General features: G+C 38.6%; 4 protein-coding genes and 1 pseudogene across 7 annotated transcripts; 2 read left to right on the forward strand and 3 right to left on the reverse strand.

The window, feature by feature from the left end:
• Positions 1-3,174: 3,174 nt before the first annotated feature.
• LOC143848923 (alkane hydroxylase MAH1-like) lies at positions 3,175-3,951 on the reverse strand. Its single transcript, XM_077357970.1, has one exon. It carries the CDS (start codon positions 3,949-3,951, stop codon positions 3,175-3,177), a length of 777 nt encoding a protein of 258 aa, XP_077214085.1.
• Positions 3,952-16,357: 12,406 nt separating this feature from the next.
• Positions 16,358-18,193, forward strand: LOC143848656 (noroxomaritidine synthase 2 pseudogene; annotated as a pseudogene).
• A 9,734-nt stretch (positions 18,194-27,927) lies between these two features.
• On the forward strand, positions 27,928-28,704 carry LOC143847812 (auxin-responsive protein SAUR76-like). The gene has a single exon (XM_077356585.1). It carries the CDS (start codon positions 28,235-28,237, stop codon positions 28,574-28,576), a length of 342 nt encoding a protein of 113 aa, XP_077212700.1. The 5' UTR covers positions 27,928-28,234; the 3' UTR covers positions 28,577-28,704.
• Positions 28,705-33,006: 4,302 nt separating this feature from the next.
• LOC143848743 (very-long-chain aldehyde decarbonylase GL1-9-like) lies at positions 33,007-43,740 on the reverse strand. The gene is made up of 2 exons (XM_077357768.1): positions 42,849-43,740; positions 33,007-34,005 (listed from the first exon to the last, which is right to left on the reverse strand). The coding sequence occupies exons 1-2, from the start codon at positions 43,077-43,079 to the stop codon at positions 33,463-33,465; spliced, it is 774 nt and encodes a 257-aa protein (XP_077213883.1). The 5' UTR covers positions 43,080-43,740; the 3' UTR covers positions 33,007-33,462.
• A 1,377-nt stretch (positions 43,741-45,117) lies between these two features.
• Positions 45,118-53,642, reverse strand: LOC143848142 (uncharacterized). Of its 4 annotated transcripts, none has more exons than XM_077356985.1 (3): positions 53,491-53,547; positions 48,267-48,364; positions 45,118-47,806 (listed from the first exon to the last, which is right to left on the reverse strand). In XM_077356985.1, exon 3 carries the CDS (start codon positions 47,365-47,367, stop codon positions 45,472-45,474), a length of 1,896 nt encoding a protein of 631 aa, XP_077213100.1. In that variant the 5' UTR covers positions 47,368-47,806; positions 48,267-48,364; positions 53,491-53,547; the 3' UTR covers positions 45,118-45,471. The 4 variants fall into 4 exon arrangements, with proteins under 4 accessions (XP_077213100.1, XP_077213099.1, XP_077213098.1 ...); XM_077356984.1 differs by having other exon boundaries at positions 45,118-47,837; positions 53,491-53,545; XM_077356983.1 differs by lacking the exon at positions 48,267-48,364 and having other exon boundaries at positions 53,491-53,642.
• Positions 53,643-67,648: the final 14,006 nt, after the last annotated feature.

The following is a 67,648-nucleotide window of genomic DNA, read 5'->3' on the forward strand; positions in this document are numbered from 1 at the left end:
TCAGAGACTTTCTCATACTCTAAAAAGGGGGACAAATAAGACATAACATGTCTTTTAGCTCAAAAGAGAGACAAACCATGGATGCTCCCTAAATGAGGCATTATATGCCTCCAATGGGAAAAGGCGGGCTCTAAGCAACGAGGCTTGCTCCTCGATGGGAGCTGCCTAACGAGACGAAGCGCGTCTCCTTATGAAGGACCTTACTAATGAGACCACAATGGTCCTCTAAACGAAGGAAATGATCTATCTAAAGGTGTCTAAAAGACTTGGAAAGTCCACTAAGAGAGCAGAAAAGAGCTACTAGACAATCTCAAATTTCCATTCAATTCTTATATAAACAAATCAAGTACTAAGCAAAGAAAGACTTACAACTAAAGAGTACACAACCTGTAATAATAGCAATCATAGCATGTAGCCTAGTGAAGTAAAAACAATATCAAACACTCAAACACTTCAAAGCCAACCACAAACCCCAATACGGGGACTCAGCGAAATCAGATGATGCCAAAGTAATCATCTGATTTCAATACACATATAATATTCCTACAAACCGCCTTAAAATCAGACAGTACTCATGTCGATAATATCGAATAGAGTAGTCATCTGATTTCCTCCTTCCTATTAAACAATTTATTTAAAATAAAATTAATTAGCCCAGACCAGCCGCTGGGTAGCCTAAGTAAAATAAGCTTTCGAAATAGTCTCACCTGGACAGTCAATTCATCTTCAGAACCTAACTCAAAGTTTAGTACAAGAGAAGAATATTAAAAAATTTAATAGATTATACAAATGCATGCAATGATATTTCTGATTTTTATAACTTTTGATGCATAACAGGGGGCATATCTGAAAGACTAGGCAGGCTTACTAAACAAAAGAGGGGAACGCTACTTGGATTGAGCGAGTCCCCCTAAAGATGAGCTTGGGCTATCGCCTTCATCGCCCTTTCAATGATACACTCTAATGAACAACAACACGCCCATGATATCAATGACAAGCTATTATTAATAATAGAAAGACAATCTAATGAGATAACACTTAGCCAATGATTAAAGCATCCAAGAAAATATAGACAGGCTCAAATCATTAGTAAAAATACATATCAAAGAGGTGATACAATGCCATACATGCAAAACCCTATACACCATTTCTATCACACAACTAGGTTCTGCTAACCACACCAAATCAGTTTGCCTTTAAATGTTCAAACGGCTGATAACAGATTCAAACAGTTATTTTGAAAGGGACAATCCTCATGAAGAAGAAAATACAAAATATCATAATGCCTTCAACAAAACATAGGTGTACTACTACTGTCATAACCCCATTATTGTACAACAAAATCATCAACAAAACAGAGTAAAGCAAACTTACACTTGTAAATTTCATTATCTAGCAATTAACATCTAAATCCTCCTTATTTTAACAGAGCAGCACAATGACTCTAAACAAAAGGTCATCACATATTCATGCATATAAAAGAAAATAAAACAACACGACATATTCCCAGTACAAACTACTCCATTACTGCAGTTTTATTTTTTTATTTTTTTTATTTTTAAAAGAAATTAAAATTAAAATGAATTGCCATACCTGAAAATTTCGATTTGAATTTTTCAACAAATGGTGATTCGACGAACAGATCCAATCAACAAAGGCTCGAATCTCAAATCTCTTCAACAAAGTATGAAATGAATCACCTGAAAATCGCTGGAGCTTGACTGGGAAAAATGGAGTCGATGCTGGGCCGGATCTCCGGTAGGATTGCCACCGGAGGAACCACCGGAGAGGATGAAAGAGACAAGATCCAGATCCTCCTCTCTCTCTCTCTTTCTCTCTTAGTCTCCTTTCTCTCTTTTTGCAATCTCAGATCTGAGATTTCAGATCTCAGATCTGAGAATCTAACAACGAATGGCCGGCTTGTGGAGGTGGATCGGAGAAGCTTGGTCGGAGGAGGAGGTGCTGCCGGCCGGAGACAATCGGACGGAGGAGGATCGTAGATCCGGTCGGATTTGCAGAGAAAAGGTTGGAGGAGAAGGAGGTTGCTAGAGGAGGAGATTGATCGGGGAGGAGGAAGATCGGAGAAAATGGAGTTGCCGGAGGAGGAAGTGGATCGGAGAGGAGGGAGACTACCTGAGGTGGAAGAAGGCCGGAGAAGAATCGGAGATCCGATCGGAAAACCAAATTTCCCTTTTTCCCTTTTCTCTACTCTCTCAGATCTTGCTTAAAGCCTCTCTGCAAATCTCCTTTCTCTCCTTACTTCTCAGATCTCAGATCTGAGATTTCTTCTTTACGAACTAATTTGAAAGAGGGAAATCAGATCTAAGGTGCGATGATCGGCCGGAGCCCGGAGGTAGAAGAGATGGTGGTGGAGGTGGTAGATCTGCGGAGGAGGATCGGTGGATCTGCAGAGGAGGAGGATCGGTGGAAGAAGGAGATGGACGGAGCGATGGTGGAGGAGGTGGAGGATACAGCTGCCGGAGAAGATGGAGGAGGAGGAGGATGTAGCTGTCGGAGAAGGATCGGATCCGATCGGAAAATCCGATCGGAGAAGATGAAGGCGAAGGAAGAAACCCAATTCCCTCTCTCTTTCTCTCAGATTTCTGCGAAAATCTCTCTCTCGTTTTCGACGAGAATGAACAGTGACCTCGAATTTTTGGTTTTTTTGAATATATATAAAAAAAAAATTTTGATATCGGCACTCCACTTTTGGATAAGGCGCGCGAACTACTAGTTGCACTCTTCCCGCTTTGTCTTATTAGACAAAAGGCAAAACCTCGGCTATTTTACAAAAGGACACCCCCCTGTGCGGATAATTTGCCCCCCTTCTGCATTTATACTACGACACTGACTCGGTCTGTTCGCAGGGCAAACCAACTCGGATTTCGACGAAATTTTACAGGGACCTATGGGGGACCCTAACCTAGCTTAGGGTGCAATTTGAGGCCCTAACTCACTGGTTTGGCGAGGTTTCGCACCAGCGACACGAACTTGGGTCCGGTCAAAATGGGGTGTCTACAATACACTATTTTGGTAATGATTTGAACCTTATCGCCGCTAGGAAGAATGCTCGGCCTTGCAACGCCTTTGATTGCTAGAGCGGCAGGCGGAAAGAGCCGTAGAGCTTCGCACAAGGCCGCGTGCAAATAAACCAACCCACTAAGATCCTCTGAATCAAACACCATTGGCTTCTTCTTCTCTAGGGCACCCTTCATTTTGGGGAAAAATTGTCTTGAGTTCCTCTATTATCTTGGTTTTCACATTTGGGTTTTTGGCAACTATCCAAAAAACCCAAGTGAGAGCTGCACTGGTGGTGTCCCTCCCTGCAAACAAGTAAGCCAGCATTGTGTCTCTAAGAAACTCATCTGATATTGGAAAACTCATTTCATCTTGCACTTCCTTATCTATGTAAGATGTTAATAAATCAACATCTTTCTCTTCTTCATCCTCTCCTTTCTTACTTATTGAATTGCTCAATTCTTCTCTTCTTATTGCAATGCATTGGGCTACAAAGTTATCCATTGTTTCCCAAGCTTCAGCATATTCCTTTTCTCTTCCAATCCTCATCCATCTTTGCAATTTCCACCAGCTCGCCGGACAATAACCCGGTGGAATATCACCTCCTCCGCTTTGTCTATGGCATTTGCGAAGGGAACATCTGGAAAGCTCGGTGAAACGCAGAGAGGATTCGATGCCAAAAACCAAAATGGATGTGCTATCGAACAACAATCTCTGCATCAAGTCTTGCAAATCGAAAGCTTTGTCTTGTTGGGCCATGCTTTCTATCAGAGGAATTAGTCCATTCTCCACCTTTTCATAATCCGCACTGAAGACGGAATCCCCAAAAATATAAAAAATGTCTAGAAAATCAGGTCCCTTGGGGAAATTTGACACATTGGTGCATAAGATGTGGTTGATGTTAACTGGGTCACAAGTGACTAAGATCTCCATGCGACTGAACCACGGGCCCTTGATCACAAATGTTCCCCCTCCCTCTCTAAGAACCGCGGCCCCCAATCAAATATGCGATCTAGATTAAGAAAAATGGTGGGGAACCCTCCGACGATTGGCCAATTCACTCGGGTCATGGCTTTTCGATCCAAACTTCGGATGAAGAGGAAACATGCAATGGCTAACAAGATTTCAGGGAAGTTTACTAAGAAGCTTGAGAAACCCATGAACCATGGCCAAGCCATTGTTTTTCTCTACTTGAATTTGCAAGTCTGAGAGGACTGAAGATCGATCATAGTTGGCTTAGAACAGTCCTATTAATGGAAAAAGTTGATACGTTGCTACATGCAGTTGCAATGTTAGGCCTATCGAAGTGGTCCCTATGGGGAACCCTCCGACGATTGGCCAATTCACTCGGGTCATGGCTTTTCGATCCAAACTTCGGATGAAGAGGAAACATGCAATGGCTAACAAGATTTCAGGGAAGTTTACTAAGAAGCTTGAGAAACCCATGAACCATGGCCAAGCCATTGTTTTTCTCTACTTGAATTTGCAAGTCTGAGAGGATTGAAGGTCGATCATAGTTGGCTTAGAACAGTCCTATTAATGGAAAAAGTTGATACGTTGCTACATGCAGTTGCAATGTTAGGCCTATCGAAGTGGTCCCTGTGGGGCTGATTTGGTATCCTTCCATGCAGTTATATTTAATGTTCTGTAGCAAAGATGAACACAGACAGATTGACATTAAAGTAGGGAAATGAAATATTAGCCCCCTTTTGTTCCCAAGGCCAGCCTTTTGTAGTATAAAAAGTTCAGCCATAAAGATACTAGAGGAGGGTTAGCGGAGGAAGAAATGGGGGCGGGTATATCATTTCCCTTAATCTATTACTACAAAGGCGACCTCTGACTGATCTCGACCTTTCGTATGGTTACTTCCCTTCAATATCGGATCAAGCGGCGCCATTCTTGGCTTAAACCCACAACCTTCTAGTTGCCACATAAAGGACATAAAGGAACTTTCAATTGAGACATTGAGAACTACATACATCTTCTTATACGTAAAGTGAAGCCAGGGAGCTAATTAATATATAGTTAGTTGGTTTGAACCTAAAACCTGTGCCCCAAAAATCATTTCCATTGTTAGCTGGTTTGAACCTAAAACCTGTGCCTTGAAGATTCCATAATGTGTTGTCCCTCTTGTACTCTATCGATCAGAGGGTTAGGAACTTAGGATCATCCTATGGAAATGATTTTTGGGACACATTCTATTTACTTTGTGGCCCAACAAATGGACGGTTTGGATCATCTTATGGAGTGGGCCGTACCATACTTTTTTGAAAAATTCAGTTTTGTAGGACCACCAATCATACAATCTCTCGGGTTTTCAAAAAGCACCGTGAGGTCCACTTCATCAGAAGATCCAAACCGTTCATTTGTTGGCCCACAACCGAAATAGGATGTACCTTGAAAATCACTTTTATTGGATGATCCTAACCTTTTGATTGGTACAAAGACTGCACATTATAGAAACCTTTATAGAATGGAGGATTCGGATCATCCTATGGTGGTGATTTACAGCATACAGCCTATTTATGTTGTGCCCTAATAAATGAACGGTTTGGATCTTCCTATGAAGTGGCTCCCACTGGACTTATGGCCACACACCATATAAATCTCATATTCCATGAATAAAAAGGCAAAAAAAAAAAAAAAAGGGCCGTCTTGGATTGGTGATTTCTGTGGCAAAATTGCCGCTTGAGCCTAGCATTCCTCTTTGTAAAAAACAAAATGTAATAGAATGCATGTTTGTTTAAAGTTTTGTAATAAACATGAATCAAATTGAAACAAAAAACTTGAATCAAACAAATTAATATTTCAGACAAATAATCAAATTGAATAAATGAATTAATATTACAAACAACTTCAACAAACAAATTAAACAGGAATCAAATTGAAACAGAAACATGAATCACTTCGTATGTAACACAAAAATCACAACAACAAAAAAATCATGAATAAAAAATATTTCAAATAAATTAATATTTCAGACAAAAAATCATGAATCAAATTGAACAATCATAGAAAAATCACATAATATTTCAGATATTTCACACAAAAAACACATAATAAGTAACACAAAAATCAAACAATAAACATTATTTTTCAAACAATAAAAAATTGTCATCTTTTTCTTCGTCTTCTTCTTCTACTACTACTACTTCTTCTTCTTCTTCTGTGGACACCAAGGACCTCGAGAGACCGGTCAGGGAGACCGACGTGGCGAGAGAGATCCAGGAGGGAGGTGAAGGAGGGGAGAGAGACCGACTTGGTTAAGGACTATTCGTCCCAACAAAAATACATTTAGCGACAGTTTAAAATCACTCGTCGCTAATTATGATTCTGTTGCGATGGTATATATTACAGTCGCCATTTTTATGTTTTAGTGACGGATAAATGGCAACGGAAAAAGTACCGTCGCAATAGGCCCCTTTTTTGTAATGTAAGAATTCGAGTATCTGGCAGAACCAGCAGCATATATTCCGGCAGCATATTTTTTTGAATGCCCAAGATCCGTAGGGCCCAAGATACCATGGATCCTCCGGATCCCCGCAAATACTCTCACTCATTGCAAAGATAGAGAGAGGAACCACCCGATCTAGGAAAAATTCCGGCCTTGCAAACCCTTAAAGAAAACGAATCCTCACGGCCGATGCAAAACCAGCTGGAGAAAAGTTCTTTTGATCCTGTGGCTGCCATCCAAGCAATCCCTCGAGAGGTAAAAGACCTCGAAAAAGAGTACCGGTCCTCACACGACATTGTGGAATCTTCTCCCAAAGACCTCTGCTCTGTCGATAATGGAAAATCCATCTCCAAAAACCTTGAGGCATTGAAAGCTGGTTTATTCCTCGATGCTGAAAGCATTGATTTTGATCCCTCAACTCACTTTAAAAAGGGGACTCGACTTCACAAAATCCTTCCTGGTAGATCAGTGTCTCCCCAAAATCAGCCAAACCCAGCCCAGAAATCAGCTCTGGCTCTTAAATCTCCTCCCAATCCCTTCGTAACACCGGATCCTAACCTAGAGATCGCTTTCAGGCCACCAAGAAACCCAACCCTAGATGAATTCATCCAACCCCATCTTCAACCGCCTGAGTTTCACTCACTGAGTCAACTCAGTCCACCAAGCCAATTCGCCCATCCAAACCAAGACTCGCCCTCCTCCTCGGGACCATCAAAATTAGTAAGGGCAGGAAAATTTGAAATCCTTACCGGGTTTGGAATTGGAAGACAAGCGGACCAAAACTCAAATGGGTCTTTCACGAAAATCGAGGTTCCCCGCCCAGAAAATTCAGATTTGCCCGCTCCCCTTAGCCCAAAAAAAACCCCTCTGCATACATCAAAATCTCCCGCCAGAGAACTCAAAGCTCAATCCCTCCCTCTGTCGCCCCTACTCAAGCAAACTCCTGGCCTTCCCTCCCCTCAAATGGGAAATGGGCTGGTCTCTTTGCCTCAAACCCAAAAGATGCTGTTGACACCAAAATCCACTTCTTCTCCCCAATCTCCCCGGAAGAAGGACCTCAGAGAGCTCTGTTTGGAGAAGAAGACTTCGATAAGGCTAAGAATATGTGGGAATATTGCCTTCTAGGTTATTTTCTGGGTCGAAGACCTTATTACCTAGCTCTAAAAACCCATTTATCCAGGAAATGGAATCCTAAGGGAGACTTCCAGCTTGTTGCCCTTCCCAACAGTTTTTTCCTGTTCAAATTTTCTAATGAAGAAGACTGCAGAAAAGTCTTGGAAACCCCTACCACTTATGGAGGCAGAACTCTGATTCTTCAAAAATGGTCTCCGAATTGTGCATTGGAAAAGCTGAAGCTAACCTCCATACCCTTATGGATAAAATTCCCAGCTCTCCATCTAAAATTTTGGACACCAACTGGTCTTGGAAAGTTAGCAAGCCTGGTAGGACAGCCTCTCTACATGGACACTCAAACTGCAGAATGCACAAGACTCACATATGCCCGAGTATGTGTTGAAATCTCTGCAGAGGACTCCCTACCAGACATAATCCACATCCAAACCCCTACTGGCTTAGAGACCCAAGCTGTAGAATATGATTGGAGGCCAAGAGCCTGCCAACATTGCAAAGAATTCAGCCACAATTCAGACATATGTGCCCAAACTGCCCAAAGGCTGATTCCTCAAGGAAAGAAGAAGCGATAATGGATCCCCAAAAAGATTTTGGGAAATCAGGAAGCAGGAAATAGTTCGGTTGCACCTTCCCAAGAAGAAAAGAAACCCCCCCCCCCCCCAGCTATTGATATCCAAATTAATAACCCATTTGACATTTTGGTTTCAATGGAATCCGATGAGAACCCATCCTATTCAGAGAAAGACCCCAGCTCTCAATCCTCAGAGATCCAACCTCCCAAAGAAAACCCCCTCTACTCCAGCCAGGCCCAAGACCCTTCTCTTACTACATCCCCAACCATGGCCCAAACCCCTTCACAAAATTCAAACGGCAGCCCCATTGCCCCCAGTCAAATTAAGCCTTCCTCTTCTGGACGTGGTACCCAACCTCAACCATTTAACCCTCCTCCCAGACCAAACAGCTCCCAACCCCCAACCCCCATCACGGATAATCATGATGTCTCTGGTGGTTTGTTAGTCCCAGCCGATTCGAGGCCTGAGAAGGAACAAAGTGAACCTTGTCATAGTAAGGAGGAGGCAATTAGGCCTGAAACAGAGTACTCCTCCAAAGAAGAGTCGGAAATGGAAGCTGATGAAGAAGAACACCCCTATCTGAATAAAAAAGAAACCCTCCATCAAAGGAAAACTAAATCTTCTAAGGTTCAGAAGCTGAGAAAGAGCCAGAGACCAAGGTATTTTAGCCAGAAGATGAAAGACGCCTTGGATCATTAGTGCCTTAATCATGAGGACCAGCTCTAGATTTCACATGATTTCACATGTTTTCTCTATTCCCTTTCTTGTTTTGTTATCAAGGGTATTATTATCTTTGTTGTTTCCTTCTCCCTTAGTCATTGTTCTCAGGATTAGGGAGTGGTCTTGTTTCTTTCATTGTAATATCTTTCTTTAATTAATATACTGGTAGGGGTCCGCCTAACCCCAGCTTACCGATCCAAAAAAAAAAAAAGAATTCGAGTATCTCTAGAGATAAGCGCTCCACTCCAATTCTAGCTAGCAAGATTGTCCGTCTCTCGGTTAGCCAACTTCCAAACATAATGGAACCAAACCAGCTCGGGTTTCGAGGATCTACTTTATTATTTTATTTTATTTTCCATTTTTTTACTATGGCAACAAACACATAATCCTCATGTTCTTTACTATGTCCGGATGAATCATTGATTAGACTTCAATCTATATTAGGGGTGGACATGGTTCCGGTTCGAACCGAGGAACCGAACCGAACCGGCACATATGGTTTGGTTCGGTTCAGTTCCATATTTATATGGTTCGGTTCCGGTTCTGATATCCTGGAACCGATGGAAATTCGGTTTGGTTCTGGGTTTGAGATCTCGGAACCGAAAACCGAACCGAGAACCGACCCTCACCTTAAAACCCAATGCCTCATCGCTTGATAAAATCACCCCACCCCCTTTTAATTCACCCCTCTTTAACGTGTTGCTTTGCCTTTAAAATTTTAATTCACCCCCCAAATTTGTGCTTGATTATTCCAAATTTGTGCATGTTTGTAGGTTATATATAATTTTTGCATTGTGCAAATTTGTGCCTGATTATTTCAAATTCGTGCATGTTAGTCTTTGTAGTTCATATATAAACAGGTCCGAACCGATTATAAATACGATTAGGCAAAATATCTACATTTGGTGAAGGTTGGGTAAACCCAGAACCGAACCGAACCGATTATATATGGTTCTGGTTCGGTTCGGTTCCAAACATTTATGGTTCAGTTCTGGTTCCAATTTCAGGGAACCGATTATATATGGTTCGGTTCTGGGTATACCCCAAAACCGAACCGAACCATGTCCACCCCTAATCTAGATTGAGAAGAGGCGTTGGTTGTAATTTATGGAGAACAACCAACATCACATTAGATTTTTACATTTATTGGATGACACTAGAAACATTCAAACTTAAAATTTATCTTTCTTCTCGACCACGTTTATATTTTATATAGATGATATTAATTTCCACCCCCTTTCCAGCATTTCTACCCTGTTCTGTTTGTCTTTTCCTAAGAATGACTGCATATTTGCCTCTTTTTATTTTTATGTTTCCCTGATCATCAAATCTTCTTTCAGAAATGAGGAAAATTATATGTGGTGGCAATACTGGGAAGGGGAGAGGGGTGAAAATATCAGCAGGGCTTTGTTTCTTTCCACCTAAAATGGGCCTAAAGCAAAAATTTACCTCCTTTTCCACGTAAAATGGGCATAAATTTTGTTTTTCGATGTACCCATTTTATATCAAATTGGACATAAAATTAATTTGTTTTTCGATGTAACCATTCTACATAGGGTCGAAAGAAACAGTAGTTATGATCTGCTTCTTTGGACGTAAAATGAGCATAAAACAAATTTTACCACTGTAAAATTTATTTTACTCCCATTTTACATGGAAAGAAACAGAACCTCCTTTGCCTTGGACCCCAACAACCAAAAATAAAGTAGAGTTGACAGTTAGGATTGACGATAGACAAAGACCTGGTAGTATTGCTAATTAGTTAATGTGTATGTGAAGGAACGTAAGAGAAAAGTTATGTGTGCCAAGATTTCTCAACGCAGCAATAAAGTGTGAAACAGCCAATTAAAGTCATTTGTACTTCAACATAAATGATGTTGAAGGAAGCCTCCAAACTTTATATTCATGGGTTCAAGCTTTCTCTTGAGTTTTAAAGATATATAGTGAAGCCATGTCATCACCAACCCCATCAAAGAGATCCTCTTGATTTGTCTAGGTTTTGCAGATCAACCACTCCTGATTATACTAAGCTTTATAAATTTAAATTTCCCTTCAACTATTCAATATCTCTTTTTTAACTGTATCTATTCAAAATTTTATTAAATATCTTATAAATGTAAATTTCTCTATAGATATGTTGCACGGGCCATGTGGGGGTGTGCTAAAGTTGCTGCCTCTGGTGTTTGATCCAATGGCAGGTTGTTATAAAGTCGGCAGTTGTTGGATCAAATATTAATTAAAGGCGACTACATAATTACATACATGTGCCAAGAGCATGTAAAAACTCACAGGATTTGCTAGTCATTCACAGGATATTTGCTAGCCAAGACCATGAGAGAACCGCGACCTCAGAAGAATTAAATGAATAAGACAATATCTTCTGGAAAGTAAATGAATTAGTCAATGACTCCAAATAAACTAACTAAAATAATTAGGTCTTATTTTATTAGGCCGAGGTTTTGGTGGATCCTATAATCCATATCAGAATTTAGTTAAGAGGGCCCATTTTCTTCAATTCATAAATTAGTCACTAGCCACTATGAATTTAGTACATCTACCTATGTAGATACAATATGTACATACGGCGTGACTCTATGGGATTGATTTATATTTCTGCTGCAGAAAACCATTTCGCAGCTGACTTTTGCACTAGAGAACCGCCACCTCGATGAATTAAACGAATAATACAATCCACGCTGGAAAGTGAGCCTGTGAGGCCGTTCTCTCTTGCAATTGTCTAGCAAATCCCAAAACTCTAGCTATTAGTATTAAAACTTTAAATTATTTATATATAGTGAACGAATAGGCAATTTTGCAGGAATCCGTTTTGTGGCGCCTCTTTTTCATTTTCCAAAGATCATCTCATAGCTGAATTTGTTTTATTCATTTAATTCATGTTATTGTTCATTTAATTATTACTAGGTGGCACTTCTCCCCTGAAAAAAGTGGACTGCAAATTTCTTTTGTAAAATTGCCTTGGACTATGGGATTAGGTAGGGAAGGCATTTCCCCCGCTGATTGTTGCATGACACAACAGCCACAAAGGCTCATTTTAAAACAGATTTTATCTTATTCGGTTTATTCATCTTGTTCTATCATGCAACAGTCAGCCACGAAATGCTTCTCCGTGAAAATCCTTGAAAAAGTTTGAGTCGAGCATTTTGAGTTTTGATATGTAATTGTGGTCAGGGAATTGCTAGCGTCCATCGCAAAAGGCTTTTCGCGGCTGGTCTATCACATCAGACCAGCCACCTCGTGGATGGAGACAAAGGCTTTTCGCGGCTGGTCTATCACATCAGACCAGCCACCTCGTGGATGGAGACAAAAGCTGTTGTCTCTATTCCGAGGCGGCTGGTCCAAAGCATGGTTTAAAATTTTGGTTTCGGTAACCGTTTCGGACCCCACCGAAAACTGAAATTGCGGTCTGAAATTTGGTAATTTGGTTTGAAATTCCGGACCGAAATTTTGTAACACTTTTTTTTAATAAATAATGGCATTTAATCGAAATTTTGGACCGAAATTACTGAAATAACCGAAATTTCGGATTTCGGTCAAAATTTAAAACCATGGTCTGAAGTGCGACAGACCAGCTGCGAAAAGTCTTTTGCGATGGACCTTAGCAAATCCCTGTAAGTTATAGTGGTTTGGGAAAACTACTAAAAATCCTCTGGATCAAAAGATATATACAAGAATCCCCCAAAAAAAAATTTATAATTACCATTATAACTGTTTCCTACCTATAACCATTTTCAGATCGAAGGGTTTTGGAACATCCAGTGGCCCCCATTTTGGGGGCACAACCTATCAAAAAAGGGCCCAAAAATGAAGAGGTTCAATTGTTCAAATGATTTATCTACGCGGGCCCCACTGTCCTTTTTGGGCTAGATATGCTAAATAGATAAGTTTCAATATGGAGCATTTGGGTGCAATATCATTTAAACAAGATCAACGTCTTGATTAATTGCACATACATGTCTTCATGTGGGAACCCAGATTTGTTCATTATCGTTAAATCCAATCTTGAGAGAGAGAGAGAGAGAGAGAGATTTTACCCTTAACATTTTCTTTACTTAATGGTAAATGATCAAGGGTAAAATAGGTAAAGAAAAACGAAAACGGTTCTATTGGTAATTAAAAATATTTGGGGGATTCTTATATATATGTTTTGAACCGGAAGGGTTTTAGTAAAGGGGGTTTAATGGGACAGTTGTGGTGTCCGTATCATTTACGAGACTACTAAGGCTGATGGCATTCAATCCCACAACTGCTTTTGATCACCAGGGATACTCAGCACCAGTGTACATGGCAATCAAACCCACTAGATTCTTCAGACGTCAAGTACATTAAACCCCCTTCAGTCATTGATACACTGGCGTTGGGTGTCCCTCGCGTTCAAAAGGGGTGTAAATATCACTTCCCCTATGGATTTCATTATTAATGGGACAGTTGTGGTGTCCGTATCATCTACGAGCCTTCAATGCATTAAGAAGAGGCCTAGTGGGGGTGTAATTGATTGGGCAAAACCAACATTACCATAGGTTGGTCAAGGTGGATAGCATGCTTTTAAGAATCAGGTTGTACGGGCCAACTGGTAAGGTGTGGAACTGCTAGACCTTTTTGTGTAGGAACCTTTTCACCGGTCGATTTTGATCGGACGGTGATAGGGTATTCTACATGAACTCCACGATAAGATCTCGTTGGACTACTTGCACGTGCATTTAAGTAAATACTTGACCATTTTATGGTTAGTCTATATCTAATCAGACGAGGGAGAATGCTTCTGTAGGGCCTCGCGTATGAGGTGGGCCCACTAAAGCAAGGAGTCTTACCTTTAATTGATAGCCCTTTAGATAGTCTGTCCTGAAAATCACAAGACCAGTTCTCCTAACATGCAATAATGTATATCTTGAATGTCAACATTGAAGGTCGATCGAAAATTTCACATGGGCAACAGTTCACATTCGATGACCAAAAAGTATATCCATGATTCGATGTTAGAATTAGATAATTCGGGAACCTGGTTCGGTGCCATCATGTTTGGAGGTCGGTGCCATTATGTTTGGAGGTCGGCTAACTGAAAGGCGGATCTGTAAACGTGAGTTACAACCGACTCTAAAGAGTCCTTTTTGGTTTTGAATTGTAGCTAGTAGTTATTAGCTTTAGAGTTTTATTTTATCAAAATTAGGCAGTGAAGTTTATCTTTATTATTGTTTAGAAAGAAGAATTTGTGTGAAACTTGGATGTTGTTGCCAAGTCGAATAAGCTATTGATGTATATATAAAGTTTGAACGTAAATAAAGTTAGACGTTTTTTATTTTTTGAGGCTGTTTGCAAAGTTTTATATTTCAAGGCTTATTCATCTCTCTTAATAAAATCCAATAGTGTATTTCTTCTTAGAATACCAAAGAAAGTTCACAGGATCATCTTGCTAGAATCAGAGTGGACCTCCCATCTCTAGCGTTTTTGTATTTTCTATCCTTCTCTAGACCACTTCGGTTTTGTGATCGTTTCTTTCATTTAATAAAATTCCATCATTACAAAAGGTAGATGATTGGGATAATTTTTTGGCCAGCGAAGATCCAAATTTTTTAGGCCATGTTTGGCCACCATGAAAAGATATTCCATGGAAAATTTGTTGGGCCATTTGTGAGAAATTGGTAGGAGGTGGATAGACAGTGAGACGCATGAGAGTGAGAAGAGCATGAAAAGTCTCCTACAAAACAAGAAAATAAAAAAACCAATTCTAAATAGGTATTGCTCTATTCGATTAGCCACACTCACATGGATCTTGAAAACCGATAATTGGTAGATGGGTATGTTTGCAAGCACTACCCTAATTATTGTTATCCTAGCACCCAATGATTTTTTTGAAATGGATCCTAGCACCCAATGATACAAAGTTTTATTTCTATGTGTCCAACCTCTTTTCCACCTGCTCTATGATATGGGCCTAATGACTCTTAGAGGGTTCACCTCCTCCTAGCAGAAGGCCAAGGTATGAAGTAGGGAAGTGATCAACCGAGCATCCCAATAGGCTCGCCAACCCATTTGGAAATATCAATGCTAACGTGTTCGAGGAAAAGGATTTCAAATTTCTAAGATTTAAAAAATATTTTAAAAACTTGAACATGTTATTTCGTTATAATTCAACTTGCAAACTGATATGATGGATATCTCATATTATCTTGAACCATGGCAATTTAAGTGAATGTTATGTAACCATGATTGAATTACTGTTTTGAGTGGATATTCTTTCATATCTCTCGGCTGGCTGAGATTGTATCCCACCGATAGGACAATACGTTGGCATTGTCGACTTGTATTATGTAGGAACAAGTTCCGACACCGATGAGCGCTGGTGACTTGCAACGCCTCATTTAGTGCTTCGGCACTCCTGTTTGGTGCTCCGAGGCTCCAGCTTAGTGCTTTGCCACTCTTGTTTACTGCTTTAGCCCTCCTCACTTGCCATATGGTACCTTTGGTACCCATGGCCCTGATTCCGTGATATGATCTAAGCCTACCTCATGAGATGATTTTAGTTTCATATATGCTATGTGTACCCTTTCTCTCTCCTATCTGTTGGATAAAAGCGAGAATTTCTGAATATATGTTTATGTCCAGCATTTCTCGAATTACCTATTTTAACCTATTTTCAAAGTGAGATGATATCTGCACCAAGTGTTTTGATAAACATGCGCTCCACTTGTTTGTCGTCTAGCATTTAAAGGCTTTTAAGCGAACCGTAATATTCTTTGACATCCCTTTAAATACTACACGACAAACAAGTGGAGCGCATGTTTATTACGGTTCACTTAAAACCCTTTAAATGCTAGATGACAAACAAATGGAGCGCATGTTTATCAAAACACTTGGCGCAGATATCATTTCCCTTTTCAAATCCTAAGACTTGAATTATGCAGGACCCCAGGAGAGCGACCGCGTAGTCAAGCCTGTGGAGGAGTATGTATTAAAAATCCATACGTACGACCAACCCAAAAAAAGAGGGGTCACAACTCACATGTGAGGGGGAGTATTGATGTATAAATGATTAAATAACACCAACTCCAGCTTAAGCTTTTGGAGCAATCGGTTGTTTCACAAGGCTAGAGCGAGCTTAGTATTAATTACCCGCCTTTCTTCACTTTAATAGCATATACGTTGATTTATGTAGTTCTCAATGTCTCAGTTAAAAGTTCCTTTATGTGGCAACTACATGGTTGTGAGTTAAAAGCTTACTACAAGGCGCTGGCCCAGGGAACAAAAGGGGGCGAATATATCATTTTCCTACAGTAATTTCAATCTGCCTGTGAATTTATCTTGCCATAGAACATTAAAGGTAACTAACTACACGGAAGAACGTACACCGGCCAAACCAGCCCCATAGGGACCACCGCAATTTGTCTGATAGGCTTAACACTGCAACTGCATGGGTGCAATGTATCAACTTTTTCCATTAATAAGACTGTTCAAAGCCAACTATAAACGATCTTCAATCCTCTCAGACTTGCAGATTCAACTAGAACAACAATGGCTTGGCCATGGTTCATGGATTTATCAAGCATCTTAGTAAGCATGCCTGAAATCTTGTTAGCCATTGCTTGTTTTTTCTTCATCCGAAGTCTGGATCGAAAACCCGTGACTCGATTAAATTGGCCGATCGTGGGAGCGCTCCCCACCATTTTTCTTAATATCGATCGCTTACTTGATTGGGGCACCGTGGTCCTAAGAGAGCATGGGGGAACATTTTTGCTCAAGGGGCCATGGTTCACTCGCATGGAGTTCCTAGCCACTTGTGACCCAGTTAACATCAACCACATTTTATGCACCAATGTGTCCAATTTCCCCAAGGGCCCTGATTTTCTAGATATTTTTGATATTTTTGGGGATTCGATCTTCAGTGCGGATTACGATCAATGGAAAATTCACAGGAAAATGGCGATTACTCGTCTCTCTCAGCGAAGGTTCCGGCAATTTGTGGTGAAGAAGAGCAAAGAAAAGGTGGAGAATGGCCTAATTCCTTTGATAGAAAGCATGGCCCAAAGAGACAAAGTTTTCGACTTGCAAGACTTGATGCAACGATTCACATTCGATAGTACGTGCATTTTGGTTTTTGGTATCGATCCTGGCTGTGTTTCCCCGAGCTTTCCAGACGTTCCCTTCGCAAACGCCATAGACAAAGCGAAGGAGGCGATATTACACAGGCTTATTTGTCCGGCAAGCTGGTGGAAATTGCAAAGGTGGCTTAGGATTGGAAGAGAAAAGGAATATGCTGAAGCGTGGGAAACAATGGATGACTTTGTAGCCCAATGTATTGCAATAAGAAGAGAAGAATTGAGTAATTCAGTAAGGAATAAAGGGGAGGCTGAAGAAGAGGAATACGTTGATTTATTAACATCTTACATAGATAACAAAGTACGAGATGAAATGAGTGTTCCAATATCAGATAAGTTTCTTAGAGACACAATGCTAGCTTACTTGTTTGCAGGGAGGGACACCACCAGTGCAGCTCTCACTTGGTTTTTTTGGATAGCTTCCAAAAACCCAGATGTCAAAACCAAGATAATAGAGGAACTGATGACAATTTTGCCCGAAAATGATGAAGGGTGCCTAAAGAAGAAGAAGCCAATGGTGTTTGATTCAGAGGATCTTAGTGGGTTGGTTTATTTGCACGCGGCCTTGTGTGAAGCTCTACGGCTCTTTCCGCCGGGTTCTCTTGCAATCAAAGGCGTTGCACGGCCGAGCGTTCTTCCTAGCGGGGATAAGGTTCAAACCATTACCAAGATAGTGTATTCGCCGTATGCTATGGCAAGGATGGAGAGTGTGTGGGGCAAAGATTGCTCAGAATTCAAGCCAGAGAGATGGATTTCCAAAGATGGGAAGTTTAGCTCTGAACCATCTTACAAGTTTTTGGCATTCCATGCAGGGCCAAGGAGTTGTGTGGGTAAGGATGTAGCATTCACTCAAATGAAGACTGTTGCTGCTGCCATGCTCTACAACTTTGATATTCAAGTGGTTGATGGCCACATTGTGTGCCCTAGTGCCTCAGTAGTTCTTCAAATGAAGCATGGATTGGTGGTGAAGGTGAGGCAAAGATGTACTATATAGGGCATGAAGAAGGGTGTTAGGGAAGATAATTCTGGTAACCTAGTTGTGGTGATATTTAAAACCAGTCATAATTAAGGGTGCTTGCTATGTTATGTTACGTAATATATGTATGAATGCTTACCACAACTAGCATTAGTGTATTAATACTTATGTAATCTTAATGGAATGTTTGGTGCTTGGTGCTTTGTATTAATACTTTGTATGTCCTTTTCATTAGTAGATATGGTTTGTAACTCCTTAGTATAGCTCACTGTATATTGCATAACATTTTACTCATAAGTCATAATTACTTGGGGCACATTCAATTCAAATTGCTTGTTCTCAATGCTACTAGTAAAAAAGGAAGGCCGACGACGCCAGCAAGAGAAGAGGAGAGAGAGAGAGAGAGAGAGAGAGAGAGAGAGAGAGAGGCGATTCCACCATTGAGGTAGACTTATCCATGTCGGAAAAGGAATAAAACCACAAAAATTCCTAGATTTTAACTTAAGCCTCCTTTGTTTTGGTATATTATAGTAGATATCGTTGGATTTTGTATCCAAAATTAAGTTTCAGATATTAATAAAAGGGCCGAGGCTTTAAGTTGGCTTTTCATATTCCTTGGTACTCCAAGAGTCATTCACAAAAGACAAAAGAGTTAGCCTTTCTTGGTGACTCTTTGTATTCCCTTAATGGTGGCTCTTTGGTTTTCTCATTTTAGTTGAATGCCTTAAGTGCTCTCATTAAGGGTGATTCCGAAATAATGAAGGGACTCTTGGCGAGCTTCTAAATAAAGAAAAAATGTGCAAATTTTCTAGTGTGAGAAAAGAAAGAAAGGAGAAAGGTTTTCTACCATTGTTGTGGTGTGAGAAAGGAAAAGCCAACCAAGGGTGTGTCCCATATTTTGGTGTGAGATTAAGGTCCACACAAGAAGCTTCAAAGTGCTGTGTAGAGCCCGATTTGCTTAACTAAAGAGACTCGAAGCTTTGCCTTTAAAGTGTTTGGTAGGTGCACACCAACATTTAGTTGTTGTTCCTGGAGACGGTTCGGTCGTTAGATCCTTGCACCGGAATAGGGCCGATTAACGTCTTAAGCGAAGCATTCGAAGACGTACAGCAGCTCTGCATATATTGAGAATCATCTATATTCGGTTTGGTCTTTTCCATCTTTCTTAAAGTTCATATATTTGCAGTTTTCATTTTATATTTTCCCTATTGCACCCACAATATTTTCCCCTATTTGCACCAACAATCTTAAGACGTTATTCGTATAAGATGGATACTGCAAGAGCTATGGGTATTGATGGTCTAAAGTTTGAGAACTTTGACGATTCTTATTTTAACGCTTGGCGTCGAAAAGTGATTTTTAGAATACAACTTCTGAAAATATATTACACTATTCAAGAGGAGAAACCCGATTTTGAAGAGGAGAATACCAAGGAAGAGGCTGATTGGGATAGAAATAATGACTTCTGTAGAAGTTATTTGCTCAACTGTCTGTCGGACCATCTTGCAGATGTTTATGGTCAAAACAAAACAGCTAAGGTAGTTTGAGAAAATCTGGAGCAGCAATACAACGATGAAGAGAATTTGTCAAAGACTCATCTTATCAACAAGTTTCTAGATATGAAATTTGAAAATGGAAAAGAAGGTTTGCCCCAAGTTAAAGAACTTGAAAAATTAGTATTGAAGCTTGAACAGAAAGCGATAAAGCTCAACAATATTTTCATTGCTGGAGCTATTATAAACAAGCTCCCTCCTTCCTGGTTATATTTCTCTACGGAGATGCGTAGAAGAAAGAAACAAGTTTCTCTTGATGATTTGAAGCGGTTCATTCGTATTGAAGATGAAGCCCGAACTCGTTCTCAAATTGAGTTGCTTGAGAAGCAGAAGGCTACTGCCAACATGATAGAAGCAAAGTCAGGAAATAATAAGGGAAGATATGATGTGAAAAAAGAAGAAGTACAATCCCAAGAAGAACCTTAATGTGCAGAAAAAAAGATTTTAAGAAGAAAGGGCAATGTTTCAATTGTGGAAAGTATAACCACTTCGCTAGGGATTGTAGGGCACCACCAAAGGACAAAGAACTGAATGAGTCAGTTAATGTTGTCACTAGAAATGAAGAGATTTTAGATTTTGTGGCAGTAATCTCTCATGTGGAGGGTACTTCAGATTCTATTGATTGGTGGCTAGACACTGGTGCTACTTGTCATGTGTGCACCAACAAGTCACTATTTTCTTCTTATGTGGCTTCAAAGGAGAAAGTGGCTATGACGGATCGTTCTACTACTGATGTGCTCTGGGACTGTTGTGTTGACACTCATGTCTAGGAAGACTCTTACTCTGAAAAATGTTAAGCATCTTCCATCCATAGCTAAGAATTTGGTATCTGGCAGTCTTCTATGTGATGCTGGTATGCGTCTTGATTTTCAAGGTGGTAAGGCTGTTCTTTCTTATAATAATGTGTATTTTGGAAATGCTTACCGCACTGATGCAATGTACAAAATGAGCATTGTATCTTCTGTTGTTAATGACATCACTGGTTCTGATTATTCTTCTGAGTTGTGGCACAATAAACTTGGTCATGTTAACTATAGGAAGTTGCCAGAAATGAAGAGTTTGGGATTATTACCCAAATGTGGGGGTGATAAACCTGGAAAGTGTGAAGTGTGTGCACAAGCCAAAATTATCATAAAGCCATTTTCTAAAGTTACTAGGAGTACAGAGTGTCTTGATTTGATTCACTCTGATACGTGTGATTTCAGAAGCTTCACTACAAGAGGAGGTATGAAGTATTTCATCAACTTCATCGATGATCGCACTCGATTCTATCATGTGTACTTGTTGAAGTCAAAAGATGAAGCTTTTGGAAAGTTTGTGGAATTCCGAGTCAGGGTTGAGAAGCAACAGAGTCGACCTGTAAAGAAGCTCAGAAATGAAAGAGGTGGTGAAACCACTGCCCCTTACTCACCTCAATCAAATGGAATTGCTGAAAGGAAGAATCGCACGCTCACTGAGATGGTGAATTTGATGCTCATCACTGCTGGACTTCCTTCATGTTGTTGAGGAGAAGCTCTCTTGACTGCCAATTTTATCCTGAACAGGGTTCCGTATTCAAAGACAAGATCACGCCACATGAACTTTGGTATGGTTATCCACCTAGTTTGGATATTCTTAAAGTGTGGGGGTGTCTTTCATGTGTTAGAATACCAGATATCAGGAGACCAAGGATTGGACCAAAGGCTAATATGTGCATATTTTTGGGGTTCCCTGAAGACGGTGATGCTCGAAGGTTTCTAGATCTTGGCACTAACTCGATCATTGAGGCGAGAGATGATGAGTTCTTTGAAGACAAGTTCATCAAGGACAAGAATGTTACACTTAGTGATCTGCCGGAAAACTCTCATGCAAGAGAGTCTACTAAACCAGAGAAACTTGTCTCCCTACCAGCTTCTCACGAGGTTATTAATGGAGATTCAACCATGTCTAAGGAAGTTGAAGTGAATGATGATTCCATCATTCCTGAATCTCATGAGCCTCGTTCAAAACATATCAAGAAAGCTGAGTCTTTTGGGGATGAATTTATGACATACAGTGTTGAAGTAGATCCACAAACATTCAAAGAAGCGATGAGTTCTAGAGATGCTCTACTTTGGAAAGAAGATGTTAATGATGAGATGGACTCACTGATCCAAAATAATACTTGGGAGCTAGTAGATCTTCCTGGAGGTGTTTAGCCCATTGGTTGCAAGTGGATCTTCAAGAAGAAGTAGCGTGCAGACGGTTCCATAGAGAAGTATAAAGCCAGATTGTTGGCTAAAGGCTTCACTCAGAAAGAAGTAATAGAATGAATGATCTCGTGCATCAGATGGATGTAAAAACAGCATTCCTAAATGGTGATCTGACTGAGGAACTGTACATGCAACAATCAGAGGGATTCAGTGCTTAAAGTCAACAGAACAAAGTGTGCAGGTTGATTAGATCTCTCTACGGTTTAAAACAAGCTCCAAAGCTATGGCACGAGAAGTTTGACAAAGTCCTCAGGAGTGATGGATTTTGTGTCAGTAACTCTGATAAATGCCTATACAGCAAGGTTGATGGAGATAAGGCAGTAATCATCTGTCTCTATGTAGATGATATGCTGATCATTAGGACAGATATGCAGATTGTTTCTTCTGTGAAAGGATTTCTTTCATCATATTTTAGTATGAAAGACCTTGGAGTTGCCAATACTATCTTGGGGATCAGAGTTCTGAGAACAGAGTTTGGGATTGGTTTGTCTCAATTAGGACTGTCAATCGGGCCGAGCTTGGGCGGGCCTGAGGTGCTCAAGCTCAGCCCATGTCTATACAACGGGCTTCGGTCCGAGTTAGGGCTTGCCCATCACCTCTTATTTTCTGCACGAGAAAAGACTAAGCACAGAAAAGCCAATTTCATAGAAAGCCATTAAACTTGTTGGCTTTGGCATGTGAGAAAAGCTACACCGATTGATTTTTTGCCAGATTTTGTCTTATTCATTTAATAAATCTGAGGTCGAACTATAGCCTATAGGATATGATGATCCAAACCGTTCATATGGAGTGGGCTGAAGAGGGGCCCAATTTGTATACTTCAACGGTTTGGATCATCATATTAAGTGGGCTGAAGAGGGGCAAAATAAAGAAAGAACAAAAACTTATTTAATGTCAAACTATAACCTATAGGATATTAATGTTTAAGTAACCTATTTAATTAATATCTACTTATTTTTAAGGGCATAAAAAATCTTAAAAAATTATATAGTAAATATAGTATCGGGCCCGAGCCTATAACAGGCTGGACGACCCTTGATCAAGCTCAGCCCAAATTAGAGTTCGGGCTTCAACTTTTGACCAAGCTTGGTTTAGCTTGTTCTCATTTTAATTATGGGCAAGCTTCGAGCTTGCCCATCCCGATTGACAGTCCTAGTCTCAATCTCATTACATTGAGAGCATGCTGAAGAAATATGAATATTTTGATCTGGCCGAGTTATCAGTTCCATATGACTACAACCATAAGCTCTATGCCAATACTGGAAGAACTGTAAAGCAATTGGAGTACTCAAAGGTTATTGGTAGTCTGATGTATGCAATGAGTTGCACTAGGCCAGATATCGCATTTGCAGTGGGGATGCTCAGTAGGTTTACGAGCAATCCAAGCAAGGAACACTGGAATGCAGTCCAGAGACTGATGAGGTACTTGAAGGATACTCTCAACTATTGCTTGCTTTTCTCTGGTTATCCATCAGTAATAGAAGGTTTCTCATATGGCAGTTGGTGTTCAGACCCAGACGAGTCTAGATCGACTGGAGGCTTTGTTTTTACCTTGGGAGGTGGTGCGATTTCATGAAAATCCAAAAAGCAAATCATAATAGCTAAGTCTTCTATGGAGTCAGAGTTTTTTGCTTTGAAATTTACTGGAGATGAGGCTGAGTGGCTCAAAGATCTTCTACTAGATCTACCGTTGAGAAAATTGCATTTGTCAGCAATTACTATCTTTTGTGATAATCAAGCGGTTAGCAATATTGCAGAAAATAAACTCTTCAATGGAAGAAAGAGAACTCTTCATCTGAAGCACAGCTATCTATCTAATAAGTCGAGGAATCATTGCAGTGATCGATGTTCGATCATCAGATAATTTTGCTGATCCTATGACAAAAGGTCTGAAAAGGGAATTGGTGTTGCAGACATCCTCCAGAATGGGACTTATGTCTATTTGAGGTATGGCAATTTGCATTTGAATTATGGTCATTTGCATTTGGGAATAGTCATTTGTGTTTATATCTACCATCTTAATGTCATTTCTGGTTCAAAGACTTGTCTACCTAATTATGTCATTCATGGTTCAAAGAATAAAACACAAGTGGACTGATTCATGATTGCTTGCATTTGTTGCATAAAGGACTTGTCATGTGTGAAGGATGGTTTTTAAACCTTAATGAGTCTGAAGCACTACAGGTACGGGGTGCCTTACAGGAGCACACTAAAAGACTCACCTATGTATGGGTAGAGGCATATCACCTCTTATGTGGTCTGAGTAGTCAGAATTGCTAGAGCCTACAGAAATATATCTGAGTTGAGGTTGGCATTAGTGCCTTAATGAGTCCTAAGTATTGTGTATACTCTGAGGAGCTCACCTATGTGCGGGTAGAGATTTGCTATCTCTTATGTAATCTGAAAGATTGCTAGAGCCCACAGAGAAACCTGTCATGGTAAAGAGGTTGGCTTTTAAGCCTTAATGGGGTCCGAAGTATTTTGGGTACGGGGTGTTTGACAGGAACACACTAAAGGACACACCTATGTTAGGGTGGAGATATAGGCCGTCTCCTATGAAATCTAGCTGATGGGATTCCTAGAGCCCTCGCAGAAACCAGGACAAACACATGGCCTTTAATGTGTCGATTGATGGTATGATAGTTCAAGACTTGGTTCACTATGCATACACATCTTGAGTTAGTTCTTGTGTGACTACTAAATAGTTTGTGAAGTTCTAGTTCAAAACCTAGTTCACTATAAATTTTCACTTCTATTTAGAAGTCTAGTAAAGATTCAAGTCTGTACGACATCTTTATGAAGCATAAGGACTAGATGACTTAAGCTCTCTGAGTTTGTGAATGATTTGAAACTTGTGGGGGATTGTTGGATTTTGTATCCAAAATTAAGTTTAAAATATTAATAAAAGGGTTGAGGCTTTAAGGTGGCTCTTTGGTTTTCTCATTTTAGTTGAATGCCTTAAGTGCTCTCATTAAGGGTGATTCCAAAATAATGAAGAGACTCTTGGCTAGCTTCTAAATAGAGAAAAAAGGTGCAGATTTTCTAGTGTGAGAAAAGAAAGAAAGGAGAAAGGTTCTCTACCATTGTTGTGGTGTGAGAAAGGAAAAGCCAACCAAGGGTGTGTCCCATATTTTGGTGTGAGGTTAAGGTCCACACAAGAAGCCTCAAAGGGCTGTGTAGAGCCCGATTTGCTTAACTAAAGAGACTCGAAGCTTTGTCTTTAAAGTGTTTGGTAGGTGCACACCAACACTTAGTTGTTGTTCCTGGAGACGGTTCGGTCGTCAGATCCTTGCACCGGAATAGGGCGGAATAACGTCTTAAGCGAAGCTTTCGAAGACGTACAGCAGCTCTACATATATTGAGAATCATCTATATTCGGTTTGGTCTTTTCCATCTTTGTTAAAGTTCATATATTTGCAGTTTTCATTTTATATCTCCCCCTATTTGCACCAACAATAATTTCCCCTATTTTCACCAACATATATTTATGTATTATATGCAAGTGCTTCACCTCTCTCTCTCTCTCTCTCTCTCTCTCTCTCTCTCTCTCTCTCTCTCTCTCTCTCTCTCTCTCTCCCAAACGAATCATTTTCCATTTATATATAGTTGGAGCTCTAATAAGTAATGCTCAGACTAGAAACCAGCATTGTTCATATGTTGATAATTTACACTCTCTTACATTTTAATACTTAATACAAAAATCCAATTATATAAGATATAATAGTGTAACTTCTTAAGAAAAATTGTTCAAACTATATATAGCTCTACATTCTTGTTGTTCAAAGTACATAAAGGTGAATATTAATGTTGTTTAAAGGATATACATATTGTATACAGGCAAGGTTTTAAATTTCGGTTTCAGCTATAATTTCAGTCTTCAACGAAACCGAAATTTCAGCCGAAATCTTGAAATTTCGGTCGAAATTCGGTAGAAGCTAACGAAATGGCGAATTCTTTCCCGAAATTTCAGTAATTACAGCTGAAATTCTAGATAGAAATAAAAAAAATCCAATGAAATTTCGACTAAAATTAATAAAATTTCCGAAATTTCGACCGAAATTTGTTCAGTTTCGGTGTTGACCGAAATCCAGAATTTCAGATTTCAGTCGGAATTTAAAACCTTCTATACAGGTACATAAAACATGTTCTTGTTCAGCGGAATCATTTGTGGTGGTCATAGCAGCTATGGACTCTGGCATGGCCAGCTACCCCAACGTGCAAATGCAACCCCAATGTACAAATGTAGGAAAGGAGGATCCCGCCTTGCAATGATAGTAGGAGGTTGCTGGGTTTTCTTCATGCCTGAACATGTATAGAACAGGGTGCAGCAGAATTGTGGGCATGCCAAGGACAAAGAGCTGGAAGAAGAAAGTGTCATGTGAGTAATATCTGATAATTTATGCTCTCGAAAATCTTATATAAAAATGCGGCCGCTACAAATATTAATTAGTGGTGCCCCAACTACCTACATCATAACTTGATTACAGGCATTTTAATGCACAAAATGATAAATGGACTTCTTCATTGTTAGTAATAGACACTAGAAGTAAAAAATGATCGCTATACACTTTATAGCGAGGGATTTTAATTCTGCCGCCTTCTTACACATGGTAGTTGAGTCTGCCATCAGAATCAATGGGGATGACCAAAATCCTAAGATTTTTTTTAGGGAAATGAATCAATGATATCCTCCACCTCCCAACCCCCTAATGGTTTCTGACAGAATGGCTCACTGCTTGAGGATAAATTCACCCTTGTAACGTTTTCCTTTGCCTTTAAAACTTAACGAATAACGTTAAAGGAAGGAGGATTTTATCCGTGAGAGGGGAAATATCATGCTGTGACACTAAGTACTACCCCCCCCCCCTCCCCCCTCCCCCGCGGTCTCATAAGGGCATGTAATATATCCTTGCAGAAATCAATAGTTTAATTTTTATCGGTAGAATCTCAAACGAGACTTAATGAATCAAAAGGCCTAGATCTTCCGTTCAAGGTGTTCTCATCACCAATAAATTATTTTTAGCAAGGAACCTAACATTGACTCTTTTCTTTAAATATGACATAAGAGCTTAAACTATAAAAGAGTGGGTGGATGTGGCCAAAAAGTGGTGGCACTTCAAACACCCAAAAAAATTAAAGCATCTGAGCTTCCCCAGTAAGCTCTAACAACTAACAACAACAACCCCAACAACAAAGAAGTGATCTAAAATCAATTGCCACAAACTTAGGCAAACAAACACACATAAATTTTTGAGCCATTGACTTCAGTCCTGTCACTACTCTCAACCGTCATTCTCTATTGTATATTAGGGGATTGCTAGGCAATTTCTCGCAAATCCTTTTCACAGATGAATTTTGCATGAGAGAAGAAGAGCCACAAAGGCTCATTTTTCAGAAAAATTTATCTTGTTCATTTACTACATCTGGCTTTCTAAGGTGGCTTTTCTCCCCTGCAAAAGTCAGCCACAAAATGGTTTTTCGCGAAATTTCCTAGCCAATGCCAAATTTTAAATGGATTTTCGAATTTTCTATATTTATTACAAGGGCTGCTGAAACAAATAATATTGAGTGGGTCCCACACCATCAATGATGAGATCTTAGGGCCATAGCCAATTCATGGGGAGAAATGTTTATTGGTGGGGGTCCCACATTTACAAAGTTGTGGCCCCAGGAGAGTTTGGAATTGGAAAATAGTCCAGTTAGGATTGGGGCCACAATCCAGATATTGTATTATGAATTCCTTACATGGATTCATTGATCTGACGATCCTAACTAACTGTTCCTGTGGTGGTAACTACATTCATTGATTTGATCATTGAACTGGTTCAATCTATACCGTTCATGTGGTGCTACATGATTATCAACCCCAACCATTTAAACTTTTAGGACCCACCTATGATCATGGCCCAAAAAATCACTCCCAAGTGTCATAGGATCAACACAATTTCCAACTTTTATCACATTCAAGGTGGTCCCACAATTGAAAGGCTCAGATGAAAGTCAAACGTGCACCATGTACGGTTGAGAACTGCCCAAATACCAACCTCTGTATGCTCTCGAGGACAAGATCCCCTCCACATGTAGACAAGCAACTCCTATTGTTTTCTGGATCCTAGCCTACGCCGGCACTCATTTCCACTGCCAAGAAGATTTCTCCTGTCAGTCCTAATGGCTCTTTTGCCAGCAAACAAAAATATATTAAAATATAAAGACGGTACTTAAAATATTTCGTTTTTTACTATTTATAAGGCCGTTTCAAGAACCGTTAAATTGCCTATTCAATAGCAAGTACCCAAACATTAAACCAAAACCAGGACAAATCAAACTAAACACATAAGAAATCTCTATTCCTCTCCCAAAACCCAAATCCCCAATTTCTTCAATTGATGATCCCTATCTAAATCCAATCTTCCATCTAAGAAGATCAATCACGTTGCGAACCAATTTGGGTTTTTAACAAATACCTAAATGAATTGCTTTGTCTTTACAGGACGTAAATCGCTCCGATACCATTCTCTCGCCGACGTTGCATTCGATTCGGAGAACACGGTGACGGTTGTGGTTGGGAAGGAGAAAAGGGTCTTTGTGGTGGATCCATTTGTTCTAGAGAAAGACCCTTTTCGGATTTTGCTCCAAATGATGAGAAAGAAGAATAAGGGATTGAATGAGAATATTGAAGAGCGGGTGATTTTCATTAATGTCGATTCGATTTTGTTCGAGCATATGCTTTGGTTGATGTATAATGATTGTTCTTCTTTCCTTCAGCTCAATTTGCAAGATATTGTAGAGTTTTATGCTCAAGATTCTTGAAACATATATGATGTTTTTCTTCTTCTTTTTTTCTTTTCTTATGTCCTTTGATTGTGGACTACATAAGTAATTTAAAGCTTGTCATGAACTTGTCAATATATGAAAGATTTTTCTATATTTTTGTTCTATTTTTTTCCTTAATCCCAGAGTTCAAAAGGGTGTGTTCTGTCTGTTGAAGAATTAGTAATGAGTGGAGAGGAAATGGATTTCTTTTTCTTTTTCTATTCTTTGGTTTCATATGAGATAAAAAATTAGAAAGTTGAGAATCAATGATTTTTCAGACATAAGAAATTATGGGTTTTGGTTATTTGGGGCTTTGGAGGTGCAACCTTCTTTTTTTTATCATAATTTGTAGTCTTTTGGCGTTTGATCAAGGAAATAAGCATATGTAAGGTTGTCTTGGGCATGTTACACCCTAGAAAAACATTTTGCCAAATTCTTTTGCTAATTCTTAACCCGTTGCAAGTGGGTTGTTTCTCTTTATTAAGAAATCAGAAATGATATACAGATGGGAGTAAATGATTTTCAGATATAAGAAACTCTGTTTTCTTCAACAAATGTGATACATAACATTTTCCTAAACTTTCTTTCTAATTCTCACCTCTGAATGTGGCCAAAGGAAGGTTCTGTTCAATGGCAATCAGAACTAGTAGTAATTTTTATTAGGGCTGCAACTCGGGTCGGGTTTTGGAGAACCCAACCCTACCCGAGAAATATCTCGGGTCGAGTCGGGTCGAGTTTTTTTTCGGAAAACCCACGATTCCCAAACCCGGCCCTACCCATGATAAATCTCAGGTCGGTTCGGGTCGGGTCTGGTTTTTTCACGTTGACGCAATTTTTTAAGGAAAATTCTTGTTTGGCAAGGCAACTCAACTCATAGAAGCAGAAATTACACTCACATTACACTTGAATCAAACAATGATGTAATTACACTCACATCACACTTGAATCAAACAATGCTGTAATTAAACAATGTTGTAATTACAATCAAACAATGCTGAATCAAACACTTGAATCAACTCAACTCATAGAAGCAGAAATTACACTCACATACAGTAACAGTGGGTGCGTGGGTTTTCACTTTTAACTTTTAACTAACAATAGAAAAAAGTGTACATACTATAACTTATGTAACTCGGGTCGGGTCGGGTCGGGCCCCTTCAAACCCGGCTCGACCCGAGATTCATGCGGGCTTTTGAATGCTCAACCCGGCTCGACCCGAAACCCATGAAACATGAACCCAACCCAGGCTATTTTCGGGTCGGGTCGATGCGGGTCGGGTAAAACCCGGCTCGAGTTGCAGCCCTAATTTTTATGATCTTCAATTGAGAGTAAAGGTTTTTTTCATTATTAAAACAAAGTGTAGAAAGAAGGATGCCCTATTTCTTGGAGAATCAGGAATCGGTGGACTAATTGACTTTTGTTTTGTCCTCCTGTTAAAAGGAAACGACTAAAATGCGATTAATGAGCTTTCAGGCACTGATTATCTGGAGTTTTAATATTACCCATCTTTTTTTATTTATTTGTAATTTTTATAGCCTCTGACTAAAGACACAACACACATTTTTCAAAGGTTGTCAATATTGTCATCAACATGTGAAGATTTTAGAATCTGAGAAAAGGGATGATTCTCATCTGCATACTGATCTCCCAAAAACGGGTCCGGAAGGTGAGCTGTGGACTGGTTAGTGGGTTGAGCCGGTGCAGTTTCTTGAATAGGAGGAGGAATAGGTTACGGTGGTGCAAGAGGTGTTACCGTAACCTGGGGGGGATCTCAACACAGCATTCTCTTATGAGAGATGGCGGAGATTTTGAGTGAGTTCTGCTACTGCTTGTTGCAGTTTTTGGATAATCTGGGATTGATCTGAAGGTTCGACCATGATGGCGAGAGAGATTGAAGGACTAAAAGGTTCTGAAATTGCTACCAGAGGAGTAGGATTTGAAGAACTAGGTGGTTCTGAAGTCATTTCTAAACGAGCTTGGGTTCGGGCCCAGGCTTTTGACTTCTTTGATGCAATGGTTTCAAATATAAGAAACTTTCTACCTGTAGATAAAGGTGTCAACGGATCCACTTCGGGTCAGATCCACCTATGTCACAGTCACGATCCATTTAAAGTCCTTATCGGTCGGGTCGGAGTCGGATTGTTCTTCGGATCCTACTTTCCACGTCATGATCACGATCCATTTTAATTCGGACCGTCCATCGGAGTGTCCTATTATGTCCCACTAAGCTAAGTAAACAATTAATTTTTTTAATTTTTCTGTAAAAAAAGTTCTATTTTATGTTCTCCCAGCTACGATTTTCCTAACTCGTACAGGTGTGGCTCTTTGGCTTAAAGTCATAGGTATATTCCCCATTGACGCGAGTTCAAATCCCCCGATGCACGTAGTTTACAGGTGATTGCGCGCATCCATAGATAATAGTCCCGCCCTAAAAATTGGCGTGGGGATATATCCTATGTCATAGAAAAAAGCTATGATTTTCCTCAGCCTTGCAGCTAATTCAACAATGAAGACAAATTGGAAAAAAAAATTATCCTTCCATTAATTTTTGTTCTTTTTTTTCAAGAGGAATGCTAAACATAAGGTTGTAATCAGCATGTGAAGATATTATTTTTTTTGTTTCCTTCCCTTGGAATATAAGAAGCTTTCAGTTCCATGAAGTTTCTTAGAAGATTCCTAACAGCTACTCCTACCCCAGTTGAAATCATATTAGTTATTAATGAACATGAAGTCCCCTTCAGTTCCATCCTTTGTTTATTGGCTTCCAAGCTAAGGATTCTCTCAGTAAGCATTCTATTTAAATGAGAGAGAGAGACAGACAGAGAGAGAATAAAGAGAGTAGTAATGTTTGAATCATTCAAGAGTGGAATAGGTCCATTGGTAAAAGTTAAGCTTGACCTACTATCATGGGGGTAAAAGCTAAGGCGTTGTTTGTTTTGGATTTTGATAACCGATTGCGATTCCAAGATTGATTATTGGACTCAAAATTAACAGAAGTTAAGCTTGACCTACTATTGTCGTGGGGTAAAAGTTAAGGCCCTGTTGGTTTTGGATTTTGAGAACCGATTTTGGTCTCGCAATCGGTTCTCAGGATCCAAAACTAACAGGGCCTTACCTGTTAGTGTATGATTATGATAAGTTATTGTGACTCCAATTCCAATTATTTGAGTACAATAATCAGCACCAGAGTCACAGTCGTTTATCAGAATATTAAACTAACAGGGCCTTAGGCTTTGTTTGTTTGAGATTATGATAGCCATGGTGAGCACCGAAACCGATTATTGGACTCAAAATTATTGTAATTTGATTCCAATAATCAGTTTGGGGGCTAACCATCTGTTGCCATAATCTCAAACGAACAGCGCCTTAGTGTTCCGTCAAATCGTTGCAATCAAGTACTGGTTTAGATAATTGGAAATAGATTACTAGAAGAATAAGTCCAAGGCACATACTTTCACCACATTGGAAGACCCAGCCGTATGGCTGTGATCAAACATAATTTTGATGGCAGTTCCAAAGGCAATCAGGGCCAGCTGGTATTGGAACAAGGGAGTGGTTAAATCACGATTCTCATCCGAAGAGGTGAAGCAGATTCAACCACTGTGACACAAATGCGTGTGCAGTTCTTCAATCCTAAGGCACTGCTCGTTTCAGATTGTTGCAACCGATTGTGGACCCCAAACCGATTATTGGACTCCAAACCAAACGTAATTTGGAGTCCAATAATCAGTTTGGGGCACACAATCGGTTGCAACAGTGTGAAACGATGCCTAAATATTGATTTTGAGGGGGAAGTTAGAGCTTTACTTGTGGTTATTCATTTTTCTTCTTCTTTTTCTCTCTTGTCGATGTTTTCGTGTTATTATTGTTCTTTTTTTTCACTTGTTTTCATCCATTCATACCATTTATCAAAATTTTCAAGGTTAATTCTTATTAGTTGCTCACTAGGAGTAGACTTCTTTCTCTAGTTTTAGATAGAAAAATTAGCAAATAACCATACATGATTGGCTCCCCACAACACCATAACATTAGAAGTTACAATTAAACTATCAAAACATAGACACTTGCTGGATAAAATATGCCAAAAATCACTAAAATAATAAAACTAAAGAGGAAATTATGATGGAAACCACATGCACACTTCATATTCATTTTCCAGCTAGATAAGGACTAGCGCGCATTTCATTTTTCTTACTAATTCCGATTGCCATGGTTAAGGACAAAGAAAAGTGGCAAATTAAGTGATTCAACACAAGATTCCACTGCTCTGTTCTGTTACTAGTTACAGTCCCTCAAAAAGACAAACAGATAGTTCAGATAATATAAGCTTTAACAACATCAGATGTTTTTTATTTCTGCAAAAGAACGCATAAGCAGTAGAAGTATATAAACTCAATACATTAATCCTACTGAAAGAAACCTGCATGTCACACAATACACAACATATAATTCAAATCATTTTTTTCTAATGGTAACATATAATTCAAATCATGAAAGATACAATTTCTTTTGGGTAGTGATGAATTAACGTAACCACCCACCAACAAACACTCAACCAATTGCAATGGGCACAAGGAGCCAATTTATGAAGTAGGCCAAATACATACCTAGCAACAAAGAGATTGTACAAGAAATTTGAAGGTTTTTGCACAAGATACTATAAAAGGGAGCTTCACTAATAAATTAAAACAAGGAGAATTGATAACTAAGACTCTGCAGTACTTGTAGAAATCCTTCGACAGCGAGTTGTTAGTTATTGGGACCTATTGGATTTCAACCTTTTGAATTCAACTTTTCCGATCCAAGTCATAGAATGGTTGCTCAATCACCGCCGAAGAATAGAAGTGATGGGAGCTACAAATCGCGGAAGGGCTGATTCAATGCTAGTCTTTCATCGGCTGTGCTTCATATCCCCCTTCCTGGCGCATCACTAGACTGTAAGGCATGTGGGTCCCAAGAAGTTTGTCCCAAATAGGGAAAAATGGCTGTGAGTAATTATATTTAGTGCCTTGCAACTGATGGTGAATGTCGTGGTAAGCAGTGTTGTTCTGGAAAATAATGTGGAAAATGTTTCCAGGCAGCCAAAGCCCACAGTGATCATCAACGGTCTTGATCACCGCAAAACAGAAGAATAACACGGCCGTCTGTGCAGTCATCCCTGAGATGAGGAATGAGATGGCCCCACCAAGGGTGTCGAGCAACAGACCCTCTAGTGGATGGTTGTAAAGGGCCCCAATTGCGTGAGGTACAACTAATCTGTGATGTTGCGAGTGTACATGGCGATATAAGAACTTATTTTGGTGCATGTAGCGGTGCACAAAATACTGCCATGTGTCCATGACCAGCATCGCAATTATAATCTGCACAAATTGAACTGGAATTGACGGTTGCACTGTTAACCCTGTTGAACTTGCCTTCGAGGTCAGCTGTAACAAAAAGACATAAGCATCACATGGAAGAGTAAAAGCAACATGTGGTAGGATGGTCAAGCGTGGAAGCAAAATAAAAAGCCATGGCACACACCATCTGCAAGTTTATTTGGTACTCCTTCACAGAAGAACTGGGATTCAAGGTTAATGCTCCATTGAGGTTATAATGTGATAACAAGCTATGACAATCGGATATTTCTGAAACCCCAACATATCGTCTTTAACACGGCATGAGACTCGGATACGTCACGGATACTTTATGGATAGTTCTATTGGTCAAATAATTGTCTTCTTATAAATGAATGCCACTCCATTTAAATTAACTATCATGTTTTTGCCCACATCTTATATTTGCAATCATAATGTGAGTCTTACAAATGCTATTTTAAATTTATCAACAATTACATCGTATAAGATAAATCTAGTGAAGCTTTATTATATTGCATTTATAGATGTAATCTGTCTTATGTGATGGCATGGGATGCTCTTATCCATAACTGTGTCCTACATTTTGGAAAATGCAGAGTCGTATCGCAATTCCCATGTCCGTGTCGGTATCCATATCAGTATTCAGGTATCATTGATAACAAGACAGCTACTTATGTTTATCGATGAGGCCCATCACTATTAAATATATGAATGGCATACTTGTAATTAGAAAGATCTATAGTATATATGTACATTAGGAATGAATGTCATGGCGTTTTGAGTCCGATCCTAACGAATTCTTGTTGGGTTTAAGTCCAGCCCAATAAGGGCTTATTTGGAATTTGTTTTAACTAGAGGGACAATATGGTCTTTCTATACTTAAAACATATCTCTAAGTGCAGCCCTAATCTTTGGCAACACTAGAACAACCAAAATAGAAGAAAAAAAGAAGTGAAATTCGCAGGAAATAGGATTTCTGCGCAGCAGTGATCAAACCGTGGTCCGATTGAGCTGATTTTTGGACAGCAAGTTCGTGACATCTTGATCTACATTCTGAACGATTGGATTGTGATTTGGAGTTGTCTAAATCAGGTTTCTGGGTCGTTTACGGACAGCAGATTTTGGATGAGATCTTCACCATTTTCTTCACCTTTTTTCTTCTTGTTTGGAGTTGATATTGTTGCTCTGTCTTCACTCATATTTGTGGATTCCATTGTTGTTGGAATGGGGGATGTTTATCCCATTGATGATGTTGAGAATTAGGTTTTGTACCTAAAGTATTATAATGGAGATTTGGGTGGACTCCGAGAAAGGTCCCGTGGTTTTTATCCTTCACGTTGAAGGAGTTTTCCACGTAAAAATTCTCTTGTGTTGATTGTGGTTGTTTGTTGATATTTTTTGTGGTTAGTATATTTCCATTGTTTGTGTTCAATCGTTTCCTCACAGGTTCGATCAAAGCGTGAAAGGGTTTTTTCCCAACAATTCTTTCCCCATTCTTTTTTGCCGTCTTTTGTTTCTTCTCATCTTTTCTTTTTTAATAGATGGCAACACAATAGAGGATGCAATGATGTACACATATTTTTTTAGCAGTCAGATTGACCTTACCATCAGCATCCAATCATTGCAGGTGATTTATAAGTATTTACCAAGTAAATAACTCATACCTTGATGCACTCTTGAAGTGCCTTAAATCAACCTAAAGCAAGAAAACCTAATACCGCAGTATCATCGAAAGTGTGTTTTAGCATTTTCTTTTCTATTTCTGAGTATCGAGGAACCTAATGCCAACATGATGCTCAACATTTATTATGACAATTTTCAATTCTGAAACAAGAAGTGACATTGCATGCTATCAAGAGCCAAAACAAAGCATCAAGCTGCTGGAAATTTCTAAAATTAAGAGAAATATGAACGAACTATTAATATTGCTAAAATTTCGTCTACCTGCTGTGGATATCAACTAAAAGAGGTCCAATAGATGCAAACACTTTAACCTGAAACAAGAAAGGCCTCCAATCCTACATCTATTGAACTCGTTTGTAGCAAAAATTGAAATGGACAAATTCCTAAGCCCTCGCAATAAGGGAAACAACTCTAAAAGGCCATTTGGCATTTGCATACTCATATCAGCCATTCAGAAAAATATAAAAAACAATATAAGGGCTCAATGGGCCTTATCACAAGTTCACAAATTTGGTCAATCAATGAATGGGACAGAATTTAAAACAGCTCTGCCATAGTTAACTTGTCAATATCTATCTTACTAGAGTATCTTTAGAAATTAGAACCATGCTACCATTTATGCACCCTCTCAATGAGAAAACAAAAACCAAAGTCAAACTGTGATAGTCATAGTTTCATGAAGTGGGAGGTGGAGCAGATTCAAAAGCATGAGTTGGATGGGATTCAGCAGCGGGACAGAGAGCAAGAAGCAACAATTCTCAAAAGTAATGAAGCAAAAAGCATCAGTATAAAAAAATATCAAAAATTAAATATATTGATATTTTAAAAAATAAGACCGTGATGATTGCTTAGTTTTCTCAACCATAATTTCATGTGTTATTGGAGAAGGGAACTATTCCGTTGAGGTTTGGTTCTTATATATTCCAATTGCCTCTCTAGTTTAGAATTTTTAATCGGACTTAACTTGCTTTAGACGAAGAAGTGTTTATATAAGGAGATAATATAAGTATATAACACATGCACATGGGACTGCTAATCTCTATGAAGAAGTGTTTATATAATGAGATAATATGATACATGGGAATGTGTTTACTATACATCTCATCCAGAGATATTTATTGTTTCTGGTGTCAGAAATAATGACATCAAATCTTCATGACATGTTGAGCTCTTGAATGGCCAGCCATATTTTTCTCATTATTTTACTTTTCCAGCCATATTTTTTTCTAATTATTTAACTTAATCACTTAACATGTGATAGTTACAAAGATACCTGGCTTAAATGCGCTCCCCGCTGACCATTATCTTCTTATTTAAATGAACAACGGCATTCCTTACTAGGAAGCCCAAATATAGATATGGGTACTTACTACAGCAAGGATAGAGTACATGGATCCTCTAAATTGTTCTAAAGGATCTAATAGAGTTATCCAACTATCTAGTATCCAATATGATGGGGATCATAGACGTCTCTTACGGGTTTATTCTAGGCGGGGCTGCACTCAGAGGGCCCCATAGGTATCTTTTATTATTTGTAGGGACATTTTGGGGATTATTTGTTGTTCGTAGGGATATTTTGGGGATTTTTGGCTTTATTAGGGTTATTTTGGTCTTTTACTTATTTTAGGGACATGTTGGTCTTTTTCTTATTTGTTTGTTGCCTATATATCAGCCAGTTGTATACTTTATATTCACTTTTTTGATGATTTACTGAGATTACTGCTTCTAAGATTTCTCCTGCTCCTCCTGATTTTCCTCTTCTTCTCATTCTTCTTCTCATTCTTCTTCTTCTATCCTTCTCCTCTATTCTTCTCTCCCTACGCTGCATCAACAATACTCCAACATCTTGAAGGATCAAGGTCTCATATATTCCATACAGTGTTTAAAAACGGGGATGCGGTGCGGAACGCGGCCGAAGAAAATCCTAGTCGACTCGGCACAACGTAGTCGAGTACTAGGTTGATGCGTCTGAGTACTCAATTAATGCGGTCATAATTCAGGAGAGTCAATGGAGTTTTTATTGACACTATAGGGCAAAACGCGGAGCGCAGCCACAAAACGCAGAACGCGGCCAAGGTAAAAGGGAGTCGACTCGGGGGAGTCCACGATGGCACGGGGGAGTTTTAAAACTATGATTCCATGTATCATCATTCTATTAAATACCAACAATAATTGTGCGTGCTCTGATAAGGGATGAAAGAGAATCAACCATCATGTCCTACTTAGAACCGGTAGGAGAATGCGATGCAAATGAGGCAGAAGTAAGAGCCCCTCTTTTCGGTCTACGATGGGCTTTTGAACATGATTTGAGGCAAATAATTGTGGAAGGGGACTCAGCTAATGCAATTAGTTGGGCTGCGAATGCTTCAAGGGGTCCTTGGCAGATTCAAGGGCTCATTGCTGAGATCTTGGACCTTATACGAATTTTGGAACTAAGAATTGAACATAGAAGATGATCGGCTAATGAGGTTGCGGACATCTTAGCAAAGGAAGGAGTATTTAGGGTGACCATGTTGGTCATTTTTCCTTAAATTCAACTAATGTGGCAAACTCTGTAATTGCTTTAATATCCGCATTTGTACTTGGCGTGGGACATCTTGTCCCCACGCTGATTATTAATGAAATTTGTCAATTTTCAAAAAAAAAAAATAAAAATTTGTGGGTGCTCATTTATTTGAACTATTTATTAGAAGTATGGTGGTTCACATCAATATAAATAACAAGTACCAAGCAAAAAGAAAATGAAAATCAAGTTGATAGTTGTAGAAATTTTTATTGATAATACTCATGGCTTTGTTGTTAAGGCCTCTTACATACCTCGGTAACAAATTTAGCAATCAGTCAAATGCATATATGATATTTCCATAATAATTACTGCCCCTTGCATTTAGAGACGGGATTTTTAGAACACATGTTCATTCATTGCAAATTCACTAAGAAAGTGTGGGCTCGGATTCTTAGACGCTTCGGGATGTCTTGGGTGTTCCCAAGCCGGCTCAAAGATCTGCTTGATAGTTGGTTAGCTTCTCCTTGGCCAAGAAAAGGAGTGATTATCGATATAGTGTTGCTTGCTAGGGAATGGGCAAATTGGAAGGAGAGAAACAGCCACCTATTCAAGAGTGCCTCCAAAGGATCTCAGTCCAATTTTGCGAAGGTGATTTATATAACGTGCAGATGGAAGGAGGGTATGTCGTGATTTAATGACACTTCTAGCTATGCCCTGAATCACTTTTGGAGGGGGTTTGTATAAGCTCGGGAGGAAGGGGGCTCCTACTACTAAGTGGATTCCTCCTGGCCCAGGAAAGCTGAAGCTAAACTTTGAAGGATCGAGTTCAAATAACCCGGGCCCAGCTGGTGTGGGAAGGATCCTGAGAGATGGGCTAGGCCAAAAAAAGTGGGCTTTCTTGCACCCTATTGGTATCAAAGACTCCAATGAAGCAGAGGTGATGGCTATTTTATTGGGCATTAAACTCCCCGATAACGACAACTTGGATCACTTGATTGTGGAAGGAGACTCCTTGAACGCAACTAGATGAATGGATCATAAGAATCCTCACCCTTGGAGGTTTGTGAATGCCAAAAAAATACAACACATCTTTTTGGCATGTTAGGAGGTCGGCTAATAGCGACGCAGATCTGGCTCAGTCTGGGCCGAGAGAACTCACTTGGAGCTGCTTGATTTCCTTCCTCTTTGATGTATTTATTGTTCTGAACTAGCTATGATTTTGGAGATTCTTGATCTTGGTTCATTAGCCAACCCCAACTAGCTTGGGACAAAGGCTTAGTTGAGTTGAGTTGAGTTGAGTTTTGATCTTGGTTTTTCTTGTATTGACCCTTTATTAATAAAATCTTTCACCATTCAATAAAAGATATTTTCATTATAATTTATCTTGGGCAGTGATAAATCGACCCTCTCTCTCTCTCTCTCTCTCTCTCTCTCTCTCTCTCTCTCTCTCTCTATATATATATATATATATATATATATATATATATATATATATATATATATATTTATGAGAAAACGGTTCCTACACACGTGTAGATAAGTTATCTACACACTAGCTTAAAATAGAATGGGGGCCACATTATTTGGGTGATCCAAACCATTCATTTTTAAGGCCCTCACATAGATAGAGTGTCCACAAAAAATCAAATCCATTGGATCATCCTAACCATTCGAACTGTGGAGGCAAAAAATGGACTAATTTGTGAAGGTTTAAAGACATCCATTTTACCTTCACAAATCGTAGGGTTGGGATGATCCTATGGATCTGATTTTTTGTAGACACCCTATCTATGTGAGGGCCTTTAAAATGGATGGCTTGGATCAACCAAACAATGTGGGCCCCCACTGTATTTTAAGCTAGTGTAGAGAACTCTCTACACATATGTGTAGGAACCGTTTTCTCTCTCTCTCTCTATATATATATATATGAGCACCACCCTATATGGGGGTCGATTTAAGATATATGGGGGTCGATTTAACACTCCCCTTTATCTTACCAAGCCATTATCTTATTCCCTAATAATCAATGGTAAGGCATACTTTAGTTACCTTGTAGTCATAGTTGTTGAAGGCATATGTTAAAACATGGTAATTTAGAAAAGAACAAGGATGAGGGGTAAAAAGAAGAGAATGCATTAATGGAGAATCTTTGAGGTTCAGAATATCCTAGAAAATCCAAAAATATATTATATATGTGCTTATTCCCCAATATTACATGCATGCCACTCATAAGTGATAATATAAAGATAGGGCCCATTAGTACATAATAAATATAAGATAGAAGTGTAAGCCCTATGATGGGAACCACTTCATACACTCACTTTAACAGCGTTCACCAAGGAGCCTAAGTGGGAGTGTAGCACCTGGTGAAGGCCACCTGAGCAACCCAATCACTCCCCTTTCAAGGCAACCACAATAACCACTCGCAATTAAGAGCATAAGTGACTCTCCTGGAGAAAGTGTTTCATATTTCTAGCTAAATTGTAAACTTCTAAGTTCTCTGGTTTTTATATTAATCATTTTTTTTTTCTGAATGGTGATTTTATAATAGTCATTCTTATGCAGTATTCGCATTAGGTGATATAAAGAGTAATTACATGGTACCCACCCATAACTCTCCAAGGAAGAATAATGGCACCAAAAGCATAGTTATGGTCCACAGGTTTGGTGATCCAAACTATTCATCTACTGGACCTAAAAGGAAGGGCCATAAAATCCCCTAAATTGGGATAATCCCAATATTCTAATTTGTCAAGATTTCTAGACCGCTGCATTTTGATTTTCCGGACCATCCATTTTACAAGCCACAAGTTGAAGGGTTAGGATCTCCCAATAGAACTGTTGGGTCATTGAACAAGTTATCCTCACCTGTAGTTTCTCCCCACCCTTGTTTTCTTCAGAAAGATAGGGCCATACACAATATAATTCCTCAAAATAAAAATAATCGGCTAAGCAATCCCCACAGGAAATTAATCAAAACAATGAAGAGAGAACAAGAGACATGAAATATACCACTTCAATGGAGAATCCAGCAGCATGTAACAAATCATTCTTCAATACTATGCACAGATGACATAAATCTGAAGTTAGCCCTCAATCATAGTACTCCAAATCATCTTTAAAGCTTTTCATTTTACAGGTTCCCAAGTCAAATTAGAAAGCCAACTCCAAAAACATGACACCTTAAGTTTTGATCCTGATATATTAACGATATCTGCTTCTCCATTTTTCGGTTTTGTGCACAAAAATGAACGTTATAAAAGGGGCAAAATGTCGGTAAAAGACATAAAGTGGACCATAAGGTTGACTGTATTTATGTTTGTGAGGATACTAGCTATATGACCATGGGGAGGTTGTTAGGCTGAATTAATCAAATGATTACATGATTCATTGCCTCTGTCTTCACTAAACGGAATAGTTGAAAAGCCGTCACACGTAAGGCATGCCAATCGTAAAGAATAAGAATGTGAATGCCCACGCCGGACATATAGGAGACTGTTAGAATGTTTCATTCTTGGTGGCCTGGTGTGAGCCCATTCTAAAAGAAACAAAGGGCGTGAGCCATTCCTAAGATGGAAACATTCTTGACTTTGGCAAATGGGTGAAAGGCAATGTGCCTAAACCATTTTGGTGAGATTAAGAGCCTAATTTTGGAAGCAATAAGCTTGATGGAAGCTTTTGCATGTTGTAAATATATATACCCTATAGGTCCCTCTTCCCATACTCTTCACATACTCTTTCTCTCTCGTTTTATTGGGAGAACACATAGAACGGGTGCTCTTTTCACATCAAAAGAGGAGGTTTCCATCGACCAAAGAAGAGTAGGAGGGGAGAGAAGACCTTGGTTGCTTCTCACCTGAGCTAAAGGACGTGGGGAAGGACACCACACGGTCACCGGAAAAGGAAAAGGAAAAGGAGGAACCATCCATCATGGCTAACGGTATGCTTATTATCTCTATTAAAGCGAATATTTTCTTTGATTTTGATAGCTGAAGATCCCAAGAGATCCAACCATAGAGTTTTAATATATGACAGCCTTTCCCTTGGAGGTTGACTACGATGATTGATGAGATTCGGGACAGAGTAGAGGGTAATTGTATATGCTTCCAACATGTAAGGAGGTCAGCTAATGGAGAAGTGGACCATCTCGCTCGTTCTGGTGCAGACAGGCTTTTTTTGGAGATCATTGATTATCTTCCTCCCTGACTCTCCCTGTTTGTTTTTTCTTTGATCTTTTGTTGTACTCCCGACGATCTCGGTTGCGGCGTTTTCTTTATCCTAATAAATTTCCACCATTTTCAAACCAAAAAAAAAAGGAAGAAACAGGTTCAGAGTGCTGCGCAGAGAGCAGCATGGATCTAACCATCACTCAGTAAATGAACAAACTATCTTTTCTGCTCTTTAGTTTCATCATATAAATGAAAGCAACCCACAAAACTATAACATTTACCTAGTTTGCAAACTAGTTTATTCTTAGGCTCAAATCTCACTTTTTAGATACCTCACTTAAGAGATAACAACCATGCAACCAATCTCCATCTCTACAACAATACAAGCCATTAACGCATTCAATATTTAAACAAAAAATCTTAAATAACCCAAATCCAATATAGATAAGTGAAGTAGAGGCATTGAATGACTACTGATAAGATTCATCAAGTTCTAAATAAAAACAAAATCAAAAAACCCAATTCACATTCTTATTGTAAGTGTAGATACTGACCAAGAACAGTATATGGGCGACGACCGCCTGAACAAGCTGTTGTAGCAAAACACCCTTAATCACCAATGAAATGGGCACCAAATTTTTCTGTTCTTCCTCTTTTCTAGTATGTAAGCGATAACGATCCAAAGGAGGCAAAAGCTGATACATTCCAGCATACAACCAGTAAACTACAATTGGGGCAAAAGTCCCCATTGCTTCATCACTCAAATATCCTTCCCAAAAAACCATTTTCAATCTGATTTTCAGCTAAAAACAAAAAAGCGAATTTTTATCAAAATAAATATGATAATTATGGCGAAGTTACAGATGAAATCAAAAACCCCAATTGTTTCTTACTTGGAATCACATTTCCATGGCAGATTTGGGAGGAAAAGAATAATTTAGATCCCTAGAAATAAATAAATCAATAAAATACAAAAGCCCAGATCACTTTTTCCCTAAATTTGCATTTTGATTGCAGATCTAGGGAAAATTAGGGCAAACTTTTAGGGTTTAAGAAATTCAGATATTAAAAACAAGAGAGAAGGAGACGAGTTTGTTTGAGAAGAAATTAAAAATACACGTCGTTTTTTCCTTGAAACTGCATTTAATTGCAGATCTAGGGCAATTTAAAGCGTGATTTGGTCTTTAAAATCAAAATTTTCAAAGACAAAAAGAGGGTTCTTTAAACCAACATATTTTTCTTCTCAAAAATGCAAATTAGAGCTCCTCAAATGGTTTGAAATCGAGAAAGTTAGACTAAAAATCCAGTAAACGAGATGGGTATTGAGGAGGGAAGAAAAAACATAGCTGATTTTGTTTGCAGATAGACGGAGAATGAGGAGAAAAAAACAGAGAGTCTATGATAGAAAGGGTGGTTTTTTTCCGTTGTTAATGGGAAAAATTTTGAAAAACGGGGTAAAAAGACAGGAGTGGTTTCCTGGGAATTCCTTTTCCAAAGTTTGTCCGGAAACTTCTCAAGGCACGAGTCTACCCTCTCGATCTTTTTTTTTGACTTTTGACAACGGACTTTGCTTGCAAGAAAAACTTTTCTGACCGAACATTTTTTACTCAGAAATATTTTTCCTTTCCATAATTAAGAGGGAAATAATATGATTATAGTTAATTGAGTGGGATATAATCATAGATTAAAGGTCCGTGTCTTCGTGGAAATTGTACAGGGTCGATTAAAGTAATCTTTTTTCGTCATCTGTTTTTCTCTTGTCAAAAGAGTAGAAAATTTTAATAATAGTCAAACCTTTCCAGATATTTCTTGAAAATCTAAATGGGGCAAATGATATAGCCACTCTCTTGTTTTGATTATGGTATTCTTTCCTAAGTAGTTTTCTCGTTTCATGTTTGTAGTTTGTACAGTAGGAAAAGTTTGCAACATGTACATGTTTGGTCAGCATAAAAAATTATTCCATGAAATATTTGTAGGCCCAATTGTAAAATAGGACTAGAGGAGGAGAGGAGGAGAGGAGGAGAGAGTTTAGAAGGCAGAGACGGTGGAAAAAACAATTATACTATTCTTCAGTGCTCCATTCACGGTTACCCTCTCTCAATCCTCTCCCTCCCCGCCAATGTCTCACAATTGGTCCTACAAATATTCCACGAAATATTTTTTCCATAGTGACCAAACACGGCCGGAAATAGTACATGTGAGAAAAAATTTATAGGCACTCCCTTGTTTTGTTAATGGCATTCCTCACATTATTAAGAAAATCATTTTTTTAAAGAGTAAAGTGTTCCTGAGCTCAGATAAGCTTATCGGAGCTATAGCTCAAAAACACATGTGGCCACTCATTTTTTGGGGATCCAAAGTATTCATTTGGCAGGCCCTTCCACGGATAGTGGGTGTACCAAAAATCAAGCCCGTATGATCATCCTCACCCAATCAAAGGTTGAGGAGAAAATAGACCGACAATGTGTGTTCATATTTCTACCCATTTTTTCCCTCCACAAATGGCAGGATTAGGATGATCATATAGGGCTGATTTTTGGTACATACCCTATCCATGGAAGGGCCTTACAAATGAATACTTTGGATCCCCCAAAAATGTGGGGCCACATGTGTTTTTGAGCTATAGCTCACATAAGTTTAGCCGAGCTATAACTCAGGACACTTTCCTCTTTTTTAAAATGGGTTTTTCCACATTGTTTTATTTACCAAAATAAAGAAAACAATAAAAGATTAAAGTCATTTCTGGGCGGGCTGCTAAAACTCCCAACAAAACAAGCCGTCACCAATCAATCAGATTGGTTTAAAAATAAAGACTAGAGAATATTGCCAAAAGGCAAGAGAGATCAATGTATTCCTTTTTGTTTTCTCTAGTTGCATGTGAATTTGCTTGGTGTATATGCATATACATACACCAAGCATTTCTTTTCCCAAGCAGTCCAAAACTGAGATTAGAGTTGCAAATCAGACAACATCTCTTATTTGTAGAGACATGAGTCCAGGTCCCAAAACCTTCACATACAAAGCTTTCAGAACCCATTACAATGATAAACTTACAACATACCAAATGTGCAACCCCCTCGCCCTTCCAAACCCACCCAAATCCAACAATTATTAATATCAGTAATACATACCAAATACAATACTGAACACTAATTATAGACATTTCTCCAACCAAACTTACATCCCATCTACAGCATTCTTCAGATTTCCTCCAAGCAGAGACATGAGACTCCCACCATGCACTCTCCCCTCGGGAGCAAGATAGTTGATGTTCTTGCTCCCATTCCCTCCTTTGCCTCCTTCCTCCTCCCTCTCAATAACCTGCAACCCTGAGAATGAATTGGATTTCATAGACATAGGAACCAATACCTGAGGGGGTATGAGTTGTTGCCTTCGCCCCGCATTTTCCGATGACTCAGCACAATCAGAAACCGCGCTTGCTCCCAAAGAACAGTCATTATCCAAGCTGCTACCCACTGTTGAAGCAGAAACAACCCCATTGAATAGTCCAGGACCAATCAAACCGTCCTCACGGATCATACTACCGTGAGCCGCACACAGCCCACTCTTTCCCCTTGAGAACTTCTCACAAGTCCCCTGGCCCCACGTGCACCTCTTCCCTCCACCATGGGCTTTGCAAAAGTCAGTACTACCTTGAGCACTCTTCCCACAATTCTCGAACTGGCACCGCTTCCCCCCACCATGTCTCACACAACAGTCAGTACGGCCCCTAGCACTCTTGGTACAACCCGGTACAGCACAGCGTTTCCCCCCACCATGAGCAACGCAATAGTCGGTCCCACCATGGACACTCTTAGGGCAGATCCCACCACCATCAAAAAGACACCTCTTTCCCCCACCATGCCCCTTGCATAGGGGTGTGCTACCCTCTGCACCTTTCGTACACCCAGCAAACACACACCTCTTCCCCCCACCATGGGCTTTGCAATACAATGTGCTACCCTGGGCCCCTTTGTTGCATCCTGGATTCTGGCACCGGCGCCCTCCACCATGTGAGATGCATAGCCCAGCCTGCCCTTCGGCACTGCGGGAGCATCCTTCCACGGTGCACCTCTTCCCTCCACCATGCCTTATGCACAGACCTGACTTGCCCCGTGCCGCCTTAAGACACCCTGGGTGCCCACACCTCCTCCCACCACCATGTGCAATGCAGTATTCAGTCTTACCCTCGGCACTCTTAGTGCAGCCCAAGCGCTGGCACCTCCTCCCTCCCCCATGGGCCTTACAGTACGCAGTTCGACTTTCAGCTCCTTTGTTGCATCCAGGTTTCTGGCACCTCTCCCCACCTCCATGGGCAATACAGAGACCAGATGCCCCTCTAGCACCCTTCGAACACCCTTTGAACCTGCACTTTTTAGGATGGTGGCTCCGGTGAGAGGAAAGTCCTCCAGAGGTCACGGTGTCAGAAATCGTGCCCACTGAACAATCAGTGGTTACTTGAGGTTCAGGACTGAACTGTAGATGACTATGGGCAGTGGGACCCAGCTCTAAAATCCCATGTGTTTCTGGAAAACATTTGCTACTCTCCAGCCTAGGTGCCAGGAGTAGAGACGGTATGTACCCACCTGATTTCCTCTTGGATGAAGTCGAACCCTCGTCGTCTACGATTGGAAACAGTAGTCTTTTTTCGTTTGAGGGCAACGGGTTATGAAGGTAAGATGGGCTATCATCTCTCGCTCTGGAAAGCCCAAGTTGTAGCATTTGAGAACCACTGTCTAAAGCCAATCGTTGGCCAAATAGGGTCGCACCTTCCTTGATCTTGGCAGGGGCAATTGGGTAATAATCATCAGGATGCACACTTGGTGTTGGACCTAATCCAAGAACCAACCTACAACCATCATCTGAGACTTGGGTAGAAAGAATATCAAGACTACACTGAGAACTGCCGATTTTGGCAGTCTTGCTCATCCCATAGCCAAGGCAGTCCAGGCGCAAAGCCGTATCACCCAAGTTATCACTTTGTCCACAATTTGGGATGTGTCCAATTTCCGTATAAGAACAGTTGAGCTCACCATTTTCGGGGAAAAAAAAAGTAGTCATGTTGAGATCCATCCTTTATTCTTTGAGAAGGAAGATAAAGCCAGATGCAATGGGGTTTGGGGGTGGGGGCTCAAAGCCCGAGAATGTGGCTCTTCTATCAGAACCGTACAACTGCTTTACTATTGAGTGGGTCCGTGCAGTAAGCTGAATGAAAATATAAAAGGAATTTTAATTTGGGACCTCCACCGCTAAGGAAGCCTGATGTGTCTGACCTGTCCATGTTGCTGAGAGATCTAGATTACAAAAGGAATTTTAATTTGGGACCTCCACCGCTAAGGAAGCCTGATGTGTCTGACCTGTCCATGTTGCTGAGAGATCTTGATTACAAAGGACTTCTTATCAAAACGGTACCACCTTCCGAGCATATCTGACCACGTTTCTAGGATAAAACCCTTTAAGGAGAACCATCAAGATCAGTGAGCTGAGAAGATCGGTAAAGCGCCTTTTGCTCCTGGTTGAAGAATCATCAAGCTTCATTAATCCTACCAAAGAGCAAAATCCCATAGAACAAATTAAAAACAATTTACTTGTTCGAACGATACTACGAAATTCTTGATATAATCCATAGAAAAAGGTTAAGGTATGAGTTATGTTAACAAAGTTACTACCAGTGTAATGCTTTTTTCTTTTCTTTTTTGAAAGATACTCCCAGTGTAATGTAATGCTTGTTGATTGAAAGAGTCATTATTCTAGCAGAATTTAAACCAGTTCGCTATCAGCAAGTCAGTCAATGATGACTAAGGAAACATTATTGCCCAGCCACCAAGAAGTTTCATTTTTTATAATGCAGCTTCAGAAATGTCAATATTATTTATTGACTACATATATATGTAGAACAATGCCAAAATATTTGTAGCTTCACTACATACATTTCTATAGGTACTATCAGATTATGTTCTTGTATGGTTTACCTGCTAGGGAAAATTTAGATGCTCTTGTATGGTTTATACTGTAGTTACTGCATGCATGAATCGGTAATATATGCATATACGATTCTGGGACACTGCACCTGGGGATAGAGAGGAAACAACGACAGGCAGAGAACACATTAAGGCATCTATATAACCATGAGTACCCACAGGACACAAGAATATTATGCACAACAGTTCTAATTGTGAATGCAACTATGGATACAAGCTTTAGATTGTTTAATTTTGCATATATTTCTTAATTAATTTTATGAGCACTCTCAAGCAAAGAAAATACATTTTTGTTTTGTGGATTCCTTTGTTAGGAATTCATTCTTGGTATCTGGTTGGCTTCCATTTTTCACTCTCACTACCATTATATCATTTTTTCTGATTATCATTACTGTCCTCCATTACCCAGCTTTTTGCTGCAGATACATTTGTTACCCTCTTCATACATCATCCTTCTTGCAAATCCTAACCCCCCCCCCCCCAAAAAAAAAAAAAAGAGGTTTAATCTTCAGTTCTTCACCAGCTTTGGCTTGCATAAGTTCTTGTTTCCTGTGTTTCACATGACACTTCCATATGCTGCTTTGTTTCCCATAAGCTCATCCATCATAGTGAATGCATACTTTCATCTTATTCAATAGCTTATTTTTCAATCAAGTGACCTATGAACCTATAACTAAAACGAACTACTGAACATCATTGGGCATTGAATCACCATTAAATGCATATCATCGGAAACTCAGTTGACAGGCCAATACAAAGCCATGAGTGAGGGGTTAAAGAACATTACCATACATTCAACATGAAGAAAATGTGTAATTGAATGAGTCGTGTAGGTCCAAGGCTCTGAAAATCGGAATCGAATCGTAAATCGTAACAGGGTTCAAACCGTAAATCGTAAGATGCTTTCATATATATATATATATATAAGAAAAATATTTAAAAATATAAAAAAAATGTAAAAAATAAGAATAGAATGAGTAATTATCTATTTTCCATTTGAAACTATTAAATTAAATATAAAATTCCATGATTAGTAATCCGAAGCACAAACCATATCCATCACACAATAAATTACTAAACAAAGCACAAACTATATTCATCATATCATAAATCATTATATAATTTATCACAACAGTAAACAAAGAACATACTCATAGGGGTGTAAACGAGCCGAGCCAAGCTGAGCTCGGCCCAGCTCGGCTCGGGCTAGAACCAGGCTCGAGCTCGGCTCGGCTCGGCCAGGCTCGCAAGCCTTACCGAGCTTGGGTTATATTAAGGTCAATGATATATTCACACCCCTCATCTTCCCTGGACAGCCCTATCTAGTGTAATTTGACTACTCTTTTTACACCACGGGGGGTGGTCCAAGAAACAAATGGGGTACCAAAAAAGAAGTGACATATTTTGCCTCCCCCTTTCACTCCCTGGACAACCCTTCTAGTATATAAATTAATATATAATATATATTTAAATATATTAAATCCTTAACAAGCTGAGCCGGGCCTAGCTCGGGCTCGGCTCGTTAAGCTTAACGAGCCTGGCCAGCCGGCTCGGCTCGGCTCGTTAAGGATTCGAGCCGAGCTTTTACCGAGCCGAGCTTGAGCGAGCTTCCGAGCCCGAGCCAAAATTGGCACCCTTACATACTCAAATCTATAATAATCATCATACAAAGAATGTCAGCAATAAACAAAGCATTTTGAAATGATTTTCATTTTGAAATCACAATCAGTTCTCAAAATCCAAAACAGACAAGGTCGTAAAATCGTACAAATCGCACGATTCAAAGTCGAATCGTACTTGAATCGTGAGATTTTTACAAAAAAAGATTCTTCGTCCGATTTGAATCGTTTAACCCACGAATCGATTTGAATTACGAGTCAAATCGTAAATCGTAAGATTTTAACAACATAGCGTAGGTCCTTGAAATGTATCAGTATATACAAGGATTAAATGTGAAACTATGTGATGCCTCCACCCTAACCACTGCATTGGGATATTGTAGAACTTAAAAGAGAATCAAATCCAATAATGGAACTGTTCGAGAAATATTAAACACAGGTTCAAAATAAGCAAAGCTTACCAGCCTAAAAATGGAAAAAGGAAAAGAAACACTACCTACCCACACAAGTTTTCATCTTTGGATCACCTGTATATTTATTTATTTTAATATTATACAAGTTGCGGGTAAAAGATTATAAAAGATTGTTATTTTTTTATTGAATGGAATCATAAAAGATTCTTAATGAGTCAATTAAAATAATCTAACACATGTTCAGCACTATTACCGGATCAACACTATTACCGAATCAAAAAATTCGAGGGAGTAACAAACTGTATGTCAAATGGCATCTCTGTTACTGTAACACACAATGGTCTATCTCATAAATAGGCTGGTGGGATACAAACACCCCAAAAATATATTCATTATCCCCCAAAAAGTAACAACCCTATCAGCGCATAAAACAAAACTTGCTCTTCCAATGACACAGCTCATTCATTATGTCATTCTTCAATTTGGGTGATCTAACTCCTATTAGACATATCTGAGTCTGCCTTACCGACCTCCACATCCATGATGTACTTAAGATTTGCCATACGCCGGTCTCAAGTTAAAGAGGGAAAAGACCGCATCCAAAGAAATTACGGGCCTTCCAAATTCAAAGCAACAAGTACAAAAGCCGATTCGCGGATTCGGTGGACCACAAAAAGATCTCTTAAACTTCTCTTCATATTAGAAAAGGTCTCCAACAAGATCTGAACCTTTTACTTTTAGCTCACCTAGTTATAGCAAATCTCATTTTTGAGTAAATAAACTATTTGTTCTGAAAGAAATACATAAGAAATGTGTAATGCCCTCAAAAGCCAAGCTTTCAACATTACAGGAAAAGAGGTCTAGTCTCCTCACTTCAAATAAAATGAAAACAGATCCCATCAAGCAATCCACAAAATAATGATATCTAATCAGTACTGCTAATTAACTTCCGTCAATACACTTCTAGAACGCCCACCGTTGATGCAGGCCAGAAGAAGAGAAAGGGAAGAAAGAGGGGAAGAAGAGAAGACAAAGAGAAGAAAAGAGTGGAGAAGAAGAAGAAGAAGAACAAGAACAAGAAGAGGAGGAGGAGGAGGGGAAGGGAAAGTGGGGGGAGAAGATGGAAGAAATAAGAGATTGAGGGTAGAGAATCTGCAATTAATATTATTCCAAAGAACTAAGGCCCTGTTCGTTTAAGATTATGCCAACCGATTGTGAGTCCAAAACCCCAATTATTGGACTCAAAATTTAACACAAATTTTGAGTCAAATAATTGGGGTTTTGGACTCGCAATATTTAACACAAATTTTGAGTCAAATAATTGGGGTTTTGGACTCGCAATCGGTTGGCAGAATCTTAAATGAACAGGGCCTAAATGTCCAATAGATGAGGCCCTCATATATATAGGGAATTGAAATAACATGGAAATAAAATCCCTAAATCTAAATACCATCGAAATAAAACCTCTAAAAATCCTATTGGGCAAATATGCAAATTATTGGGCCCCATGGCTTTGACCCAGCCTAAAGTAATGCCAACGGTCTTCATCATCGTCCTAGAGCCAGTTAGTATAAATTTGGCAACAAAGGCATCCAAAAATAGTTTCTAATTAACAATCTAAACACTAGCAAAATTGTCATCCAAAGGTGAGGAAAAGTGGTTTCTAAAAGTGTACCTATTTGAAAGTTGACCCACTAGAAAAGTTCAAGTTTTAGAGTACACAAAATGCATGTTTTACAGATTTGAAAAATCATTTAGAAACCAAATTTTATTGACTGATAAATTAAAGAGATTAAATTCCCCCCATCGAAGGATGGAAGCTTCCAATAGCATTTCATAAACTAAAAGCGGAACTACAGAAATAATCATATAACTTGTAAATACAAAATGACAAAAACCCTATAACCACCTTAAAACCCCAAAAGGAGAAAAAATTGGCTATTTGCTTTGCTTGCCTAAAACTAGTTAAGAAATCTAAACAAGAAGGAAAAAAATAATCTACTAGGGCAAGGCCAATAATAACATAAAAAAACACAACAATGCATGGAAAGCTAAGAGATGCATAATAATACTTGAATATAAACTAACGGGCATAAATTTCGAGCAGGCTTCTCAGATATTATTAATCCTTCACTATAGCTTGATGAAAATCACATCAGCTTCTAAACAACAGGGAAAAGGAAATATTGAATAGCTGTTTACAACTCAACTAGACGATTTATGCTGCGCAACATAAAAATCAGAAAAAATTTACTAGATCTAGGAATATAACAGAGAGTGAAGGTAAAGGAAGGGTATGCCTTCATGTTAGCGTCAATTTTGCCCTTGAAACTAGAATAGATCATCTCTTTCAAAAAGGAAAAAAAAAAGAAATATCAAAGTAGACTACTCAAAAAAGTTACAGAACATACTCAAGTAAAAGTATTCAATCAGTTCTTTCACAAAGATCCAACCCTAAACTCAACAGAGTCAGAATCGGGCTCATCAAGTTTCTTGAGTACTAAATTGAGCCTCCAAACATTGATAAGCCCACAGAATATATCCTTCTAACAATCAAATTTCAACACACTCCCAAAATTTTAAACATTAAAAAAACAAGCTTCCATCTATTAAAATCTAAGAACCGAAAATAAAAACCATAAGAAACCTGTACAAAAAAACCATAAAAAAAAATTAAAAAAAACAACTTAACAACATCAAGCCCATCTATCTTACTCCAAATCGAGATATATACAATTAATCTCACAAAACAACATAGAAATAAGAATAAGAACAAAATTAATCTCAAGCCCATCTATCTTACTCCAAATCGAGATATATACAATTAATCTCACAAAACAACATAGAAATAAGAATAAGAACAAAATTATTGATCATAGAGATTGAATTCTACAAAACCATGAGATCAAATCACCAAAACCTAATTCCTAGATAACAAAGTCGAATAAATTGAAATGAATTCTTCCATCAACGCAGTAACAACAGAAATAAACCCAGACAAGAAACAAAAGACATCGCAAAGAACAAACCCTAGAGAAATAAACCCCGAAAAGAAACAAAAGACATCACAAAGAACAAACCCTAGAGAGTATAAACCCTAATTTCCCAAAAACTTGAGGAACAAAAGAATCGAATGAAAAACGAACCGAATCGGAAAAAAAAAACAAAAACAAAAACCACTACCTGAAAGATTTTCACGAGATCTCGAGCTTTTCCATGGATAGATCAGGTAAAATCAGAAGTTGAGGATATTAGGAACAATTTAAGGGCTTACGAAATATCGGAAATAATTAGAATATATAATTATAATATTTAAAATAGGAGATGACGGGAAATGCTGAGCTGCAAACGGCGTCGGTTGTCGTTATTAGGCTTTGTTTGTGACGAGCGCCGCGCCGTTAATTCTGCCGGCTCGCCCCATCTCGGTCCAACCTCTGCGTGAATGCCAACGCTTTTTGACTTATGGATGTCAGTAACAACCGTTTCACAGTGTGTAAAAATTACTATTTATATTATAACAAGAGTACCCGTACTTTTGATAAATTAACAATAAATATGTTAAAAAGGGTAAGAGGATCAGTTGATCTAAATGGTAATCGACCAAATTGGGTGTACAAATTAACAACTAATTAGAAGTGGGCGTGTGGCATCTAATCAAAACATGACGTGTGGCTCACCCCCGACTCAATAGCAAGCAGTGAGTGTAGTACTTTTTACAAAGAGGGACAATCTCCAAAGTACGGACTTAAGTCACTTTTATATATATATAGAGTTCTCGTCGGAGAGCTAGTATTAATATTAGGGTTGCAACTTAGGTCGAGTTTTACCCTACTCGAAAATAACATGGGTCGGGTTTTGAAATTTTGGGTAGGGTCGGGTTTTAAATTGAAAAACCCGACTCAATCTTGGGTGTGGCCCGGTTTAAAGAAAAAAACTCGAAACCCGACCCGAGTCATATGGGTGCACTGTGACTTTCTTAAATATCTCTTGAATAACTTAGAAAATTATTTTCCAACATATTGACACAACATGTCTGTCATGTGAATATATAGTGTCCTTCTTAAAGTTATACACTTGATTACATAAATTTAGAAATTTTTGGTATGAAGATTTGTTTTTTCTTCTACAGTCTTTAAAATGAGTCACTATCCTATGCTAAAAAATTAAAACCCGACCCGACCCGAGTTGCACCCTTAATTAATATTGCCAGTTCTTACTTAACCAATGGAATGCCTACACCTAGTCTAATTGTTTGCTGGTAGAGTGCAAGTAATCTCCTCGAGCGTGCTTCCGGTTGAGCATTCAACCTTAGGTGAGCGCCAACACATGAGATATTCATCAGGATGGGACAAAACCATGGAGGCTGCCCGATTATTCTTTTTCTTCATAAAATGAACAATCTTGATTTCACATACGTATATCGGCCTTTGGGAGCCAAAAAAACTGCCTTCTTCATTCACAATCATGCTATCAAGGTCGATCCATTCAGCTAGTCATGGAGGAGCCAAAGATAAAGGAGAGGCGGGGTGCTAATCAGGAAGAATTGAAAGGGAGAGCGCTACATTTGAAGAGAAAGAGAGAGAGAGAGAGAGAGAGAGAGAGAGACGGCTCGGCTCGGCCAGGCTCGCGAGCCTTATCGAGCTCGGGCTATATTAAATTAACACCCCTCATCTTCCCTGGACAGCCCTATCTAGTGTAATTTGACTACTCTTTTTACACTACAGGGGGTGGTCCAAGTAACAAATGGGGTTCCAAAAAGAAGTGACATATTTTGCCTCCCCCTTTCACTCCCTGAACAACCCTTTTAGTGTATATATTAATATATAATATATATTTAAATATATTAAATTCTTAACGAGCTGAGCCGAGCCTAGCCAGCCGGCTCTGCTCGGCTCGTTAAGGATTCAAGCCGAGCTCGAGCGAGCTTCCGAGCCCGAGCCAAAATTGACACCCTTATTTACATGACTGAATCTCACAACCTGCAGAGGGAGAGACGGAAAAGGGGTACTTTTACCATGTATTGTTAGTGATGTATTGTGGAAAACAAAATTACTATTTGCTTGTCTCTAAAAAATTGCCTGAGCGAAGAATCACCATTGGACTCAATCCTATAACACTCAATAGTGTTAGGATCGTATATATAGACTTTTTAAATAGCCTTGCAAGACAATTTACATTCATTAATTCAATTCTCTTTTTAATATACTCTTTGTGTACATCATACATATGATGGAATAATTGAAAATCCTCTAAGCCAGTTAAGACCTATATTTTCACAATGAACAAGGTGTGAAGAAGAATCTCTTTTTAATATACTCTTTGTGTACATCATACATATGATGGAATAATTGAAAATCCTCTAAGCCAGTTAAGACCTATATTTTCACAATGAACAAGGTGTGAAGAAGAATCCGTACTTCCCTAATTAGGCTGAGACAGGACTATGAAAATACCGAGCAGTGGCGATAAAAATCATTAGACCTACGAATGAAAATGGAATTACTATTCTGTACGTGGTACTTGGAATGTTCTGCTAGAGTTTGTTGTAAAGGATCAGCTCCTGCAGATTGATGATCATTTGTATTTGAGAAGATACATGGATTTTGTGTCCGTGTCTCTTACTTGTCTATGCTCGTTCACAACATGCGCAAATATAGACATGTACGAGGGGTCAAAAAGTGATTCAACGGAAGTATATTTTTATGTACATTTTTCTATAATATGTTAAATTGCATGCCCATTACATGGTTGTTTATAAGCAGTAGTATACTTAACTAGAGTTCTTATTTATAGTGGGGCCCACATATTTGAATGATCTAAACCATTTATTTGTTGGCCCAGCTGCAGATATCTCATGCCCAAAAATCTTATCCATAAGATGATCCTAACCCTTCGATATGTGGAAATTTCTGTACAGTTGATTTTTTGAACATTTTAAACTTTGCATTTTACATCAAACATACATAAGAAAAGTAGGATCACCTTCTGGAGAAGATTTTTGGACACCTATATCTAACTAGGACGAAGACCCGTACATAAATGGTTTTAGATCATTCAAAATCAAATAGGTTGTCTTCAATGTAATTTTCTCTAGAACTACGTGTGCAGCCACAGTATAATTTCTCATCTCTTCTTCTTTCTAGGTAAAATGGAAGAAAAAGAAATTTTGAGCTCATTTTTAAGTGAAGAAATGGTGTAAAACAAATTTTACACCTGAGTAAAAAATGGGTAAATTTTAAGTGAAGAAAAGGAGGGTAAATTTTGTTTTACGTCCATTTTAGGTGGAAGATAAGGAGGATTCTCCAATCTCCAAATCAAAACTGTGGTTTCCACACTCCCATAAATCTTCTAACAGTTGTTTTTTGTTTGTTACACCCTCTTACTATCTTTCACGTTCCACAATTTAACTTTTTCGTGATGAGACTTTGCATCACCCACATTGAGGCATGAAAGCAACTTTGGGCCTACATTTTCATTTTTTTTTTCTTCTCATTTTGCCATAACTTTAAGTCCATTGTTGTGGCTGTGATTGACCTTTCATTAAAGACCAAGTGAACAAATACCCCTTGTCTCCATTTGAGTTGCCTTCTCAAGTCCACCTTCTTTATTTTTAGATTAATTACTTGCAATGATGCATATACAGCAAACAAATCTTATCAAAATCTTTCAAGCCGATAATATAAGTCTTAATATCAAATTATATCAGATAGAGAATTAGAATCGTTAAGGTGGTAGGAAAGTGTTGAGAAAATTCACCCACCAAATCCGATCTGATCTGATCGTGCACAAATAAATGAAAATAAGAAATAAAATAAGAAAAAGTACAGATACACTCCCTCATCTTTCTGACATTTTCAACGAATTTAAGAGTGCAGCCGTTATCAAGAAAACGGAGTGCAGATATCATTTCTCTCTCTTTTCTTTAACTAAGAGAGCTGTACTCTCCCACTCAAACATTGAGAGTCCTCGAGGTTAGATTATAAAACAAGTTTTTTCTTTTTTTAAAAGGAAAAGAAACAAGAGGAGTGCTAGTATTAAAATGAGAGAGAGAAAGAGATATCATCCCCCAAAATGATAAAAAAAGCCTACTAACATATAAGAGAAATTTAAAATAAAGATTACGAATTCTAACACTAAAACAAGGGAGTAACAGATATCATGTGTTTTTCACATAAAGAGAGGGAAATATATCTGCACTCTCTATGTTATTAATGAGACATGTTTCTTAGTTTATAATTTTTTATTTAGCTTTTAAATCCTGTTGCAATTCCTAGAGTACTTGGACACCGAATTTTTTTATTTCGGCGAAATATTATTTTGAGGGGAAGACTTATTATTAAATACAATTCTGACAGTACATTTTCTGCAGAATCCATATTCAAGAGTGATGGATTTGATACAACACTCCCCCTGACGTGTGGGTGTGGCCCCTCTTTTTTTAGGGTTGGCCTACATATGGGGTTAGCCATTACATGTGGATTTTTAACATCAAGGAGTTTTGAACCGAGTATCTTTGCTATGATACCATGTGAAACGACCAATGACTCCAAAAGCTTACGCTGTTGACATTATTAAAAAAGGAAGTGTAATATTATTTCATTAAATGAAAATTAATATATAAATTAACTTATAATACTTACAAGTGTATAGGGGTTAAATATGATTAGCATGAGAAACTTCGATGTCCCAATTGCAAATAAGACTAACATAACAAAATTTTATTTGCAAAAAAATATGATCTTGGTGGCATTCAAAGAGGTCCTAAGATTACAATAATTAATACTTATTGTAACTAAGATTATAATAATTTAATTTATTTGCAAAGAGGCCATTAAGGGCCATTGGAAGGCATTAACTATATTATTGTATAAATATTACAACCATTATTTACAAATATTCAAATAAATTTAAAATATGCAAATGACCCATATAGGTATCCATCGAGTCACTACTCAAGAAAATGAGCTTAACAATACACTATGCAATCCACTTCTGTCATTTTATAAATAAATAAAGGCTAATGGTATTTGTACTACCATGTTTTGAAATTACACGGACTCATCTTGTCTTTTATGAGTTAAAAATAGCCGTTAAGTTATTACGGTTCCCAAAAAGCTCTTACTAAATTAATCTTAATTATGAACTTTTTAAAGATTGTAAAACAAAGTGAGTATTACCATTATCAAAATATAGTACTACGGATATAAAGTGTATATAAGATTACATTGATCTCACTAAATTATTCTTAGTATGAACTTTGTTAAGAGTACCTTTTTCTCACCCTGCTGGAATCAAGGGCTCTAACAAAACGGAAGAGAGCTGTTCTCCATGGCATTTGATTGGTGGAGAGCATGGTTTTAAATTTTGGTTTCGGAATGCGATTCGGCCCTAACCGAAACTGAAATTTCAGAATTTCGGCCGAAATCGGGTACACCATTAAAAAATCATATATTATTTAATACCAAATTTCGGTCGAAATTTCAGGAAAAACGTTATATAATTAATAAATTTGAGAATTTTTTTGGTTGAATTTCTCAAAAATTTTGGACGAGATATAAAAAAAAAAAAGAAAAAACCGAAATTTCAAATGACATTTCGAAATTTAGGCCGAAATGAGATAATAGAGGGGGGGAACCAAAGGCTTCCAAAAACAGCCCCGCTATGCGGTCACCAAAAGCCATGGACAAAATAAAGGACTGCGACATCTCTCTCTCTCTCTCTCTCTCTCTTACAATTTTACTAATATCGTGCTTTTCATAAATAAATCGGACAAAAGAAAAAGAATAAAAAATGGTTTCCAACTTGTTTATAATTTCGTCCAGCTCGGCTTAAGCCAAGCCGAGGACTGAGACGTTAAATTTAACGCCGGTTGCTGTCTCCTGTTGAGAAGCCCCCGAACCCCATTCGCTGCAACCATCCACGTGTCATTCACTAAAGCACCACTTGTCTGACGTGGCGGATCCGGATTCGAAAGCTATTTTTTTAATTGATAACTTTGGGATCCGCGTTTTTTCCGCGTTTTCAAAGAACTCAGAAGCGACAAAAAGAGGGACGTGGAAATCAAGGCCTCTACACGTGGCAATAACTCATTGGTTTCTCCACTATTATCGGTGCTGTAAAAATCGAAAATTTTCCTTAGAATTATTTTCCATGAAAACAAGTTTCCGTGACTTTTAAATCCCCATGGCCCATTCCATTATCATTGTTTTTGGATCTTTGCAAGAACTTAAATATGGTAGGAAACACTTCCAAAATGCTTGGCCAAAAGCTAGAGTTGTAGGACCCAGTGATGGATCCAAAGGATCCGAATGTTAAATGCACAGGATTTGGGCACAGCAGCTGAATTGGCTGTGTCCATTGGATCCATATCCTAAGATCCGAAATTATTTTCGATCGTGAACCACAAATCCGACGGAGCATCTAGATCTAATTTCGTAGCATCAAAATCCGAAATTATTTTCAACTCAACGATCCAAACCATTTACCAAGTTTCATGTACTCTCCACCGGCTATGATCCAAGCCATTCATTTGGTATCCTCTCCGATCTCTTGGGCTATGCCGAAAAATGTATCGTATCCCATGTCGACTGATCGATCCTAACCCTCTAATTTGCGATATGCTTTGTATATGAATATGGACAAATTACCTTATAATTTTGTATAGGTCGATTTAAAGGGCTCAAATGGAAGGTTAGGATCGTTTTATGTATATATATGGAACTTCGAGTCATAGCCCACTAGAGCAGAACCCATAAGTGAATGGTTTGGATCATAAAAAAAAAAAGTGAGCGCAACCAGCTGGTTTTTAACCATATATCTCTCAAGGAAATAAAAAGTGCACATGTATATTTGATAAATACAACCCCTTTCATTATTTTAATCTTCTTTTGTTAGTTATGAATCCAGGTCATTAGTACAGGTAACAATCTATGAGAAAAGTTGAAAGAGGAACATGGGAGTTTTCTCAAAACAAAGGGGAGTAACCCTTAGTTGCTATTGTAACTATACATGGGAAGAGCAAAAGTGAGATGGGTTCTATGTCTCAACGTAGGAAAAGGAAGAAATGGGCTTTATGTCAAGTTGGAGAGAGAGAGAGAGAGAGAGATACATGGGCTTTATGTCAAGTTAGAGAGAGAGAGAGTAAACCACTCTATATGGTGTAGGTGTGGACTTAATACTCTCTATGATGTTGATGTTGATGTTGAATTAATATTAGTTCAAATATACTCTATACATATGATGTTGATGTTGAATTAAAATTAGCTTATAATGATTTTTCGGCCAGTTCACCGGCAATTGTACAAGGGTCTCCATTTTATTTTCCTTGGGTCTCCATTTTATTTTCCTTTTCTTTCTCCAAATCAGAGTGACTTGTCTCATTCAATACCAAAATACCCTTAGGCTCTGTTCACTTGTTTTCCCGGGTAAGGAAAAGAAAAGGTTTCCCGGGATTCTGACGTGGCATTAGGAAAAGAAATCCAAGGAAACTGTGTAGGAAAAGGTTTCCCGCACCTGTTCACGTGCGCAGGATCTATTCAGGAAAATGTTTCCCGAGAAACTGGTTGCCCACCTTTTATCACTAGTTTTCCCGGGAAAGCAAATCCGACCAAAATAATGGGATTTGGTTTCCCACACTAGTGACAAAAGAGACATTTCCACGTCATTTTTGGCAATTCCATGTCATTATTTGACATATTCCACCCAGGCTTGTTATTTTCTCAGGAAAGCAAGTGAACACCAGAATTATGTCTTGTAAAGAAAAAAGGAGTCTGTTTCCAGGGATTTGCTTTCCCGGGAACGCAAGTGAACAGAGCCTTAAAGAGTCTTTAGAGAACCATGCAAAACTAGGGATAATTTTGTAAGAGATTTTATTTGGTGTGTGAGCGTGAATGCGAGTATTTTTCAAAAAATAATATGGGATCCACTTCATAGGATGATCCAAACCGTTCATTTGTCGGGCCACAACCTGAATAGGTTGTACCTCATATATTATCTCCATAGGATGATCCTAACCCTCCAATCTATTGATATTGCTACAATGATGGTCCTAACCCGGGTTAGGATCATCCTATCGAGATAATATATGTGGTAGAGCCTACTTACATTGTGGCCCGGCAAATGAACGGCTTGGATCATCCTATGAAGTGGGCCCCACGTTACTTTTTGAAAAATATTGAACTTCGATCAGCCGCACACACCATATAAAATATGACCTCATACGTCTCTCTTTTCTTTTCTTTTCTTTTCTTTTCCTCTTCTCCATACAAAAAAAACTCGAGTTGCTTCAAAATTAAAAAAGAACAGCAAGATGGTTTTTCAGGCATTTGATTGGCTATCAACCACAGTAATATATCAAATTAGAGCAAAAGTGGACCTTCATTAGACATGAAAGGGTTGAAAGTGGAGTTTCCGTGCCCCTTTTGCCTTCTTCCCGCTTCCAGACAAAACACTAATGCCCAATTTGTTGTGTGACAATGAAAGTGGATTCACTGATTCACATTTAAATGTTCTGTATAACTTCATTTTCTTTTAAACGTAACTGTGATTCCTCCGTTTCTTTCAACCTTGAAAGTTGACTTTCAACAGTCCCACAGCAAATTAGTAGTCATTCTCATGCTTTGGTTACATCACTTCCCTGGCACTTTTGTTTGTACGCAATTATGCATGTATCGCTAAACTCTTATCCCATGTATAGATTCCATAAGAAATTTGATATCGGCAGCCCGATACTTAAAGTACTTCTATGATCTATGCTATATATATGGCCATATGGGGTGTTTGGGTCTAGGGTAAAGAATTATTCGAAAAAAAAATTCCTTGAAAATAAAACTCCAATAAATTCAACTTAGAAAGGTGGACAAGAGAATCTTTCATACCAATGGAAATCAAATAAGGTCATGTTTGTTTTGGATCTTGAGAATTGATTTAGGGGCCGTTTGGATACACGGATTATGGATTGTAAAGTCTAGAATTTAACACCTCTTTCAAACTAAAACCCGGATTCTAAAATCTACATACCCAAAAATGAACATGGTATAAATAAAAAGGCGTGGGCTCTCTAAAAAAAAAAGAATAAGGCATGGTCAGAAAACCGAAGAACTACCGCGGAGAAAAGACAAGCATAGTACAACAAACGAGGAAAAAGTTGGTTAAAAAGAAAAAGAAACCCAAGGGCGGAGAGGACGAGAACAGGGGCAAATAAGACTAGAATCTATTTTGATTTCCTTTTCAATCAATGAAAATCAAATAAAAAAGATTGGGCTGCCATGGGTACAACCCAAAAAAAAAAAAAATTCGGGTTAAGTTCGGGTTGATTTTTCCCAACCTGGGTTGAGCTCGAGTCAGGTTCAGGTTGAGGGCTTGGGCAACCCGACCCGAATGAAACCCGACATTTTTTATTACTTTTATTTTAGTAAGCTTAAAAGGTCGGGATCAAGTCAGTGGGTCAAGTTGAACTCGGATAAGGTCGGGTTGAGGATGGAGATTAGCGTTCCTCGGGTCGGGTTTGGGTTGGCCTCAAACCGACCCAACCCGACCTGAGTAGCACCCGGGGTACAGGCCCATGGGTTGTATAAAGCCTTATCGCTCACTATGTATTAAATGTTGTATATAATAATAACTTACTGAGACGTTTAAAACTCTCTCTCTCTCTCTCTCTCTCTCTCTCTCTCTCTCTCGGGTCCATCGCATAAGGCATTTCGTTGATGGTCTGTTGCATGTCAAAGCAGCTACCTCGTGAATGATGACAAAATTTGCTGAAAAGTGAGCCTATGTGGCTGCTCTAACATGCGACGGGCTATCTGCGAAATGCCTTTTGCGATGGACGCTGGCAAATCCTATATATATAATAACTTATGTAAGAAACAATAAAATTAAGGGAATAATATATTCTATAAGTATTAAATAACTTAAATAAAAATAATAAAATTAAGGGAATCTAAATGTATGTATACTATATATAATGGGAAGATTTTGCTGGCCCCCAAGGTTATTTAAACCCGCATAAATATGAACTTTCTTTTGATTATTGAATATCTTGTAAAGGAATTTTTTTTTATAGATATTAACTACTACATATACATATATTACTATATATGGTAATATATATATATATATATATATATATATATATTACCATATATAGTAATATATGTATATGTAGTAGTTAATATCTATAAAAAAAAATTCCTTATATATATATATATATATATATATATATATATATATATGAGAAAAGGGTTGCTGCACAGAAACAGGGGGTGGGGCCATTGGGGGGGAGGGGGGTGATCTTAAGCATTCATTTGGAAGGCCCCATCATGGATGGGGGGCCTACAAAAAATCAGCTCCATTGGATCATCAATGGGTGTCCATTTGTGGGGCCAAAAACGGACAGATACCGTTTGTCCACAAATCTGTCCATTTTTTGCCCCACAAATGGACACCCTAAGGTGATCCAATGGAGCTGATTTTTTGTGGACACCCTACCCATGAAAGGGCCCATCAAATGAATGCTTTGGATCCCACCCAAAATGTGGCCCCACCCTGTTTCTGTGCTCGAGTGCAGCAAATGCATGCTACACACACACACACACTAGTAAAAAACCCCGTGCGATGCACGGGCCGACAAAGAACTGTACGGACCACATCATAGGTTGATCCAAACTGTCCATGTGATGGAACACAACATTAATAGGTTGTGCCCGTAAAATCATTTCCATAGGCTGATCCTAGCCCTCCAATCTATAGAGGTTTCCATAATTAAAAAAGCATAAAGGAGGGGGATAGGATTGAAATTATGTGGCTTTAATGGGTGCCTTTGTTAAAAAGCCTAAAGGAGGGGGTAGGATTGAAAATATGTGGGTTGAAAGGGTGCCGTTTTTTTTAAAAGTAAAAAAGGTGATGTGTAATTCTCATAGAATTTTGGGATAAATTCAAATAATTCTCTCATTTTCTCTTCTGCTATATAGTATACTAGTAAAAACACCTGTGCGATGCACGGGGCGAGAAAAATATAAATGGTTAATCATGCTTTGACAGGTGGGTCTCACGCACCATCTATAGCCAAACCCTTGCATTCGAGTGGGACCCGGCATATTTTGAAAGGTGGCCGAAATCCGTAGTATTATGTACTAAATGAACACATTCTGTATTCGTCAATATTTTGAAATGTGTCATGAATCCGTAGTTTTATGTAATATGTTTACAAAAATCCGTAGTATTATGTAACATATGTACCCAATCTGTAATTTTGCAAAGCATAAAGGAGTGGGTAGGATTGAAATTATGTGGCTTTAACGGGTGCCTTTGTTCAAAAGCATAAAGGAGGGGGTAGGATTGAAAATATGTGGGTTGAATGGGTGCCTTTGTTAAAAAAAGTCACAAAGTGAGGGGTTAATTCCACAGATTTTTCACAAAATTCAAAAAAGTGAGGGCTTTTCCTCCCAGCTTATATATATATATGAGAGAGAACGGTTCCTACACACATGTGTAGATAAGTTATCTACACACTAGCTTAAAATACAGTGGAGGCCCACATTGTTAGGGAGATCCAAACCATTCATTTGATTGGCCCTCACATAGATATGGTGTCCACAAAAAATCAGCTCCATAGGATCATCCTAACCCTTCGAACCATGGGGGCAAAAAATGGACAGATTCGTGAAGGTTTATACACGTCCATTTTACCTCCACAAATCGTAGGGTTGGGATGATCCTATGGAGCTGATTTTTTGTGGACACCCTATCTATGTGGGGGCCAATGAAATGGATGGTTTGGATCACCCAAACAATATGCCCTTCACTGATTTTTAAGCTAGTGTGTAGATAACTTATCTACTCTGTAGAAACCGTTTTCTCTCTCTCTCTCTCAATATATAGATATATATATATATATATATATATATATATATATATATATATATATATATATATGAGAAAACGGTTCCTACACATATGTGTAGGAACTCTCTACACATATATTTTAAGCTAGTGTGTAGAGAACTCTCTACACATATGTGTAGGAACCGTTTTCTCATATATATGAGAAAACGGTTCCTACACATATGTGTAGATAAGTTATCTACACACTAGCTTAAAATACAGTGGGGGCCACATTATTTGGGTGATCCAAACTATATATATTTATATATAGTTTTTATGTACAAATAGTGTCCGCTCATAGTGCGTGTTGTTTTCTTATTGGTCATAATGATTTTAAGTACAAGTTGTCAACAACTACTGAGGGAAGTCCAAAATAAAGAAAGGAGATACATTAAAAGGCTTTTTCAGGGAAGTAATATGTTTGCCTCCTAACAGCCTCCTCTAGTGCATTTATCACTGCCCTTTTACAATTTATCATTTCTCTTTAAATTGTGAAAATATAAATTTTTTCCTAGGAAAAATATTTCCTCAAGAAATTTCCATGCAATCCAACCATGCAAATTCCTCCGATCCAAACAGGGCCTAAGTTAGACATCGTAGGAATTGTGTTCTTGCTTCAAGATTAGTGAATGCTCTTGGGCTTAAGTTCAACACTGTAAGAATTGTGTTCAAGCATTCTCCAATCCCTTTTCATAAATGTACTAATGAGAAAAACAAAGCAGTGCAGTTCGTTCAACAAATTCAAATCTATCACTGAGATGCTCAGATTTTTCATTACTTATATAGACATGCAGAAGAGATTATACATAACTTTTAACAAAAGTTTACTCTTATTTCTGTTCAGATAGCAGCACAATAGTAAAGAAAATCTCAAGGCTTCAATGTGAACTGCTAACATCTTTGCAGGGTAGTGGTGAAAGCGATGAGCCCCGTCACCTAACATTGTTAGCAAACAGCTGTCAAGTCTAGGTCCCTAATAATTGAGTAGAAGCTGTGATTGGCAGGGAACTGACCCTGGTCTACCTTTTCCGTAGACTATATGGACCAGGTTCTATAGAGAAAAAAGAAAAAAGAGAGAAAATGAAGTACTGTACAAGGGTTGGATGGTAAAAAATTTACTGCAATTTATATATATATATATATATATATATATAGAGAGAGAGAGAGAGAGAGAGAGAATTTATATGATGGGTGGCCATGAAAACACGTGAAGTCTGAAAAAAGTAGGTACGGCCCACTTTTTTCGATGATCCAAACCGTTCATCTATTTGGGCACAACGTAAATAGGTTGTGCCCCAAAAATCATTTCCATAGGATGATCCTAACCCTACGATCTGTAGAAGATCCTATAAATGATTTTTTGAAATCTCCGTTTTCAGATCAGTTCAGATCGGAGGGTTAGGATCATCCAATGAAAATGATTTTTGGGGCACAACCTACTTACGTTGTGCCCAAACAGATGAACGGTTTGGATCATCAGAAAAAGTGGGCCGTACCTACTTTTTTCAAACTTCACGTGTTTTCACGGCCACCCATCATATAAATTCTCTCTCTCTCTCTCTCTCTCTCTCTCTCTCTCTCTCTCTCTCTCTCTCTCTCTCTCTCTCTCTCTATATATATATATATATATATATATATATATATATATATATATATATATATATATATATATATATATGTCTTTATGTAAGTGAGTCAAAGATTTATATCAGGCAATATGGCTACCTTAACTCTAGTGTCTTAGCAAAAAGAATTGAATTACAACTACTGTAGCACTACCCTAATTGTATTTTACTACTTCCTCCGTGTAATGGAAAGATCACCTCTAGTCCTTTCTGTGAAATTCCAAATGTACAGCAAGTCTCAAATATTTTTTTAGTATGGAACCCCCAGTAAACACACAAGCTTTAGCTACAATTAACATAAAATTTGATGTGCACTACTTAGAAGTTAGAACAAGCGTAGACGATCAGAGTCATCTAATTCCAATCCTCTACCGAATGTTCTGATGGCTAGTCAGCAGCTTGCGGTAGAAAATACAACAGTGGGGGCATCAGCTGCATTTCAAAGCATGGGGATTCGCCACAAAGACCACAAGTGACAGGCTCTTAGCAGTTCGATGTAGCCAAGATTGGCTTACCACCTAATGAGTACTTGAGCAAAGAAAAAATCTTTAAGATTATGATTCTCCCCTTCAAAATGCAAACAGTTACAAATATTGAAAACCAGTCTGAAAAATCAGTGAGATAGGCATTGAGAAACTCCCATCCAAGATGTAAGTTACTACAATCTTCATAGGAATCTCCTGAAGGACTATAAAATGGATAGTAATCCTAGGTTCAAAAAGTAACAAGATGTTTCTAAGATTACCAACTATTTTCCAAATTCCGGGGCATTATTGTCAGGACTCGGGAGTTCCCCATGTTTTAGGGAAATGGGTCCGAATTCTGGAATGATCAGT

The sequence above is a fragment of the Tasmannia lanceolata genome, unplaced genomic scaffold (assembly GCF_043159265.1).
Source record: "Tasmannia lanceolata isolate RefF3 unplaced genomic scaffold, GAP_Taslan_0.1 ptg000016l, whole genome shotgun sequence".
Taxonomy (NCBI): Eukaryota; Viridiplantae; Streptophyta; class Magnoliopsida; order Canellales; family Winteraceae; genus Tasmannia; species Tasmannia lanceolata.

Coding starts and splice junctions, on each gene's coding strand:
- LOC143848923 (XM_077357970.1), bottom strand. CDS start 3,951: ATGGAGATCTTAGTCACTTGTGACCCAGTTAACATCAACCACATCTTA.
- LOC143847812 (XM_077356585.1), top strand. CDS start 28,235: ATGAATTGCTTTGTCTTTACAGGACGTAAATCGCTCCGATACCATTCT.
- LOC143848743 (XM_077357768.1), bottom strand. CDS start 43,079: ATGGTTTTTTGGGAAGGATATTTGAGTGATGAAGCAATGGGGACTTTT. Junction 34,006..42,848: donor TCGCCCATATACTGTTCTTG/GTCAGTATCTAC, acceptor TTTTTGTTACAG/CTGACCTCGAAGGCAAGTTC.
- LOC143848142 (XM_077356983.1), bottom strand. CDS start 47,367: ATGGATCTCAACATGACTACTTTTTTTTTCCCCGAAAATGGTGAGCTC.